The sequence below is a fragment of the Musca vetustissima genome, unplaced genomic scaffold, assembly GCF_032173495.1.
Source record: "Musca vetustissima isolate MV318-11 ecotype Yass unplaced genomic scaffold, APGP_CSIRO_Mvet_v1 utg16377, whole genome shotgun sequence".
Taxonomy (NCBI): domain Eukaryota; kingdom Metazoa; phylum Arthropoda; class Insecta; order Diptera; family Muscidae; genus Musca; species Musca vetustissima.
In genome coordinates this window covers 22,456-83,485 of record NW_026886869.1, presented here as the reverse complement: position 1 = coordinate 83,485, position 61,030 = coordinate 22,456, and the positions used below count along the sequence as shown (strand labels likewise).

The 61,030-nt window shown below is 35.0% G+C and overlaps 1 protein-coding gene across 1 annotated transcript; it reads left to right on the top strand.

The window, feature by feature from the left end:
* The first annotated feature begins 13,039 nt into the window (after nt 1–13,039).
* LOC133334352 (putative uncharacterized protein DDB_G0277255) lies at nt 13,040–44,927 on the top strand. Its single transcript, XM_061542642.1, has 3 exons — nt 13,040–14,143; nt 43,468–44,865; nt 44,907–44,927. The coding sequence occupies exons 1-3, from the start codon at nt 13,040–13,042 to the stop codon at nt 44,925–44,927; spliced, it is 2,523 nt and encodes an 840-aa protein (XP_061398626.1).
* The last annotated feature ends 16,103 nt before the right edge of the window (nt 44,928–61,030 follow it).

Sequence of the window (61,030 nt, the reverse complement as noted above, 5' to 3'; positions counted from 1 at the left end):
ATAATATATTATTTCTTTATAAGCGCCTTACCCATACCACCCCCCATAAACAATAAAAAAGGGTCCAATGCTAAGAAAAAAACAAACTTTTCTTCCAAAAATATCTTTGAATTTGATTGACAGCAGCCGCTGAATATCTAAGGGTTGATTGCAAATTATTACCCAACCGTAGAGTAACAAAAAAACAAAACAAAAAGTTATAAAATATTTTTGCTGTTTTGTACGTTTTCAGTTCGTTTCTTTAATTAAACTCAAATATTTGATTTGAATAATTAAACAGGCTCGAACTTATAATTTGAAGTTCATTAATAAACCATTAAAATTCGAAAAACTCCACGCCGAGGATAACCAAGGCCAATTAACTTCGTTGGCCTGAGGAAAAAAGGGTAAAAGAGTGAGTGGAAATCGGGAACATTTCCATGAACGTGATTGTAATCTGATCTTTCGGCTTACGCTAAGTTCAATAGAAGATTTTTACCAATACAGAATAAAAGATTTTTACCACATTACATTTGTCTGTGACTATTATTTCATGGATTTAAAAGGTTGTTGATTGTGAAATTACCGAAGCTAGGGCTAGAGTAAAACGTCATGAATGCTACTTCCTGGTTACGATGGTTAATACAACGAACTCAGTAAATATCTCTAAATAATTTTTTATATCACAATAAACTCCCAAACCACTTTTAGCTCCGCCAAAAAATTGGGCTGGGTATATTCTACATGTGGGAATTCCCAATTTCCTTTTAAAATTCCATTGAAAAAATGTATTTGATTTACTTATAAACACTGGGAATACTTCACATGACGTTTTAAATTTAATTAGTTGCATAAAATCTGGCATTGAGTTTTCTTCTAAGGAGAAAAATAAATCGACATTATTAAAAAATAAATTGAATCCATGGATAAATACAAACTTCCAAAAATTGATCACATACAAGAATCGGCTCTTGAAACAAAGGAAAATATATCCTAATAATATTGGACTTAAAGAGCGACTGAAAAGAGTTAGTAAAGTTATAAAACGTGCTTATGGAGATTCAAGGAACAATTATTATGCAACAAACCTAGAAATATTAAAAAACGATTCAAAGAAAACATGGAGGTTTCTAAATGATACACTGAGTAGGACATCTTATCATCTACATAACATAAAAGATTCGAATGGTTTTATTATAGAAGACGATGTCAACAAAGTAGAGATTCTAAACAGATTTTTTATAAATTCTGTGCAAAATTTGAAAGACGAAATTGAAATATTACCAAGGGACCATTTTAATTACCTTAAAACTTTAAATTAAGTTAACCACATGTTCCGTTTTAAGTCCATAACAAATGCAGAAATGTGTGATGTATTATCAAAAAATATCACTTGGGAAATCCTGTGGTTATAATAATATATCATCTAAAGTTTTAAAAGAATGTAGAATGGTTCTGATACCACATCTTACTACAATTTTTACAATATTATACTTAGTAATGAGTATCCAAATGCACTAAAGATTCACAAGATCATACCTATACCTAAAATTGGAAATAATAACTCAATTGCGAACTTTCGTCCTATTTCTGTGTTATCAGTGATAAACAATACCTTTGAAAGGATATATAATCAAATAGCCGAATATTTTTATCAGAAAAATTTAATTAATTAAAACCATTATGGATTCCGTAAAGGTAGTGGTACTGACGAGGCCGTAATAAATGTTTTGAATTATGTTTGCAAAACGATTGATGAAGGTTATTGTGTTGCTGGCATTTTTTATGATTTGTCCAGGGCTTTCGTTATGATTGACCATAATATTTTACTGCAGAAGTTGCGATGCTATGGGATTGCTTTTAAAGTCTTATTTAGGAAATAGGAAACAATTTGTGGAGATCAGTCAATGTAGAAGCCAAATGCTGCACGTTCAATATGGTGTACCTCAAGGAAGCATTTTAGGTCCAATATTGTTTATCATATACATCAATGATCTTGTAAATTTACAGTTAAGTGGTCGTTTGTTCATGTATGCTGATGATATTTGTATTTTTTATCCCTATAAATCAGATACGGTCGTTAAATGGTATATGGAAAGAGATGCTGCTCTTATTCTCGAATATATGAGGCTCAATAAATTGTATATAAATGATAGAAAAACAAAGCTAATCTGATTTAGGTCACATGGAAATTTTGAATCAAACTTCAATATTAACATAGGCTGCAAACTTGTACGGGAATTACATGAAATAATGTATCTTGGCCTACTATTACAATCAAATCTTTCTTTGAAAACTAAAATTTCACCGGCACTTGGTCTACTTTATAAATTCAAATACAAACTTAACCAAGAAACTAAATATCTTATTTACCAAACATTAATACAAAGTCATTTAAGTTACATGGCTATAATATATGCTCATAAAAACAATGTTAACCTCATATCCTTGCAACGTTTACAAAATAGAGCTTTAAAACTAGTCGCACATCTGCCAATTTTACACTCAACACTAAGTCTTTTTAAAAATACATTTAAATAGTTATTACCAGTTTATGACTTTTAAAAATATCAAATTATGATTTATGTTTTTAAATGTTTAAATAATATTGGATTCCATACAATTGACTTTATGCAAAATCAAAGCTATTTCAACACTCGTAACAATTCAAATCTACGTTTTGCTCTATGTCGCACCGAAACCACCAAACAGAGAACAGAATATGTGTCTTTGTTTCAATATATACCTACACCTATGTATAATTTGCCAACTAAGCCTCTAAGCCTCTTTTTGCCTGTTACAAACATATGCACAAAGACATAATGCCCTGTGCCACAGTGTGGTGAAGGGTATAAAAACAAGGACCCAAAATGTTGGCTGATTGGCACAAATTTTTGCCAAGCGTAGTGATATTGGTATAGCCAAATGGTTCAGCAAACGCATTCAGGTTCAGATTTTATGTAAATACTCCACCAAAAACCCAAGAAGTTCCTTACTACTTTACTGTTTTTCACAATAACTGAAACACTTTACATGGTTCTTAAAGTAAAGGGACAAAAACGTTATAACTCATTGAATTTTACAACAACAATAATTTCATTGCTAACATTTTTTTCTTATTTCTAAAATAGTATTGGTTTTTTATTAACATCAAAATAAACCTACAAATACACATACATACCTCTCCGTATATCGGATATTTCTCTTAATTAGACACATAGTATAAACAAATCAACTAGACCACAAACAAAACCATAGTTATTTGAATTTCTTGTGGAAATCTTGGAAAAATAGGATCCCCTCCGAAAAAAGTAGTAACACTGCATAATAATAAAGTCTAAGTTTGGAATTTGTTTCATGATTTTGTTTTTATCTTTGGCTAAAAATAGTTTTCAACTGGCACTTCAATAGTTCTTCTTTATGCAAAAAGACTAAAGAATGCCAAACTGAGCACCAACAATAGCAGATAGTAAATTGAAGTAGCCAAAGGATTTGGATTGCTAGCTTTGAGTCTTAAGTTTGGTAAAGAATTTTAGGAGTTTGGCTTTTTTATTTGTTCAGCTTAGTTGGTTCGTGTGGCATAACTTCTAATTTGTGGAGAAATCTAAAGACATAGACGTAGGAATGAAAAGAAGGGGTAAAGATGCATGCCAAGCTTCCTTAAGAGGTATAGAACGGATTACTTGGAAACTTGTGCTTTGTAATTTTATAAACTTGTAAATGCCATGGCTTTTGGGCATTTAGATTGTTGATGTATTTTCAGGAAATATGGCAAGCATTGTTTTGGGGTTATAATTAAGACATTTACATGTCTTGAAACCATTCTTATAAAACTACAAACCATGACTTCTATTGTATTAATAAATGTGAAAAAAAAAAACAATTTCATTATGAATTTGTACGCCAAGACAATGGAGGAGATTCGTTTCCTCTAAAATATGCACTCCATAAAAAATCACCTACTATTCCAGCCTTAACTTATTTTCCTTGCAAACATTTGACTCTGCAGAAATTTACGTACTAACAAAATTTAAATCTTCCATTGAAAATTCTCAAACCATTTGCCTTGTTTACTCCATTGAGTGTAAAAGATTTACTTTACAACAAAATGAATGAACGAACGAACAAAACAAATAACGCACACACCCACACTGAATGCACAAACAAATGCAACGAAATAATAAATTGGTCTCAGAACAGCTACAAAGAGACTGAGTTCAGTACACCAGAATTTATAATATATGCTACGACGATGTTCAGAAGCCAAGCAGAGCAACAACAACAACAAGAAAATCCCGAAACGAAACGAAAAATTTGTTGTTCAACCAAAAGTACTAAGAATTATTTTACTATGAAGTATGGAATGTCAAAACCAGAACCATTCATTCCCGTTGATGAGGAGGCAGAGGGAAGGAGGAAGCGAACAAGAAGCCATGTAACAGCTACACACATAATTTTCTCTAAAGAATTTATATTTTGTTTCATTTCCTTTTCTGCTTTTCAGAGTTTTGTGTGTGTGTGTGTGTGTGTGCGTAAAATTGTTATGATATATGTGACTGTTGCAACAACGAGCCAAGAAGACCCAGGAAACAGAAGCAACTTTATAGCATCTAAAACAGGCAGCTATTACAGTCAACATGTTGTAGGGTTATAAGCAAATGAGCGGAATTTATGTCGATGTGTGTGAGTGTGTGGGTATAAGTTTCCGTGATTATGGATAAATGTGTGTTTGGCTGTGTGTTGATGTGTATGAATATGTTTTTTACTCTGACACATACTTTCATGCTATATTTAAGGATATGATGTTTTTAAACAAATTTCTATAATAATGTTGGTCTGTCAGGGTATCCCGCAATAACAGTTTGCCTCTTCAACTTCTTTAGCTTTTAAGATGACTATTTATTTAGTTTTTACGTTAATAGAAATCTAGAAAATGTTACAGTGGTTGTATGAATATGATCTTAAATTCGGAACAAAACCGCAATCATAAAAATTGTACAGATTTTATTCCCAACCCATACAAAACGGAAAGGACCAAGTCGGACGAAGCCGAATATATGATGCCGCATATTCCCATGGAGGGCGCCATAAGCATATCTAAGTCTAAAACAAAAACTAATTTAGTACACGTCATTTCAGACTCAATACGGAGCGATGTGGGCTATTGCGAAATCGAGCGAAAACATATATGGGGGCTATATCTATTCTATAGGATTCATTGCTGGGCCAACAAATTATCTCCAGTTTCAAAAAGATTGTGACCTGTACTGTTTGTGCCCAAAGTGAAGATGAGGTTAGGTAAGTGGGTTGAAGTGTGTGTGTCATGTAGACCATTACCACATGTCGGGAAGATATTGTCCACCGTGCCATCAATTCGTAACCACTACGAATTTAGACGACCCAGAACTTAATTGTGACAAAACCACTTTGGTCTGTAGCAGTAGCTGCTGCTATCGGTCGCAGGTTTTCGCCGAGGATTGTATTCACCACGAATTCCCGAGTTGCTTGTTCAACCACATAAAGGTGACATGATTCAACATTATATGATCTAGAGGCTTTCTTTTTCACATCTGGACCTTTCTCTCCAATTCATGAAGATTTTTGCTGACAAGCCTAGGTGGTAAATGCCTATCTATAAAGTTGTGGCTGTGATGCCTCCTTTTGTAACACCCATACAGATATCGACAAAATCATGCTGTGTCACCATTCCAAGATGGCAGCCCACACTGGAGCCGCATAGCTTACCATCAAGGTTTTCGATGCCTATCCATAAGGTGGTGGTTGGGATGGCAGATTTTGTAACACAAAAATGCTATTGCATCGACAAACTCTTTGTGACTTGAAAACTTTGTTCCTGCTCTTTACTTTATCGCAAATAGTTGTGCCGTGTGCGGGTGATCTATCGATCGAGGTTATCGATTTTGACCCGTCTAAATTTTGGGCAGTCGGATTGATGGCGCGCTACCTGTACATTCGGAGTTATCTGCATATCCACTGTCCGTTTGCTAAAGAGTCGACATAGCGGTGGATATATTCATATTCCTTGTCTGGAATAAAACTCTGCAACTCGTGAGTTGGTTATTAAATTTATTCAGGTACCATCAATTTTGGCCCATGATTCTACAATCAACATAATTCCCTGTACCTCAGTGAGTAGCCGACGATTTGTCTCCAATTATGACCATCTGAATTTGTTTGGTTGTCCAAATTTTTGATATAGGTCGATGTTGCAATATAGGCCACGTAGGTACTGCAATTTGGCATTCAGGATGTTTTTAATAATTTTTCGATATAGCTCCATGGGTATAAAAAGTACGTCCCTTGTTTATGTTCTATTATATTTATTTATTTTCCTAACTGTATTTTAAGTCGATAAAATTTCACTTTCTTACTAAAACTTGTAAAATATTGGAGCTTTATTATGAAAAGATTAAAAGCCCAATTTTTAATTTCACAAACACTTTGTAAAAATCAATAATTTTAAAATTGTATTTATTCACAGTGCAAACGCCTTTTCCCCGAAGACTCTTTAATTTGTCATACCCTCCACCTCATGCCTTTTTATTTATATCAATACGTTCATTTCTCTTTTGCAACCCAACAGCCCGCCACCACTGATGTTCAGTCATCCATTTAGTTTTTCTTTTTTCTAAAATGTAGAAAACATAAATTTTACAAAAGCCCAAAAAAGCTAAGGAAACTGTTGGCGAGTCCTTCCCACACACTTAGACGCACCCAATATTAACTAGCAGCAGCATCAGCCACTAGTATTAGTAGGGCACGCTGCCATCATAACTACACCAAGACTTGTGTATTTATCCCTTCAGGCAAATTTATGTAACTGTAAAATTTCTCCCTTTCGTCTGGATGCCTTCAGTCTGACTGCTGACTTCAATCCCCCACCCCCCAAAAGGGTAATAGATACATTTATTAGTTTGCGTTGGTACAGCGGGTATCCTGTGTGAGAGTATATCCTGTAGCACAGGATAATGTTACATTTACTTTCATATGTCTTACAAACGAGCATATCTATCAGCAGCATCATCTACGTAGTTGTGTGCAGCTGGAACTGGGTTGTTTGAATTTCGTCCGCTTGTTGTCCGCATCTTTGGATTTTTCAACATCTTGTTGTCAAAAGATGTCAACGTTTCTTTATGATTATTTCTTCGGTATGTTATAAAAAACAGGATTCAATTTTACTTCCTGTTTCCTCGATGTACAGATATGTTGCGCTGCCAGTTGACAGTGTGTGTGTGAGTGTGCATGTCCGCAAATCACATTGCCGTTCCACATTTAGACATTGACACGTTCCAATCCGTTTATGGTCAGTTGAAAAATGTTCATTCCATTTTATGAGATAGTTTTCAATTAGGTAGTGTAGAGCAGGGCGACCACATGTTACATCGTTCATTCCTTCTTGTCCATTTTTTTATTGGCATCATCCATTACACGGAATGGAAGCGAAGGAAAGCTAGTTCAGCTGGAGATGAATATTGTCATCTGAATTGATGGCAAAACGTTTGACATGAAGTGTTGACATGTCAACCAAAATTATGGTTGTGGATTACCAAAAAATAAATTTCTTCATTAAATTTTATTTCGGTAGCAATCGCACAGAGTAATTTATTTGTAAATCAAAATGGGATTTTTTATGACAGAATATTTTATAGTTTATAGACTTGGAATGGGTAGAAAATAATTCCGGAAATTAAAAGAGCACCATATGGCAGTTAGTGTGCCTATAAACCATATGAAATTTTATATATGTGGATGTCCGTTAGGGAAAGGGATGAAAGGACACTTTCTAAAATAGTAATAAACGAATCTAATAGATTAAGAGTACATTTTTTAAATAATAAATTAAAAAGTGTACGTAGCTTTGAAATAGGCCGCAAGTTTTTATTAATAGACACGTAGTCAAAAATTGGAAATAATTAGGCTGTAAACTCCGTTCATGCAACGCAGTCATTATCTTTAAATTGCGTATCGACATGTTCTAACGGAATTGTCTGCAATTCGGTAACTGTGGTTTCTAGTGAAATGTCTTTTGAAAATAGTTCATATATTTGACGTTTTAGTATAGCCCCATATGACACTGCTCTAGCTTTTAGGTATTTCAAGAGCTTAGTCACATGTTCGATTTGAATTGGCAGTAAATTGAAATTCATAGTTCTAAATGGAAAACAACTTGTTTTCTTATTTTAATTTAATATACTAAGGGATTTCTAAATGCAAAGGAGCCGAATTGTTTCTGTCATTTCAAAAATATTTTAAAATATTGTATTATCAAACTAGATCCAAATTTTACTAGAACACTTTAACACAGTACAATTTTTTAGGACAGTCCTACTTGAAATTCTTGACATTCCAACACCTCGAAATATTCACTAAAGACCTAACCTTTCACCATCTAACAATTAATTTCTATACGATCATACCTGCTGTATGGCACCATCCGATCGGAATTTTTCAAGACAAGCGGTAATCGATCTGTCAAAAACATATTTTCTATATTATAGGCTAGACACAAACGCACATATTGGCCAGAACAAATACAAGCATAATTATGAATGGAGAACTAGAAATTGTTGTCGAAATTATTGATTAAGGGAACCCCCCCCCCCCATTCTCGATTGTAATTTTTCAAGATATTAAATGGGCTGGTAAATCAATACTAATGCTTGTGGAGGTTTGTAACTTTGCACATATATAATTGAAGATTTAAAAGAGAAGAAAAATAATTTACAAAAAAATTTTGTTATTGTTTTGTTGTGTTTTTTGTAATTAAAGAAAAGTCCTTATTTTTGATGGCGGGCATGATAACTCCTCACTGGAACATCGGAATCCGAAAATTCCAACGGTGTTAGAAAGAGTACATGTCTGGCTCTCGTATGAACTAGGATTATAGACTTCGCTCTAAAATTAACAAAATGGTGGACCTTTGAAAAAATATTTTTGGAAAATCGCCGATTTTTTACCAAAAACCAAGTTAAAAAATAAGGAAGATCTTCACCGATTGGCTTTATCCTAGTTCATACGAGAGCTATACACTCCCAGAGAAGCCTTGCAAAATTTGGAACCGATTGGATTATTAGTTTTTGAGTTATCGTGCCCGCCATTCGCAAAAAAATGTTTAGAGAAAAACTCGTTTAAAGTTTAAGAAGCCCTTCAGTCGTCACTTGATGTTGACACAATAAATCGGATATATCTTCAAGAGTTCTTGAGATTTTCACTTGAAATTTTGTAGGGACATTGTTTAATTAGTGTAGATTCGAATTATATCAACAACAATTTTGACCCCGAGAATGGGGGGGTCCCCTTAAAGTGTTTCTTTAAATTGTGTATAAAAATCAGTCAGAAAAGATCAAAAGTCGCACGGGCTGACTATATGATACCCTTCAGCACTTTTGGCACATACACATACCAGAGATGCTTATATCCTATAGATAGAACAGATATAATAACTTTGGAGAACCATTGAAGAGGAATCGGGCGAAATCTACATGCAGCACAGCGAGCTCTCTACAATTTTACCGCACTGGAAGAAATCTTTCTTATTTGGTGCACAAATTTCATAAACTCAGGCGATACATAGGGGTTATATCTACATCTGAATATATTTTAAAAAATCCAATATGCTTTAGTTTAGCTCCAATTTGGTACGTTGTGCACACATTCGTCCCAATCGAAAAAAAATGTAGTTATTTGGCACACCATTTACATGAAACCGAATGGGAAAATATACGGATGTGATATTAAAACCTGAACCGATTCCAATTCAATACTCTCTGCAATATTTCATGTAAAGCGAACAAACATAGTCTCCTCTGTGCACCATTAGCATATCTATCCGTGCACCATTTCCAAATATCTAAATTTGAACAAATTTTAACAAAACTTCTAGATCTCTAGTCGTTTTAGACTGGATTCAACGCGCTACTAAATCGACCAATAAAATCGGTATTATTAACAGACGGACTAAGGGACTTGCAAAAATCGACTCAGAAAGTGATTTTATGCATATTCTTAAAAGGAACCATGGGTCTATCTCGATTCCTTTTGCATGTTACAAACATATGCACAAATATATAATACCCTGTACCACAGCGTGGTGAAGGGTATAAATATTTGAAAATATTGACTTATTAAGGTTGATCCAGATATTGTCAGATCTGTATAAAACAGGAAAATTTTTAAGGGCAGCCCTACTTGAAATTCGACCTCGAAATATTTACCAGAGACCTCATAAATTTTGGTTTGTTTTTCTGTCTTTGAAACCTATTATAGGTACCCGAATACACCCGATGCTTTTTATCGGATATTTCGATATCGAATACGCTCGTACCAAATTGAAAGTGCTCGATCGAAATTGAAATCACGAAAGGTCTCGCCATCTTTAAGATAGAGCATCGTTAACATTGGGCGTCAAATCATTCTACCAAACATTTACCATGGCTTAGGCCGCAGCATGTAAAGGTCTACCTCATGACGGAGGGTATAAAAAGTCCAGCTTGTCCGAATTTAAATGACGCTTTTACTTGTTTAGTATAGATTTTTGTGTTGTCATAGTTTTTATATAGCATTTCTATTCAATTTAACGTATTCTGCGGATAGAATGTAAATCTTCCTTATGAAAAATTCTATTGTGGTTCCTTGTTTTGATATATCCCTTTACATAATAGTCCCACACATTTTAAATTTTTTGAGGTACCTAGCAGTTTCCAACCGTACGAACTTCTCAAAGTATTTCTAATTTAACAAAATATAATTTTAGCGGACACAATTCCCTTCAACTGTAATATCCCCCAACTTTTTTATACCAGTATTCATCGGCAATAACATTTCTGTTCGCAGTTTTCGGAAGTAATTTCATCACTTCCAAAACTTTAATCCTTGATGTTTGACGGAAGCTCGACAACAGGCCATAAATATAATATTTAAGAAATATTCTCCAAATACACTTCCATGTATTCCATGTACTGACAACTATCTAATTTGAGCTCTCCCAAACCTAACTAGAGCATTTCGTGGCCCCACTTTCCAAACCAAGTTTTTGTTATTTAGCATTTCGAAGTCTCTAACATATAAAACGGCATATAAATTAGAGCTTTTTACCTGGTTAACCTACTTTATGAGGATTTATTTGACATATAAGCGAGGGAATTGACAATTGAATTGGGTTAACGACTTAAATGTAACCGTACTAGCTAGGTAAATAGTTTTACATAGCCTTCATTACAAAATTAAATATTTTAGAATTTCCATTTATATAAATATCTACATATAAGATACTAAAATCGATTGATAGCGTTCTTTTTGGCGTTTGGCTTGCCTATTTTGCCTACTTTATGAGGATTTATTTGACTATTTTGCAAAATACTTTACCACTTTCAAGTATATATGTATGTTTTTCCAAATATTCATAGTGTTTTCATTTTCAAATACACATTTTATTATTTTTTCACAGAATTTGTAAAAGTTGTCAGAAAAAAAACGAAAATAATGTTCAATTAAATATAATTGTATTAAAAATCAAATATACGATATTCTCAAAAACGTATAATGGCTTATTTTGCATTTCGTCTTCATTGTAACTTCGCCGTTCTCCTATTACCTTAACCTAATCCATTTGCAATAAAAACCTAATATTTGCCTTCTATATTTTTCTTGCAGATGCAGACCCATTCTTATTGTAAAACGTCAACTCAACATCTATGAGAGAGAACTTTGCGATAACAATGACATTGGCCAAGATTATGGTGCAAAGAGTTTTATTAAAAAGTGTAACCTAAGAACTGTTAAAGGCACCAACAGCAACAAAAGAAGTAAAAGACAACTGAAAAAAAATTGCAAAAATTGCAGTTGCATTAACATAAAATTACGCAAACGTTGCAAGCAATCAACAAAAGCTCAACTTCAAGGATAAAGAGAGCGAAAAAAGAAAACGCAACATTCACACAAAGGACGTATAACAAACAGAGGCAATGACAACAAGTGAAATCTAAACTGAAGCTAATCCTTTAAGAGTCACTTGGTGAATGCGAAATAAATGCAGCAAATGAAGGTGCAACTTGAGCGGTAGATACAGCCATAAAGTGCTGCCCCATTCTTCCTTTGGGAATGAAATTGTAGTCATTTGCTATTTATGAGAGCAATGCGATGCCACACAACAAAAGGGGGATAATGCACTAAGACCCCGGCATAAAAAGGCAGCGACATTTACCCAAACGCAAAGAAACACTTGGCGAATGTTGCATTCTGATTCTCGTGATCAAGAAAATTTAAAATTTTAATAGCCCAGCAGCAAGTGGTATTTGTATGAAATATTGAAAGGATTCAACTGTTTTCAAGTTGAATGGGGATGAATTAGCTGTGCATTGAAAATTTTGCGGATTTAAGTGGCAGCCGAACGACGACGACGGCAACATTTGGTATCGTTAAGCGCCACTGAGCCACTCCCACATTTGGCAAGTAAGTTGAAACAATAACCAGCTACCAGCCCAGGAGAACGTCTGGCATCATCATAAGCTATATTATACTGAACGGAAGTTGGGAATATATTTACATGCAATCTACGTTAACTGAATGCAAATGAAGGCATGACCAGAGTTGGCAGGAACCAAACGACGGCCATCAACCTAAACTGAAGAGAAACATACGCCAACGAAACGCTTCTACCACTGCCACACGCACACAGTGATAGTGTACAAACGAGCAACAGACGACAGCTGCCCCATGAATATTTGATAAGGCCAAGACCCAAAAACTGTGGAGGATAAAGGACAAAAGCAAGAAATAACCGCTCATACATACACATCCTTTTTTCTCGAAAAAAAAACCAGGACGAAGAAACATCCCAAGAAATGACAATAAGTTTACATGGCCTCCTACTCCGCAGCACAACATTTGCACAGATTTTAATGTAAAGTGGAGACAGCAAAGCAGGTAATCTATTCCAGAAGGAAGAATACAGATTAACTTTTAATCATCGTATCAAAGAGTGGAGTGGCAACAGTAAGGTGGAAACTCAGCCACCAACACTACCATTCTTAACAATACAATGACCGATTTAAGACGTTCGGTCGATACAACAACACGTTTCCATCATCATCAACAACAACAGCAGCAGCCGCAACAACATTCGACAGTCTCACATGACAGCTATCGTTCCAGTTGTAATTCCTCACCCGAACCCAAATCTTCCCTGGCACTATGCCAAAGCCTTAGTAATGGCAGCTATAGACATCCAGTATTGCAAAACCTTACAGATCATCCTCACATGAATAGCACGAGTGGTGGCAGTTCCTCGACCAGTACCACTGCCACAGCCACCACAATAGGACGCAGTTCCCAGTATATCAGTGAAAACGGCAATCATAATTCTTCCATGGGTGAGATCCAGTTTGATGAGAGGGAAATCTACTATGTGTCACCCTCGAAGCGGAAAAGTTCCCTGAGTGGCAGTCAAACACCGGTGCTGCGCAGTAGCCTGCGAGCCTGTGAACGTCTGCGGTCCTTTAGTCCCACATCGGCGGCCGCCATTGCTCCCTCTTACCCGCCTATTATGCCTTCAGCTGCCTATGGTGCCCGCCTAAGTGGCACGATGGGTCAGGATCTTAGTTTCGATAACTACGAAGCCTCATCCCATTACTCGGACACAGCGATGCAAGTCTTACGATCTGGCAGTTGCTCGGCCATGACCAGTATTTTGAATACCAACAATCTCATCAACCAATCAACGACAGGCGGAGGCGCAACAGCCTCTAGCAGCAATGATAGCTCCAGCAATCAACATTTACAACAGCGTTCCGCTCATCAAAATAATGTCACCTTTTCGAATCACATCAGCGAACAACGTCTTGTTACATCTCAAAATCGTGGTTCATTGCGTCGCAGCAAGGGTCGTAGTAATCAGTCCTTGTGCAGTTGTGATGCTGGTTCAGATGCTGAACTGAATCCGGATCCAACGCGCCCCCTTTATGAATATAGCTTGGAGCGACGCCGCAAGGTACACACATACACTTGTGAACAAAATGCCCAGATATTGTTGCGTTTAGAACGTGAACGTAATCGAAAGTTGTCCTTAAGTGGTGGTGGCGGTGGCGGCGGCAGCGGTAGTGTGAGCGGTGTCCTGGCCATTAGTAGCAGCAAAGATGATTTGGAGGTAAGTAAAATGGAATATTTGTTTTTGAGATTAATTTGAATGATGACGACACGGCTGAGAAAGTCACCCCCTCACATCATATTTTCTACGTTGAGAGTGGCTCATGTTTGGCTCTAATTACAGTTTGTGGTTTAAATATTAAATCGTTTACATAGACAAAATTTTCCAGTTATCATGAGACCCATGAGATTTAGGCAATTAATTTTGTTATTAAACAGAAAAGATGGTCAATTGAGATCTAAACTATTCTGAGTTATCAATAACGAACGATTAATTTTATTTCTTCGCCCATGTGCTGCATTTCGAGTTTGCTCGAATGTGAAACATTTTCCCAAATTTGGTGTGCTCCATTCCGAATTCCCAAAAAAATATTGGGAATATAATTCGAGCACATATAGCCTTGTGGATTGAAAACGAAATGAGATCGAACGTGTTTTTCTGAGCACGTACACGTTGAAGAAGAACGCTGAAGTAATATTTAATGTGTTTTTACAATATTTATTTAAAAAAATACAGTATTCACATTAGTTTTTATAGTAAAATTAAAGAGAATAAAAAAGGGCTCCTTTTATCAAAAACAGCGCGTAACATTTTTGAGATCAATCTGGCAACTCAACCAGAATCTATAAAAAAACTACTTTTAAGATTTCCAATAGTCCTTTTAATAATGTTTCTTTACTATATCGATGTTGACAAGATCCATGCTCCACTTGTTTATGGGCGTCATCAAAAATGTTTCTAAAGCGTAACCACTGTCCCCTAGAAGCCAACTATTTTGCATACCATTTCCTTTTTTGTTAATGCTGCCTAGCTGCACTCATATGCCAAATAAAAGCATCATGGCTGGATCCTGGTCTGCAGCTGTCCACAGCTTGCACACACTTTGTCTTCCAGGACTTTCATTACCCTCCACAATATTTTACACATTGTTGTGCGATCAACAATTATATTTAAATCATTTGCCACTTCCCTCTGCAACCCACCAACAGCCAGAAATCTTAAGGTAGCTGCTAAGCGCAGGCTTTCGGGAATGGTACCCTTGTGTATGAAAGGACCAACTTCTCTCAAAATATCCATAAATGCTTTTTTTAACACGTTCCAGTATCATTAGACTTTTTCTGGTAGAAACCAGGGCTCTCGGAACATGTCACATGGGCGATTATTATTATTTTTTTTTTTTTTTGTTGATTATAACTGGTAATTTTACCGATTTATAATTATACCCTTCAGCGCACTGTGGTAGAGGTTATTATATCATTGTTGCTATATTTATATCATGCAAAACGAAAACGAGATTGACCCATAGTTTCGTTTTGAGAATATGCATATAATCACTTTCTGAGTCGGCTTATGTGTCAATCAGTCCATCCTTCTGTTGATGTTTAATTGTAAAAAAGTACAGGTTGAAATTTGGTACAGCCCATTTATTTGGCCCAAGGACGAATCCTATTGGTGAAAATCGGTTCAGATTTAGATATAGCTCACATATGTATTTTCGACAGATTTTAGGTAAATGGTGCACCAAACTCCCAAGGTTTGTCCAATTCATTGGAAATTTTGAAAATCGAATTGAATTGAGAATGGCATATTTTGTGGAAATCGTTTTAGATTTAGATATAGCTACCATATATATATTTACGTCCGTTATTTATTGGTTTTCGTTGTTGGTATTTATGATTTTTTTTTTGTACAAAACATAATATTGAAGTGGATTTTACATAACTTAAAAAAATAATAATAAATGAAATAAACCTCAATGTCAACCTGATGTTTTATGTAGTCCAGTCATAAAATTTGAACCTAGAAATTATTTGCATAATTTTCTTGAAATCTATGATCCATTGAATGTTTGAATTGTTACATATAAGTGTACAAATAATTATTAATCGACTCAGATTCTATATTGTCACTATGTTTTTAAAACTCAATAAAACACGTCTCTAATAGGTAAATGCCTATTATTTAAATGACAAATACCTATTGCCAAGGATGTGTTTTATTTCTTTCAAAACACGAAACATTTAACAAAACTTGTTCCCTAAAAGTAAACTTCTAGCATGATATGTGAGTGAACGAATGGTAGCTATGAATCTCCCTCTCTATATGTTTACATTATTGTTCCATTCCATCATCATACGTGGTGTTACACGTTTCCTTTTTCCACTTGCCTATTTCTTCTGTGTTTTGTGTGTAATTACAAAAACACTCTCATACAGGATAAAACTTCGTTCACTTACGGCCTGCCACATGTTTCACTCGACGAATATGCCACGTAAATCGCGTGAGACACACATAAAATCCATAAATAGAGCCATTTGTGGCCGTGTTGTTTTCATACCTTTGCCACATCTCAACTAGATGCCGGGGTAACCTCGTAGCCACACTGAAATCCAAGCGTCACAATACAACGGAAAAGGTGTTCACTTTACGAAAAATACATCAGGCATCGGGGTGTAGCACCTATTTCAACTTCTAATTGCGTTTTTGGAATACGCAGCAAAAATGTTATGTGACCTTCTGTTGTACACACGCTCACAAAAACACACTAACTGGCAGATTCCAGAGTGAATCTGCGTAGTTGCTTTTGCTATTTACGATTGCTGTTGCACGTATTGTCGCTGTTGTCGTTCTTGTCGTCCTCTATGTCGTTGTAGAAGTAACAAAGTAAGTGGTAGATAACTTAGAACTGCTGGCTGTAATTACCAAACGAACAAATTGTGTGGGTGGGTGGTTGTGTGTTTTCACTTTGCACGAAAATCCCCAAATGACTGGTGGTGATGTGAAACAGTGGTCGTTTTGGAGTGAGGATGCAAAAATAAAAAGAGAACACCAACAACCCAAAAAAAGTGTTTAATAAACATAAATATGTTGATGCTTATTTAATACGATCTGATTCCATTTTCATATTGTATTCAAGTCATTCGGGAGACATATACATTCGCCAAATTAGCATTACCGTTAATATTTGTTGTTGTTTTTCATTTTTTGCTTCTTGCCACAATATGCTGCCATTTGAACAACAATGTGGCATATTGTTCTAATTGCTAAATATTAATAGACTTGGGTGCCGTGAACGGGATCCAAAAAATTGGAACATGCCACAAAGCGAATATATGTTAAGTGCCTAAGCGTGTAGTTCAATAAAGAAGTAGAGTCTGGAAATTAAACGGAAAATGCATTTAAATTCCAATGATGTGGTAAAAAATCTCAGGTTCATGTACACACAGATGTCCTTTGAATATAATTCGATTTCTGAGAATATATCCAAAATGCTTTGGTGGTGGTTGTGACTTTATAGTTTATATTTACGTGTTTTAAAAGGTTTGCCGTCAAGGGGTTAAATATGATATTTCTGGACTTTATCATTGTAGAGTATGAGGTTTTTTCTCCAAAGATTCAATTATAATAGATTTTTGCGAGTTAGCGGAGGAAGTTTTAGAGTGGTCCTGGGAGCATCATCCTGTTTGTAACAGTCAAAAGGTAACGAGATAGACCCATTCTTACTTTTGAGAATATACATACAATCACTTTTTGCGTATTTATACGTCCGTTTGTTGATGTTAAATTGTAAACAAAGTGCAGTTCGCATTTGTCATCCGAATGAGATCAAATTTGGCACAGCTCATTTATTTAGCCCAAGGACGAACTCTGTTGTAATTGAAAAAAAATCGGTTCAGATTTAGATATAGCTCCCATATATATTTTCGTCCGATTTAATGTCAATTGTGCAGCAAGGTCTCTATACAACATTCGATTTACACGAAATCTGGCATAGCGCACTAAATTAAATATAGAATGATGTGTGTTAAGTTTCGAGAAAAGCGGTTCAGATTTAGATATAGCTCCCATATATATTTTCGTCCGATTTAATGTAAATGATGTACCAAAGTCCCCATATATATTTCGATTTGCACGAAATTTGGCATGGAGTCAGAATTAAGTCTAGAATAAAAGGTATTATGTTTCGAGAAAATCGGTTCAGATTTAGATATAGCCCCCATAAAAGTTAAAAGGTGCACCAAACTCCTAATGTTTTTCCAATTGACATGAAATTTTGCACAACGTATCAAATTGAGACATATCTTCCTTATATATTTCGAACGGGTGTTTGATTGGAGTTAAATTTTTAACAGTGCGGCACGCTGAATAGCGTGTATCAAGTTTGCTATAAATCGATTTCCATATATTTGTCCCGTTGTAAGCAAACGACTCTAAATCTGTCCGAATGAAATATAATTTAGCATACGTTCCAGAAAGGCATGTGTATGTTCCTCCGAAGAAAGATAGACAGTGAAATTGTTGGGATACATATGAACAATATACCCAAAGTCGTGAAGGATATCATATAGTCCGCCAAGTCCGACTTTACTACTCTCCTTACTGGTTTTATGTCCTAGTTGATTTAAAATTTCAGCTGAAGTTAATGATTTTAAGGAAGTCATGAATGTCTTCATAGAGCTTCCACTTTAAAAAACTCAGACATTGAAAAATGCGAATTTTTATGTTCGAGCTGATTTTGTTTATTTTGGTTCTAAAGTTCCGTATGTGGTTGGTGGGTGTGGACACATTGACAAAAATTTCCGTAGCGATTTTCAAAGGATGTATGTGTATATGTAGTATTATGAAACAAGGAATACTCCTTTTCAGCAATTGTAAATTATTTATCTCCAGCATTTGCCAGTGAAATTCTACTTACATGTTTCCATTCATCTCTCTATAAGCAGTTCTTTTTCGAAAGACTCCAATTGATCAACCTTCCATTAATGACAACTTCTACATTCTAACTACGATTCCTACCAATTTCCTTCTAAATCAGTATTCACTAATACACATACCTCTCAAGAAAAAAAGAAAAACTTTGAACACAAAAAAGGAAACAAGAATATTTTGCAGCCATACAAAAGCAGATTGTTTGGCTAGCAGATTTTTTCCCCATTTTCTTTTGTATTGTAATTTAGGATTGTGTACGGCACAACCTTTGTAAAAGTTTTACCGTCCAGTACCTGACATGAATTCTAAAAGCCTCTTACAATCCCTACTAACCAACAAAAAATCCCGTTTTCTTAATGGCTAAAAAGGTTGCCCAACAACAAGAACAACAATAGCCACATCACGCGTTAATCGTCTTTAGGATTTCATTTCAAAAACCATTTGCCACCATCATCAAAAAAAGTGGGATGTTCGTTTCCAAATGAAGGATTATTTGCATTCACAATTGTCATAAATTCACACCACATGGCCTTAATGAAAATGGTCAACAAGGAAAAATATTAAAAATAAAATTGTTGACTTAATTAATATTCAGAAAATTCTTACCCCAGACCTAAATGGTTTAAGTATTTTAAAGATTTTATGGGGAGGATAAAATGAAAATCATGATGATAAATCGATTATGGGATGAGATTTTGTTTGGGTTTTCAGCAAGCAAAACAAATAAAATTGTTAATAATGGATTTAAGGAATTATCATTAAATTGACAATAATGCGAGATACCCTTTATTTTCTAAAGAGAAGACACTTTATCCTTACTAGAAGTGTCGTACTTAAGGATGAGGGATTCCTTTGTATTTTGACTAAAGGTTATAGTAAGTAGTATCATTCCCTGGTTAATTTGAGTATATTTTCCATTATTCAGAAAATTTCTACTATTTTTCTACTATATATAGGTCATACTTAAATAAGTTTTAAGGGCCCCATACACTATAAATCATGCCGTCATGCCGATGAACCCCTTTTTGTATATGTGAAATTGACTAGTGTATGGCAAACTCTTCAATCAATATTCCAAAAAAATCGATTTTTGTCCCAAAAATTGCATTTTGAGTCGTAAATTAAGTTGTTTTTTATTCCGTCACAATTTTATTATTGTTGTACACAAAATTATTTACTGACAACATTCAAAATGAATATTATTCACCAGATTGATAGGGGTTCATTTTCAAAATCAAAACTATTTTGATTTTCTTCATGCATTGTGTGTGTCACACATACATAAATAAACTTTCAAAAAATAACATATACTATGATAAATGCTGTAAGGCATGATGTATAGTGTATGGGGCCCTTTATATCCGAATATTGTTCATCATGCGAATCATATAAACGCAAATATTCGTTTATGTTTCAATTAATTATATGACGGTACTTATAAAGACGAAAGCAATTTAACCAACATAAAATGTTTGCATTGTTATATTCGACGTGATATTGTTATAAAATATGTCCTGCATGCCTGCATGTGTGTGTGTGTTTGTACATAAATCATGCATACGTACATACACACACACACACTCGCCCTGCGTATATTAAAATTCAAACAAAAAGTGGATGTACACGAGGTAATTTTGTGTTACTGTTTTTGCTGTGCGAACATCCCAAAGAACTTGGATGACATTGTTGAGAATGTTTACACAATAAAGTGACACTGCCAATGAAATTACAGCCAGAATGCAAAACTGAGTGATATTAATTGAGATAAATTGAGGTTAATTGGTACAGATTATACAATGTCGGGTAAATCTACATAAACAATAACTATGGAGCAGTGTAATAAGTTTGGCAAAGACATGGGTCTTGAAAAATATTACTGAGTAATTGAAGCCTAGAAACCTAGAATGTTTACCGGGGAACGCAAATTAGAAATACTTTTTCTTAGTAGAACAAATTTCAATACAAAATACCGATAGGTAAAATATCCGAAATAAGGTATTGACGAAATAGTATCTACTAAAAATCTTCGAAATTATTTTCTTGAAAGATTCGCTCCCCCTAACATAACTGAACCAATAAATGCACACACGCAAAACTCTCAAATCCACTTAATTTAAGATACTGCTTTTACTGTTGGCAAAACTTTATTATGAGGCTTGTCAGGCAGTGGAAAAATCTCGTCTCGTCGTTATCTTTATTGCGACCAATGTGTCAGAGTGCCACCACGTTTATCTCACAACAACCTAACTTTTGTATGCACTCAAATAGTTGGCAATGTTTGCATGGATAAATTATTGTTTTGTGGGTGAGTTGGTCGGTCGCTCCTTCGTTCGTTTAATGCGTAGTGAATAAACGCGAAAAGAATAACACACGAAACACCAAGGATGAGAAGGTGAAATCATGCCAAACGATGAATGACACAATAAACAAAAACAGTGCCATAATAAATTCTCTTGAATGGCTCAACATTCCAGCCATGAAATATGATGATCGAGAGCATGAGCTCAAATATTTACAAATACCATGACAGAAACATAGGAAGACAGACAGTCAAGTAGAAAAACAAAAACTATGGAGATTAATTGACAGATATGTCATGTGACACTAAGACTTACGAATTGTGACAAAATAGCTTAGTCCTACACATACATACATCCATCCATCTACACTTGCCAATAATGATTTGCTAGTGACTAGGTTGTTGTTGCTGCTGCTGTTATTTTTGTTTTAAGGATATTAGATAGAGCAACACTGCCGTCATTATAATGACCATATATATGTAGGTTTGCCTGAATAACAAAGTTCAACAGGATATATTTATTTCCTAAGATAGGTTTAGCCCAAGGTGTCCTTCAAATGGTAAAAACAACGAAAACAAAAATTTGTATAGAAATTGGAGCATCCATAGCAGTTCCAAATTTTGGAAGTTCGATTAGTTGCTTGCCTATAAAAGAAGTAGAAGTTTTCAATAAAATTTGAATGAAGGTTTGCTATATACAAATCAACGAGACGAATGATAACATTGTTAAAGTAAGCCGGGCCAAACTACTTATATTGGGTATTCAAAATACCTAAAATCGGTCTGGATCTTATATTGAGCCTATGCCAATACATAAATCATGATTTATTGTCATCATCTTTGAAAAATATATCAAAGAACAGACCCTTTGTTAAATTATACCCACATCTTTTGGTAAGCCTAGAACCATCAAAATAACTATGATAGGTAGGTTACGTTATGTTGAAAGAAGTGCGGCTACCATCCTGTGGTTCATTGTGATCGATATTAAGTTCGGCTCGGCTGAACTTTTTATACCCCCTAAAAAGAGGATAACATTCAAAATATGTAAAATTAATGGGGGATCCTAGGAGAAAATTTAAGTTCTGATAGAACCTGAATATACCGAAAAAAGGTGAGAAAAAGATGATTTACCGTTAGTTGCGTCTATAATAAAACAGGGATCGATATGAGAACCCAATAAGAAATTATGGCAAATTCGGTTGAAAAACTTGTCTTGTCCAAAACACCCAAAATGACGAATCTTGGGGGGTACCGTTATATAAGGGCTATTATTCTAATTAATATTAGTCATGTTTAGTAGGGAAATGTGCTATGCAATGAGAACCTAAAATACCAAATTACAGCCAATTCGTATATCGTCTATTCTATCTAAAGGATATTGAACATATGAGCATCTCTTGTATGTACCCAAGGTGGTGAAGGGTATCATATAGTCTCGTCCCGTCCGACTTTTGAACTTTCCTTACTGGTTTTATTCTAAGGTTTTGATTAAAAAAATAAATTCTCTCTGATCGCATTATACAAAAATAAGTTATTTATTTTATCAATGCAAACACCATATCCTCAACCTTTTACATATTTCCACCAAGACAATTTTTGAATCCGCTACTTTGCTTAAGTAAACAAAAAACACATGAGTATACTCTATTTCTTCTTTGGCGTTTTTGATCTCTTAAATGTGACCCTTTTTAGCAGTATTACACATACGGGCGAACAAAAATCCTATCGCATATCTTTAAAGGAGCTGTATGCATACACGAGCACTGCTATGTGTGCTTGTCCTCCACACTACCATTAGACAGACCAAAATACCCGTCACGACGCATCAATGACAAAAGAAAGACATTTGACATTGGATTGGATGTTGATGGACAGAAGTAAAAAATCGTTCATACATACATTTATGTATGTATGATGTTTTGTGTGTGTGTGTGTGGAATGTTTGTTCTTTAGCAAGTTAAGCAATAAATCATGTTAGCCACATTTGTCCATTGTTTGTCAGTAGAAACGACAGCTATGCAGAAAGTGAAAAGGAAAAACCGCAAACACTTGTCTTGCTTCAGCAATGCAGAGAAGCTAAGTCAGTAAATGTGTTTTTACAGAAATTATGATTTAAGAATTTTTAGCATTTGTATACTATTGGCTAAGGAGCTAAGGGAAAAATATTTTACTAAGAATATTAAAGGATAATAATTTTCACACAGTCTCCATTCAGGGTTTCGCTTGAATAAACCTATAATTATCTACCAATGGAATATTTGTTTATTATATGTACCTAATCACTCAATACTTCGAATATCAAATAGGTTAACTCTTCAATCGAATCATGCAGAATGGGATATAACACTAGAAATTTTTATGGCAATTATTTCCTCATAACCTGAAATTTATTCCAAAATTATATGTATGTATAGATATACGATTTTCTGAAAAATGATCGAGTAGAAGTGATAAATAACTTAGTCCAAAAACGTATAACCGAAAATTTTGTTGACATCAAAAAATTTAAGCATCTGTTAGAATAACTATGAACACATGGTACCGTGGACCAATTACTTTTTCGTAGATCGGCCATAAAAACGTCGTTATTCAATCCCCTGAAATGCAACCTTAACTCATTAACCATATGTAAAATTCGTATTTGTGCGCCAATGATAAACCTAAAAACTCATTAATAATTGCGCTATGTTATTGTTGTAATTAACAAGATATGTGAACAAAAAATCAGCGTAAAATTCTATGACGATCTAAGCACGTTCGTCTGTCTGTTGTAATCACTCTAGCCTCTAAACAAATTGAAATAGATAGCAAAACGTTTGCATTGAGTTGTCTTTTGTCATCAGGCTGGTCAAGTCCGAAGATGGGCTATATCGGTTTACGTTTACACATATAAGGATACCACTCCCCCTCCCACAATTTTCGCTGAAATTTTGTACATTGGGTTCATAGGTATCAAATTTCTCCACTAAAAATTTCAAATATAGGTTCATTTTTTCTAGTACCCCCGATTTCCAGTATTTTTGTGGTTTTGGGCGTATTTTTCGATCGAATTCGCTGTAATTTAGTACATTGAGGTTTTATTGAGTAGTAAATCTCTCCACTTAATATTATAAATATTCCGAACTTTGGGGTTCTTGAGCGCATTTTCAACCGAAATTGCTGTTATTTGGAATTTCCCTCCCAAAAAATTGTCGATTTACCCATCTGTTTTAATCATTCTCTCTTAGGAGGATGTCGATATAAAAAAACTAGAACGTTAGGTTCGGGAATGAACTATATCGACCCTCATTTAGGTATGTGGGCTATACCTACCGACTTTCGTTATTTTTAATAATTACAGTGAAGGAAGGTACTGTGATGCAAAAATTGTAGGTTCGAAATTCAGCTATATCGGTCCTCAATTAGGCATATCATCTCTCATAATAATAACTGTAAATGTTCGGTAATCCCTACGCGATGCAAGCAATGACGTAAGCAATTTTTTTCAGCATTGACAATTTTCATACTGAACGAGCAGATTCGTAATTCCTACATGTTGTGATCTATATTGGTATAGCCTCTTATAGCTTTCCCGGTAAATTGAGGATTTTATAAACATGATCCACAATGCGTTATCAATATCGGTCCACGTTTTGGGGTTTTTAGATTTCAGAAAAACTCCCCATTAAAAATTGCTAAAATTTGTAGTTGTCGGTAGAGGTCCAAATGTTGGTATGTTCCCTGTATTTTTATTTCATATAACTATCTGTATACCCAGAGTGGAGGATAGCCGAACACTTTCACTTTTCTGAGTTGAGTTCAGATGATTTTGATGGAATTCCGGATCATTTTCGTATGTTGCTGCAGCACTATTCTTTGCGTTGATGCAGCAATATTCTTACTTGTTCGTGAGCGAAGTACTCTTGTTTTATTCTTCACCTAACGAATTTGTCCTAACTGTTTGATTTTTTTAACCAATCTCTTTAGTGTAACCATTCTTTTTAGTGAATGTTGACACATTCGGGTCCATAGTTTCTATTGAAAACATGCATATAAACACTTTCTGAATCGGATTCTGAATCTCCGTCATTTATTATTGTAAACAACACAGAGATCATATTTATGATCCGAACGAGATAATATTTTGCACATAACATTAATTTGAGCCCACTTTGAAACTGGTGTACATCGGTTCAGATTTACAATAGTACCCGAAGGTGTCAATGTTTGGCCGGTTAATACGAAGCCACATATCACAGCCAATAACTTATATTCAATTTTCTAAATCCTCCCCAACATAATATCAAACTTCGAGTGTTATAAGATTTAAAAATTAAATTTTCTCAAAGAATACAATAAAAATTTGCTTCGCTTTTGCTCCGAAAGATTTTTCTTATCGCGCATTTTTATTTGGAAATTTTCCATTAGTTATTACGAAATTGCTTTAAAACGATATCTCTCAAATTCAACCCTCAAAAATGTACACTAAAATATCGAATGGTAACGAAACAAAAAAAGAAATATTGTCAATGTCCCCTTGGTGTCGCCAAACTTTGTTATAACTTTATTTGTTTTGTAGCCACAGGGAATGTTGACCACACATGGCGGTCTGTCTGGGTCAGTGTACCAATCAAATTCGAACTTTGCCACATTGAAAACTCAAGGTGAATTTCTGTGTAGGATTGTTTATTGAAAAAAAGCTTTTTATTAAGTTCTTAGGAAATTGTTTTACTTTACTTTCAACTGTGACAGATATTTGAGAATGTCATATTGATCTAATAAAATAAATAAAAAAGAGAAATTAACATTTTGTAAAATGTTTCAAAACATCAAATATATTTATTTGAAGAATTTTAAATAAACATATTAAAGTAAATTTAATGGTTCATAATATGACTCTGTTTTCCTCCTCACCTTGGATATTTTATTGTATAAAACCATACAAGTTACCCCTAATATGGGAAGGGGTTTGACCTCCTTGAACAGGCAATGAATTTATTGTTTTTGATTCCCCTTTTAATATTTATAAAACTCTTATGATAATACCCTCACTTTTCTTTAATTTATCCAAAAAAATTCTCACAAGAGGCTCATGTTTAAATTAATTGTACAATAATGGCAGTTTATTCGCTCTCTTATATGATTTTCAATGGTAATCTTTAATACAAATTAACCTTGTCCCTATTAAAGCAAGAAGAAGCAGAAGAGAGCGAGAGAGAGAGAGAGAGAAAATAAAATCATGAATAACCTTGACACCAAAATAAAAGACACAATAGGCTTTTTATTAAACAAACCCTCCCCTCGGAACATTTGAAGACTTTGCTGTGAATTGATTTTAACAACCGGTACTCTAAGTAGCTTTCTCTCACTCGCTGTGAAGTATCTGCAACTGTGTTTGTTGTCGGTGTCGTCCTCGACGTTGTTGTTGTTGTTATTTACATTACAATTGCATTGTATTTGGACACAATATCCTTGTGTTAGGCCTCCATTCACTGGTAACACCGTAAGTTAGGGGAACACAGAATGATGTCAGCTTAGCGCACAAAAGAAAATGAGCAATAAAAACGAGATAGTCAAATCAAGAAGGGCAGATGTACAAACACCACGTATGCTAGGGAGTGAGTCTTTGTCACCTTTAAAAAGATCATTTTAGTTGCAAAATTGTAATTTAATTTTATTTCTACTCTTTTTTGAAAAGACTAGCCCCTCGTCTAGGCAGAGAACCGGGGATTGGCTTGAGCAGGGCGAATACTTATCGCGTTGCAAACGTAACAGCAAAGAAACACTTCTACATGAACTCGAATGCACATTTTAAGGACACTTGTGTGCCAACAAGATTCTGAAATCGCAGCCACAACAGCAATTGCAACAACCGCAACAAGGAAAAATAAATGTTTCAAGTGTGTGTACTTGTGTTAGACCTCGTTTTCATCAACAATTAAAGACATTTTCTGTTGTTGTTATTACTGTTATTCTGTCGTTTACCTCCATTCAGCAAAAATTTCCAGACTTGACGGGATATTAGGTGGGTGTGGAAATGTATAATTTTTAGTGTAATGTGGATCCTTTGTTTGTTCGAAAGCTATAAATTATGGGGGAATATCGCTAAAGCAGTAAAGAAACTGATGATTATCAGTGGCGAGATTCGAAACTATTGTCTTTCCTGTCTTAATTGTGAACTTGAGGTTCACTCTATTATTACTTTTTTGGTAGTGAACCCTATTGAAATTAGAGAAAATTGATTCAGATTTAGATATAGCTTAGATATATCGTCATAATATATGCAAACGGACGTAACTACAGAAAAATTCAAAATTGACTTTTTGTTTGATTATTCTAATCAAATGTCTAATCAAACTACATGTTCACACAAAATTTTAGACATCTAACGCCAATAAACAGCGATCTAATTAATGAAGTTCAAACGGTCGTAACTACAATAGTATGTTTTTATACCCTTCACCACACAGTGGTACAGGGTATTATGTCTTTTTGCATATGTTTGTAACAGGCAGAAGGAAACGAGATAGACACATGGTTCCTTTTGAGAATATGCATAGAATCAGTTTTTAAGACGATCTATACATGTCCGTCCGTCTGTCTGTCCATGTTAAATTGTGAAAAAGTACAGGGCGCATTTATGATCCAAATTGGATGAAATTTGGCACAGCTCATTTGTTTGGCCCAAGGACGAACCCTATTGAAATTGGGAAAATTCGGTTCAGATTTAGATATAGCTTCCATATATATTTTCTTCCGATTTAATGTATATGGTGTACCAAAGTCCCTATATATCTTTAGATTTGCACGAAATTTGTCACAGCGTACTGAATTAGGTCTAGAATGATGTATGTTATGTTTCATGAAAATCGGTCCAGATTTATATATAGCTCCCATATATATTTTCGTCCGATTTTAGGTAAATGGTACACCGAAGTCCCTTTATATCTTTCGATTTGCACGAAATTTGGCACAGCGTACTGAATTAGGTCTAGAATGATGTATGTTAAGTTTCATGAAAATCGGTCCAGATTTATATATAGCTCCCATATATATTTTCGTCCGATTTTAGGTAAATGGTGTACCAAAGTCCCGAAAAACTTTCGATTTGCACGAAATATGGCACAGCGTACCAAATTATGTCTAGAATGATGTGTGTTAAGTTTCGTGAAAATCGGTCCAAATTTAGATATAGCTCCCACAAACTTAGCACAAATCACTCTAGACTCAATTCAGTACTCTATGCAAAATTTCGTGCAAATCGAAAGAAATTAATGCACCATTTACACAAAATCGGACGAAAATATATGCGGAAGCTATGTCTAAATCTGAACCGATTTTCACGAAACTTAACACAAATCACTCTACGCTATGCAAAATTTATTGCAAATTGAAAAAAAGAGTCTTTAATGCAACATTTACACAATATCAGACGAAAATATGTGTGGGAGCTATGTCTAAATCTGAACCGATTTCAACAAAACTTAACACACGTCACTCCGGACTCAATTTGGTACGCTGTACAAATTTTAGTCCCAATCGGATAATTATTAGTCACTTTGTTGTACTACAATTGTGTTGAAGTTGCGTCCTATTGTTTCTGAATATATAATGTCAAAAGGACGTAACTGACATAAAACATTTTAAAAAAATATAATTTTTTCCAAAAAATAAATACGGCTCTATAGTGCGGTTAAAGTTTGAAAAAACTTCCAGCTGTTATCCATTTTTATAGACTTTATAACGTTTTTTGCTTCTCCTGCAAAATTAGAAAAAGTGTTGTTACATCCGTTTGCATTTATGATGACGATATATTCGTCCGATTTTATCAATATGGTGCAACAAACTCCAGTATTTGTCCGATTGAGACAACATTTTGCACAGGGTACTGAATTAGGCCCACTTTGATGTCAATGAAGTTTTGTTGAAATTGGTATATATTTTGATGTAGCTTACATATATAGTTTCGTCCGATTTTAAGTAAATGGTGCACTAAACCCCCATGTTTTGTCTGATTAAGGCAAGTCTTTCCACATCGTACTAAATTAAGTACAGTTTGATGTTTGCGGAATTTGGTTGAAATCGGTTTAAATTTAGATATTGATACCATATATAGTTTCCAATGCACATCTATGAAAAAAACGTGCTAAAATCTCTAAAATGCCAAAAAGTCCATTTATATGAGGCCTAACCCGAAATTAAAGTCAATATTAATAGTTTTTGGTACGAACATTTCACACACAATTTGGTTGAAAAACGCGAACAAAACCCCGAAAATATCGTAATTTAGGGAGTACCGTTGTGTGAGGGCTACCCTCAACAGTGCACCCAAATTGGTCATTTTTTGTAGGAAAATTTGCTATACAATAATAACCTAAAATACCAAATGGAATCCAATTTGCGGTCGCGTCCCCAGGTGGGGGACAACCAGTGTTTGCTATAGGTAATGGTATAGTTTGATCATCCACCTTCAGGGCTTCTGTCCCCGCGGACCAAAAATAACTATCGGGGTGTTCCTCTAAAACAAAACAAGTGAAAAGGCGTTAAGATATATAGGGGCGTTGGTGTACCATTTACATAAAATCGAACGAAACTGTATATGAGAGCTATATCTAAATCTGAACCGATTTTCACTAAACTTGGCAGACATCATTTTAGGCTTAATTCAGTATGTTATGCCAAATTTCGTGGAAATCGAAAGATATACAGGGGCGTTGGTGCATCATTTACATAAAATCGGACGAACATATATATGGGAGCTATATCCAAATCTGAACCGATTTTCAGGAAACTACACACATCATTCTAGACTCAATTAATTATATATATAGAGACTTTGGTTCACCATTTACCTTAAATCGGACGAAAATATATATGGGAGCTATATCCAAATCTGAACCGATTTTCAGGAAACTTTGCACACATCATTCTAGACCCAATTAATTACGCTATACCAAATTTCGTGCAAATCGAAAGATATATAGGCACCGTTTATATTAAATCGGACGAAAATATAGGGTTCGTCCTTGGGCCAAATAAGTGACCTATGCCAAATTTTATCCAATTCGGATAATAAATGCGATCTGTACTTTTTTACAATTTAACATCGACAGACAGACGGACGGACGGACATGCATAAATCGACTGAAAAAGTGATTTTATGCATATTCTCAAAAGGAACCATGTGTCTATCTCGTTTCCGTTTGCCTGTTACAAACATATGAACAAAGACATAATACCATGTAGCACTGTGTGGTGAAGGGTATGGAAAGGGGGTTATATGGGGACTACCCCAAAAAGGGGGCGAATATTAAAATTTTTTGGTATGGAATCCTATCCGAAAAAATGGACCTATATTTATAATTTTTTGTGGAGGTATTTGCTACGCAATAAGAACTCAAAGAACCAAATTTCAGCGAATTCGGTTGAAAACTCGTTCAAGAACCCTAAAATAGCGAAAATTGGGGCTACCCTTCTATGGGGGCTACCCGAAAAAATGGACCTATATTTATATTTTTTTGTGGAGAGATTTGATACCCAATAAGAACTCAAAGTACTAAATTGCAGCCAACTCAGTGAAAAAATGCGGTCAAAACCCCCCAAAACTGAAAATTGGGAGGTACCTTATATGGGGGCTACCAGAAAAAGTGGACCTAAAGTTATAATTTTTAGTTGAGAAATTTGGTATCCAAAAAGAGCCCATTTTACCAAATTTCAGCGAATTTGGTTGAAAAACACGCTCAAGAGCCCCAAAATCTTCGAACTTGACCTGCCTGCAGACAAAAGACGACTCTATGCAAAATTTTGGCGTACTATCTCAATTCGTTTAGACGCTAGAGTGATTACAACAGACAGAGGGACAGATAGACATGCTTAGATCGTCATAGAATTTAACGCTGATCAAGAATATATATACTTTATAGGGTCGGAAATGATTATTTCCATGCGTTACAAACGGAAAAACAAAACTAATATACGCTCCATACTATGGTGGAGGGTATAAAACAAGAATGGATAAAGTAGAAAATTATAATAAAGTTACGGTGCAGAGCCTAAATAACTTAGTACCGGCAGGTGTCGTTGAAATGCCCACGAGTCACGCCCCGTCTTCATCTCGCGATCGTGGGTGCCTTGGCATCTGTAGTCGAAGGTACAGCTACAAGCACGCAGCCATCGAGCAACACTGATTCGGAATTGAGGAACCGCAGGGGAAGAGCAATCTCGACCCAGCTTTAACCGTCTTGGAAAGTCGGAAGAGAGAAGAGGTTGACTAGGTGATAGAGCAGGTGAGTAAGGATATCGCCTAACTCACAACCAGAAAGAAGCTATTGTCTGGGGCACAAAGGCGAAAGTTGGCCAGAATGAACCGGATGAACAACAAGTGTGAGATGCAGTCAGAGGCTCAAAGCCTGATCTTTCATCAACTTCTGCGGAAGCGGCGAAGAGTCTTCGGCAGACAACCTACGTACCCACCATTATGCGACGGGTTTCGCCGTTGGTTAAGCGGTTCATCAGGCATATTGGGCTATGTGGCTTTACAAAGGTCGTATGTTGATAACTTGTATTTACTCCGCCCTTGCATATGAGTATAATGAACTCACCTATTACTGTAAGAGTATAAAGAACTGAGTATAAAGAACTCACCTAAAATTGTAAAAAACAAACTATCCATGAATTTTTCGGAATTTTTTAATAAATTTATATCCACCCTAATATGTTTTATATGAATAGACAAATCGTATACCGAGCATATTACGTAGAGTAATTGATATGACGAAGGCAACTTAATATTCAGTACAAAACAAAAATCTTCATAATATTTTTTTATATTTCATTGACAACTTGCTCTAATGAAAACTTCAATAAATTGAGTACAGCCTTATTATCACAATTCAGACATAACATAACTATACTCAATAAAACAAGACCTCTTACAGTCGAAACAAATGCATTGCGTCTTCATTTGTAATCAGTAATTCAATAACTTTAACATAGGAAACATAAAATCCACCCAAATATCGTTCAGACAAAATTTCATGATTTGTAACGCCACTGTTCTAACGACATATGTACATAACCGACCGACTTAACAGTACAACGACCGCATTTCGGAATTGGTGTATCGCCCCCCTTCGTTAATTAAATTGTAAAATAAAACAAAGTGCTTGGTTCCTCCTACAATTCGTGGTTGTTGTTGCTTTTTTGGCACCAACAGTAGCAACAACAAAGCAATAATTAAAAGTTCTTGACTGTTGATGTTTGTTTGCTGGCTGCCTGGCTGAAAATGTCTGGTATATATGAATGACTGGGCGTGTTAAATGAAAATAATGGATGGAACAAAACTAAATAAGCAGCAAAGTGAATGAACCATGCAAATTGAGGGAATTGCAAATATTAAGACAAAAGGGAAATATAGTTTATATATGTATGGTATAAAATGAGTTCAAAGGAGTCAAATTAGAAGTCAAAAGGAACATTTATATTTCTAGGGGAAATATCTATGTCCCTGCGAATTATTGTCAGAAATAATTATGGAACCCTTGAAACAATTTTTCTATAAATTATATATCCTAATTGGGTATCTCTATATCTTCCTTTGCACGTGCTTATGTCTGCAAAAAAGAAATACACAGCCTGTCGAAAAACTTAAGACATTATTTCTGTCACTAATTCAAAGTCTTCATAATTTTAGTTTTTCTCTCTTTATCTTCTTGTTCATATTTCCTTTTCCATTTTCCATCTTTTTTATTTATTTATTCGTTTTTTTTATTTTTGTTATTTTACAAGTGTGTTTATAAATTATTATATAAGTAAATTTATAGCCTAAAAAACTTTTTCTTTTGTTTTCTAAATGCCGGAAAACCAAAAACGAAAACGTTGCCGCCGTATACGTGTATGGAAATAATTTGGTTGTAGTATACTCGGCGGAATATATTTAAAGTCTAGATACACAGCCAAGAAATTTCAAAGTTTTATTTTAAGACATGCATAAGAGAAATATTTCATGAACATTAATCTTACTTTATAATTTTCTAATTATCTATTCTATTGGGAATATAAATGTGATGTTAAAAAGCTTGTCTAAAATTTTGAATTAAAACAAGTTGAAACCATGTTAAGTTCAACCCGGCCGAACTTTTTATACCATCCACATGTCATGAGGATGACATTCAAAATATATACAATTAATGGGGCTCCTAGGAAAAAACTCATGTAGGAAAAAAATATGTAACACATTCGTTACCGTTTTCTGTGCGTGAATATACAAAAGAAGATTGAGTGTAAAGTCCGAGCTGTATGGCGGAGGACATCGCAATCGACCTAACACGTTTCACCCAAGTCACTTTACAACATTAATTGTTCATTGGTAATTATACGCTTCACCACACTGTGGTACAGGGTATTATGTCTATGTGCATATGTTTGTAACAGGCAAAAGGAAACGAGATAGACACATGGTTCCTTTTGAGAATATGCATAGAAACACTTTCTGAGTCGATTTATGCATGTCCGTCAGTCCGTCTGCAGATGTTAAATTGTAAACAAAGTACTGGTCGTATTTACGATCCGATTTGGATGAAATTTGGCAAAAGTCACTTATTTGGCCCAAGGACGAACCCTATTGAAATTGGTGAAAATCGGTTCAAATTTAGATATAGCTTCCATATATATTTTCGTCCGATATACGGCACCAAAGTCCCTATATATCTCTCGATTTTCACGAAATTTGGCACAACATAATGAATTAGGTCCAGAATGATGTGTGCTAAGTTTCGTGAAAATCGGTTCAGATTTAGGTATAGCTCCCATATAAAGTTTTGTCCGATTTTATGTAAATAGTGCACCAAAGTCCCTATATATCTTTCGATTTGCCCGAAATTTGACATAGGGTGGTGAATTAACCCTACAAAGATGTGTGTTAAGTTTCGAGAAAACCGGGTCAGATTTACTTATAGCTCACATATATATATTCGTCCGACTAAAAGTATTTAAAATAGTGCACCAAAGTCCCTATATATTCTTCGATTTTCACGAAATTGAATTAGGTCTAAATCGATGTTTGTTCAGTTCAGATTTATATATGACTCCCACATATATTTTCGTCCGATTTTATGTAAATAGTGCACCAAAGTCCCTATATTTTCTTCGATTTTCACGAAATTTGGCATGGCGTACTAAATTAAATCTAGAATGTGTGTGCGTGTAACAAGTTTGCTATAAATCGAATTCCATAAATTTGATTGAAATTTAGCATAGGTTGATATGACATGAAATTGTTAGAATACCTATGTACAATATACATATAGTGGTGAAGGGTATTATATAGTCGGCCCAGTCCGACTTTACTACTTTCCTTGCTGGTTTTTTTCTAAGTTTTAATTTAAATCGTTTCGAATTTGTTTTTCGCATTTATTAGAAAAAAGTGAACAAAATTTTTTGTTTGACATTGTATCAGCGATAAGAGCTGCTACAAATATGGTTTCTTTTATGGTATTTTGAAAAGTACAAGAATCTATCTATGAAATATGAATTTATTTCAATTTCATTTCCACTTTACGCAGCCTTCAATGTTATCACAAGCATATATATCCGTTTTGAGGCAAACCCCCAATACCAATTTCCCTTTTACCAAAGAGATTTTTTCTTGCTACAGGCACATCATTCATTCTCTTTCCTCTTCCCCGCCTCCCCATCAATACTTGCTAATATCATAAAAGCTTTCAATTTGCAGATATTTTTATTTCTGTTTTTTTTTTTTCTTTCTTTGCTCCAATTTAAGTAAACTGTTAAAAATTCCAAATACAATATGAAATGAAAGAATAAAGAAGAAGAGGACACGCAGAACAAAATAGAATATTATTTTTTGTTTGCCATTGATTTGATTGACTTATCGCAGAGAAATGTTTTAAGCATCACTTGATAACAATTGTTGGGAAAAATTTTCACAAAGCAATCGTCGATAGATATTGTTTGCCTCTTTCTCGCTTGGCTGAGGCGGAGGCTGCCATCACCCACCATTGTTTGATGGCACACCGTTGTCACTGGTGAAGGGGAAGAACAAAGACGACGACGACAACGGTAACGGAAACACACATTTCTGATTAATACTTTTACAAAAAAAAAAAAATAAAAGAAAAAAATGATTGATAGCGAGGAATTTTTCCAAGCTATTATTCATTGATTTTTAGTTTCTGTCAGTCTTTATTTCATAGAAATTAAAAAAATATATATATTTTTATCGGCACAAATATCATTGCCATTAAATGTGAAAGAAATCCATTAACAAATGACTACACTAGTCTACAATCAAAGAACTATTGAAATATACCTGAGGAATATAAGCCGGCAAAATATTGTTTAATACATTAGTAATAGAATAAGATACCCGCCACTACTTTGGGTATATACATGAAATGTTCTTAAACCTGAACCCATTTACCCAATACTTGAGATACGCCATTGTATACTCGAAGTTACGAGAAATATCGGACGAAATATATATGCGAAATATATAAATGCGACCTGTACATTAGTGAAGGGTACCCAAAGGACGGAACAGTTTGAGAAATATTAAAAACATGTTAATGAAAATGTAAAGGAATCGCAAAAGGTGGTAGTGGCCCATATGCGCATGGATGTCTGACTGGTTCGCAAATGTCGGAACGCTCCTTCTGGTACTACCCATTTTGGTGTCTCAAATTTGAACCAAACTATGAATAACCTTATATCTTCAGTAAACCTGTATTATGTGCTTAATATTTCTCTCCGACTTAAATTAATTTCAAAGATTGGCGAATATCAGATGACTGCTTCAAGTACTTCCTACACAAAGGGTCAACATTTTGCAAACAATTTCAATCATATATTGATCGTATGGAATATCCAATATAATTAATCGTACGGAATGACCATTTTCAAATCGTAATATCTTTACCAATCCTATATCAATTCCGAATATGGGGTCCATCGGCTGTAATTTAGCATTTTAAGTTCTCATTGGGTGTGAAATTATTATTGGGGGTTATCATTATTCACTTATGATTCGAAGTAAAATTCGAAGAAAATTAGGAGGTACCGTTATATGGGGGCTACCAGAAAAAGTGGACCTATATTTATAATTTTTTGTGGATACATTTAGTACCCAATAAGAACCCGATGTACCAAATTTCAGCGTATTCGGATGAAAAACGCGCCCAAGAACCCCAAAATACCGAAAATTTTGGGGTACTGTTATATGGGACCTATGCCTAAACGTTGACCGATATATCCCATCTTCGAACTTGACCTGCCTGCAGACAAAAGACAACCCTATGCAAAATTTCAGCACCCTATCTCAATTCCCTCAGAAGATAGCGTGATTACAACAGACGGATGGAAAAGGCTAGATCGTCTCAGAATTTTACCCTGATCAAGAATATATATACTTTATAGGGTCGGAAATTAATATTTCGATGAGTTACAAACGGAATGACAAAATTAATATACCCTCCAAATTTTGCAATACATGAAATATTTTTTGTCTTAAGTTTGATCGCGATTTTTGATTAATTTTATTTGATGATCAAAATGTGCTATCACATTTGCAACTAGTGACCATAGCTCTAAAATACGTGTTCAAAAATAATTTGATTAAATCAACTTTTAGAAAATTTGGCCGCAATTTTCGGTCCACCCTATTGAATTTTTACCCTTTTTCTTGTAGAATCGTAATCAAAGTCCTCAAAACCTTATATATGTGACATTTGTTTATTTCCTAAACCCACTGCTAAAATGACTGATGTCTGACCCATAGTGTTGCGGAGTGAAAATGTATACCGTAAGATGGAAATTGTATGGCTTTACACACAAAAATTGTAATTGAGTTGATCATCATCATTCCTCGTTTACATTTTTAAATTTAAATTTCCGGTGTTCGGATATAATGTGAATTTATATAGTCGACGTCCTTCTGAATTAAATATATGCGGCATTGAATGGAAATGTTGTAATTTTTCATACAAAAGTCTTGGTGCATTTGACCTTCTAGATTAAATATAGATAAAATTTTAACCGACTTACCAAATACAATATGTGTCGTCTTTGGACAAACCGAATCTACATACAAATATTACAAGACCATTTAAATATATAGGAAATTTATTTGGGGATGATAAATTATTTTCGGGATTTGGGATTTTATTTTGGGATTTCTATCAGAAAAAACTGACAACGCTGGCCTTCATTCAGAGCTCAAACGAGGCTGAGTAGTTCTGCGTTCTCTCTGAGTATACATGTGCACTTCTTACAACATATAACTTGGTTTATAATTCAGTTTCTCCCAGTACCTTCATACATATCTTCTGTTTGGCAGACAATAATGTTTATAATAGCCATCTATTTTGTACAATTATTTGTTATATCTCTAGTGCCTTTCTCACAAACTTCGCAGTTTTTGACAAATTAAAACTTTAATAAAATATAATAAAATAACTTCTTCATCTCGACACAAAATAGCATAGATATGTCTTAGGCTGAGGATTTATGTCAACGGCAACACCTACCGACACTTTTCAACTTTATAATCAATTATTGTCTATTTGGCACGCTCAATTTCTCGAAAATGGTTCGCGAACCTTTTATCCTACATATGGTTTTGTTCTAATTGGTAGGTAACCTACGCTTTCCTGAATATTCAACCCGACAAATATCCCTAATCCAATCCTCTAAATCATTTCCGAACTCATACATATTTCGTATTTTTAAATATTCTCTCTCGATTTAATTCTCTCCATGGCAAACATATCTTAAATCCAAGATTTAAAATAATGTTTTTTTTCATCAAAAATCTTCAACTGCAAAGTGTATAAAACCATTCTGTTATAGCATTCGCACGAAAGAACAAATTAAATCGAATTAAGCAACCAGCGATGCGTTCAAGTACAATTTCGAGTTGAACATTTCAAGAAGAAGAAATTTGTCACATTAACATTAAATCTCATGAGGTATGAAGGACATAAAATTTTCGTTTCTTTAAATGTTTGCTTGCAAAAATCTTGTTCCACATACTTATGTACATACATACATATGGGCATGTATAGGACACACATTGAGTATGTACTTGTTTACCTTAAACGAATAGAGAGAAAGAAAAAATGTACTACAAAAATAATAAGTACAAAAAAATATATACATATGTGCAAATTTTTATATTTTCACATACATATGTATGCACACACACATATGTGTACAGAAAAAAAAACAACGAACACACATAACGCTTTTATGTGCCATGATAGCAATTACAGTAATGACACTGTCGTTGTCGGTGCTGATTATGATGACGGTGATGATGCTGGTAATAGCTGTTGCCTGATTTCCCGATGTCATAGCATTGATGTCACAGAACCTAAAGCAAACAGTATGAAATGAAAATAAAAAAAACAAAACGCAAAACAAAATATGTTATTGCTTTCAGCTATCCAGGTATTACTCGAGAATTGTTGTAAAATATGTATGTTACACGTTATTACTACATGTCTTTGGGGTATTTGTTTTTTTACCAGATTTTTGTTTGCAAATCCCTTCAAAGGACTTGCCAGTACATATGTGGGATTTTTACTATTAATAAATAATGATTATAATAATTGTGAATATAAATATTCAGAAAAACGAATCCAATATTGCCTCCAGTAAGGATATTCTTTTACAACAGGAATATTGTTTCAAGGCGCCCTTGGGAAACACACAATATCTGTGAAATAGCTCTTTGTCTCTGCTTATTTAGTGGGTCACTTATGTGTAGAGAAACTCCTTAAATTTTGTAGAAAAGTTGCATGAATTAAATTATACTTATCGGAAGGTTGTACAACATCTTTTATAACCGAAGCACCTACAGAAGATATGTGAAGGTTTATTCCATATGACTGAGGGTATATTAATTTTGTCATTCCGATTTTTTCTTAGCGACCCCATAATATATATATAGTATTAAATCGGAATAAAATTCGATATCGCTTTGATTATATTCACCTTCAAGTTTCAGGATATCACAATATAGCATCTTAAAGGAAATTAATATATTTCATACTTATACATAGCCGACATAGAAATATGTTGATCCATCTTAGAAGATCCCATCCGTATTCTGCAACCGTAGCGGTGTAATTTGACATACACAGTGGTGGTCACCTAATAATCATACACTTAAAGGGAAAATTGTTTTGATTTACCCTCGATTCGTTTGGAATATTTGTAAATATATTTCTATTCAAAACGCCTATGTGCATTGTACTTATTTCTTAGTGTGAAAATAGAAAATAGTCATGGGAAATTTGTGACGATATATATATATATATATATGGTATTTAGGAAACAAGTCAACTTTTGAATGGGACACCTAATTACCACACCTTGGTACCACCGTTGGTAAAATATATAACGAACAGCTTCGGACGGACAAATTGACAGACATGCATAAAGCGACTTAGAATGTGAGTCAATGCTTATTATTATATTAACTATGGGTCTATCGATCGATTCCGTTTTACACTCCGATTTTTATACCCTTCACCACACTGTGGTACAGGGTATTATGTCTTTGTGCATATGTTTGTAACAGGCAAAAGGAAACGAGATACATATGGTTCTTTTTGAGAATATGCATAGAATCACATTCTGAGTCGATTTATGCATGTCCGTCCGTCCGTCTGTCTGTCTGTCCATGTTAAAGTGTAAACAATGTACAGGTCGCATTTATGATCCGAATTGGATGAAATTTGGCACAGGTCACTTATTTGGCCCAAGGACGAACCCTATTGAAATTGGGAAAAATCGGTCCAGATTTAGATATAGCTCCCATATATATCTTCGTCCGATTTAATGTAAATGGTGTACCAAAGTCCCTATATACCTTTCGATTTACACGAAATTTGGCACAGCGTAATGAATTAGGTCTAGAATGATGTGTACTGAGTTTCCTGAAAATCGGTTCAGATTTACATATAGCTCCCATATATATTTTCGTCCAATTTTATGTAAATGGTGCACCAAAGTCCCTATATATCCTCCGCTTACCACGTAATTTCGCATGGTGTACTGAATTGGGTCTAGAATGATGTGTATTAAGTTTCCTGAAAATGGGTCCAGATTTAGATATAGCTCCCGTATATATTTTCGTCCGATTTAATATAAATGGTGTACCAAAGTCTCTATATATCTTTCGATTTGCTCGAAATTTGGCACAGCCTAATGAATTAGGTCTACAATGGTGTATGGTAAGTTTCCGGAAAATCGGTTCAGATTTAGATATAGCTCCCATATATGTTTTCTTCCGATTTAAGGTAAATGGGGACCAAAGTCCCTATATAACTTTCGCTTTGCTCGAAATTTGGCATAGCGTACTAAATAAAGTCTAGAATGATGTCTGCATATATATATATATATATATATATTCTTTCTTCCGATTTTATGTAAATTGTGCACTAAATACCCAAGGTTTGTACGATTGCCACACAATTCTGTACAATGAGCTGCAGTTAATATAAATTAATCTCGGGCAAGTCTCGTTGAAATCGGTTCAGTTTTAGATATAGTTGCACCAAACTCCTCATTTTTATCGGATATTTATCCAAATAATCAACGGGTGTCTGGTTTTGCTTTAAATTAATTTACAAAATTTTGTCCCATTGTAAAGAGCCACTCTATATCTGACCAAAATTTAGTGTAGGTTGCGGAATGACATGTTTATGGATCCAACTTTATTTTACTGGTCCTTCAATAATGCGACGTCCGCTAGGATTCATCTGTTGAATATACCCAAAGTGGTGAAGGGTATCATATAGTCGGCCCCGTCCGACTTTACTACTTTCCTTACTGGTTTCTAAGAAATTTGTCCTAATCCCGTTTATAAGTCGCACGATGGGCAAACTTACAAAATATATGAAAAGAAGTCGTGAAGGACACTATCAGTTTTGTATAACAGCTTTCTTTCGAATTTTTCTGTTCTGTTCTCGTGTATGACTGGTGTGTGACATACAGGAATGGCAGAACTATCAAAGAAGTCAAATTTGAAAAGAACTGTCACTCAAAACTGACAGTGCGTACTTGTATTTATTGTTTATGGACATCCATAAGGTTGTCTTTATCGACTTTTTAAACATCTATTATGTTCTCTCATTTTCCGGTTTGGCTAAATGGCTTCGTTTTCTGGAACTTCCGAATAATTTTATTTCACCCTTCCCATCCATTTCGTACGTTTACAGTATTTCATACAATATTAAAGACCACTATTAACTGGGTTTATCTTGAATGATTGTCATACTTGTTAGCCCACTTTAGGGACTTTTTGTTGCCTTAAAATGTTCGGCAAAGCTGACGAACTTTTTTAATATTTAATGTTTCATGCACATATAAAGTGTGTATGACCCAGAATTTGCACTTTCTAAACAATCCAAGCCAAAATTCTTATAATTAATTCGGCTGGAAAAGAAACAATCGGTCTGGGCCGATTATATAATACCCTTCACCACTTTGGGTATATTCACATAACAGACGTCGCCTTAATGAAGGAACATTGACATGAAATTGAATGAACTCAAATATGTAATCTTTATATTTATCTAAATCGACTGACATAAATCCCTACACATGTCAATCTGCAACATATGCTAAATTTTGTAAGTCGATTTAAAGCAAACTTGAAACACGCTATTTGGTATGTTGCACGGTTTAAAATTAAATCTCAATCAGACATCCATTGAATACTTAGTGTACAATTAACATGAATTGATCGAAATTATATACGGAAGCTATGCTATGTCTATATCTGAACCGATTTCAAGAAAACTTGCCAGAGATCAATTTATTTTAATATCTGAACGTTGTGTCAATCTGTCTAGCTATGGATCTTTAGTGCACAAATCACATAATATCGGACTAAAATATATATAGGAGGTGTATGTAAATCTGAACTGATTTTAACGAAACTCAGCACACTTCTAGACTTAATTCAGTACTCTATACCAAAATTCGTGCAAATCAAAAATAGGGACTTTGGTGAACCAATTACCTTAAATCGGACGAAAATATATAGGGGAGCTATATCTGAACCGATTTTCACGAAACTTAGCACACACCATTCTAGTCTTCATTCAGAACGCTATGCCAAATTTCGTGCACCAATATATATTAAATCGAAAATATATATTGGAGCTATATCTAAATCTAAACCGATTTTCATGAAACTTAGCGCACGTTATTTTAGACTTAATTCAGTACGCTATGCCATATTTCGTGCAAATTTTGCAAAATTCGTGCAAATCGAAAGATATGAAGGGGCTTTGGTGCACCAGTTACCTTAAATCGGACGAAAATCTATGGGGGCTGTATCTAAATCTGAACCGATTTTTACGAAACCTAGCACACATTATTTAAGACGCAATTCAGTACGCTATGCCAAATTTCGTGCAAATCGAAAGATATGTAGGGACTTTAGCTATAACCAAATCTGAATAGATTTTCACGAAACTTTGCACACATCATTCTAGACTTAATTTAGTACGCTACGCCAAAATTCGTGCAAATCTAAAGATTTGCAGGGTCTTTAGTGCAACATTTAACTAAAATCGAGCGAAACTATATCTAAATCTGAACTTAGCACTAATCATTCTAGACTTAATTCAGTACGCTATTCCAAAATTGGTGCAAATCGAATGATTTTCAGGAACACCATTAATTAAAATCGGACAAAACGATATATGGGAGCTATATCTTAATCTGAATCGCTTTTCACGAAATTTAGCACAAGTTATTTAAAACCCAATTCAGTACGCTATAACGAAATTCGTTCAAATCGAATAATTTTCAGGGACTTTGGTGCACCAATTGCCTTAAATCGGACGAAAATATATATGGGAGCTATATCTAAATCTAAACCGATTTTCACGAAATTTAGCGCATGTCATTTTAGACTTAATTTTGTACGCTGTGCCAAATTTCGTGCAAATAAAAGGATTTATAGGGACTTTGGTGCACCATTTCCATAAAATCGGACGAAAATATATATGGGAGCTATATCTAAATCTGAATCGATTTTCACGAAATTTAACACACATCGTTCTAGACTTATCGTTTGTTTATCCAGTTCTTTGGATACATATAAATGTATGTTGAACAAATTATTGGACCGAATTTGTCAATTATATTATGTTTTACGATAACACAATTTTTGTTGATTTAATATGTGTAATAAAAAAAATCATTGCAAAAGAAAACATTTATTTAAATTATTGTAACAAAAGTGAAACATCATTTATTAACGCCTACTTTTTTCTCTCTCGCGCGTCTTTCATTACAGAGTGATGCATTAAGTTCATCAGATGCTGAAACAATACCGCCAGTACCTCCACCACCATCAATGAAACGTAATGGTAGCATACGTAGTCTACGCTTGTTGCAACATCTGCAACAACAGCAGCAACAACAACATCAACAACAAATAAATCCAAGATCATCCTCCATTCATTGTAATGGCAAGCAAACAACGGCCCAGGACAAAAACACCCATCAACAACACAGCAACAATAACAACACCCACAATAATAGTAGTAGCAGCGGCACCACGAACAACAACAACCATAGCAGTGGGTCTATTGCCACCCTATGTAGCGGTGATTTACTGAACGACTGTACCAAAAGTGTTCACGATGTAAGGGCTGTGATTGACGACTGTACCACTTCCATATTGAAATGTGCCAATGCTGTGAGTTCGGACATTATGTCGACGACCAGTACAACGACAAATGGCAGCTATAAGCCTCAACATGCAGCCGCACTGGCCACTGTCGCGCAGCACAGTAAACCCGATGTTTGCCATGTAACAAAAAGTTCGGCAACGGCCGCTCCATTTGGTCACTATCCCCCGCCCTATCCAATACACGATGACATTACTGTACCCCGTAGCCAAAAGTCAGATCCCTCGCTGTGTTTCCTTCACAAGAGTTCGTCGGGAGCCATAAATGTGGGACCACCGCCATTGATGGGTGCTTACCATACCACAGATTTCCATCTTTCGCAGCGAGATTTGCAGCAAAAGCTGCAACAGTACAAGAACAGCAGCCGGCTAAGCCTTAGTAAATATAACACCATTGGACCGAGCAGTGACTATGCCCGCCAGCTGGCATTGTATTCCTCACAGCAACAACAATCCCTCTCCCAGTATCCTTTACAGCAACAACCACAAACTCCGTATGCCACAATGCGCCCTTTGGGTGCCGGCGAACGTTGTCGTTGCTTCTCCAAATCATGGTCGAATTTCTCGCGTGATTTCATGCAGGCATCACTGTGTGCCAACCACGACAATCACATCATGCCGCAGCAACAGCGGCAACAGCAGATCTTCCACACCAGCTCAACCGCTGCCACGGGCAAAGGTAGGCCTGAACCATCCACTCTATTGAGGTCATCGTCCGCCTATAATAGTCGTAGTTTCAATAATCTTGTCGACATTATGGACAATTACAATTATGACACCACGATGACATCTTCATCACTGCATCATCACCATAAAATGCATGCCGGCAACTCGCAGTTGTGCAACGGCTCCACCAACACCGCCACCCTCATATCGAACAACAACAAGAGCAGCAGTAGTAGTGGCCTTAAAGATAACAAACTATTACACGGTCATCATCAGCATCTTCATCAGCACTATCCCCCCACCCAGCACAAAGATTTCCATTGCAATGATCATTTGGTGGTCGATGGGCATCATCATCATGCCTCGTTGGTGGGCAGCGGCAGTGGGCATCTGCTTAAATCGGCCTCATCAGTATCATCGGAGAAGTTTCATCAAAGCAATGGCAGCAGTAATCATCATCATCCGGCACATCATTCAAGTTTGACTAGTATTATGCCTTGGAAGCATCGACAGAGTCCTAGTCGTGGTTCTTCCAGTTCGGGTACTAATTCATTTCGTAAGTAACAATTGCTAATAACGTAAAGCTAGAGGGCGGTAGGTATTATTCAATTGTGGAAGGACAATTAATGATTGAAAGATGAATTGAAGAGTTTAACATGATTAAACAAGACACAACGGAAGAAGATCAATCTTTTACACAAACATGCTTGGAAATGAATTAGGTATAATATACTCACATACGCTTCGTTTGAATTCATGGCGTTTATATCGGAGACGACCGTCAGAAATAGTAATATAAATTAGAATATTTTCCGATGTATAGTTAGTTCATAGGTCAGAAACTTCTATTACTATATAATTGGCCGGCCTACTTTGCTCAAGCGCAAATTGAACAGTTTAGCGAAAGGAACAGGCTACCATTTACTAAGTTTTTCCACGAATAACTTTCGTTATATTTAACTGGACAACATTTGCTGTGTTATATCAGCTGGACAACATTTGCTGTGTTATATCAGCTCTTACGCATTGGTCTCTGATTCGTCAAAATAACACATTTTTCAAAGTAAAAATCATGAACTAATTGGGACCCCCCAAAATCGTAAAGCTTGTGGTAGAAGAAAAAACCTAGCTGTCATCAGAGGTTTGCATATTAGTGCAGCATTGTGTTTTATAAACGCCTTGGCTCCCATTGAGAATTCCTAAGGATGCCCGTTTCTGAAGGTACAACTCACATGAGTTAAAATCGATAGGCATATTAATATGGCGTCAATGGCATTGAAAGTTGTTGCTAGAAAGGTTCTGTGTGAAGGTTCTGTAGAAACATGGACATGGTCTGTGAAGAAGTGGTTTACTAACCAAGCCCCAGGTCTGCCAAAATACAAGTACTTTGTATTGAAAAATGTCCCAACAAACATCAAAATATATATAAATATACTGCAGCTTTATGGGGTAATTTAATCTATAGATCCACCTAAAGTTATAATATTTTGTAGAAAAATTTGCCAACCAATGAGTACTCGAAATATGAAATTAAAACCAACACGAAAAAAATGACATCAGAATTTCTCAAAATATCCAACATAAGCATTTTCATTATATCTTTATTTTGTCCCTATTGAATTTGGTGAAAATCAGATAAGACTTAGAAATAGCTCTATGTCCTATTTTATAATAGCGCACCCAAGTTTGTCGAAGTCCCAAGTCACCATATACGTGTATAAATCTTTATAGAAATCAGTTCAGATTTAGATATAGCTCCCATTTTCGTCCAATTTGATCTAAATTGTCCGATAGCGTACCGTATTGAGTATAAAATGACTTAAGTTTAGTTAAAATCGGTTCAGATTCAGATGTATCTGCCATATATATTATTGTCTGATTTTATGTAAACGGTGCATTAAACACCCTTTATTTTCCTATTTTTACAAAATGTTGCCCATCATAGAGATTTTAGTCTAGAACTATGAGAATTAGGTTTCGCTGCAAGAGGTTTAGATTTAGAGCTCACATATATATACAGTGGCTCCATCGCATAATCGGACAAAAAGAGTATTTACTAAAACCAGAATATTTTTGGAAGCAGTTAATTTGATGATAGATCATCTTAAAATACATTTCTTTTGATAGTTTTCATTATATTAAGGTTCTGTTTACTGACGAAAACAAATTTAATTTGCACGGATCAGGTGGAAAGATGTAGGTGTGGCGTAAGCCAAATGCTGAATTTAATCATTAGAATACAAAAGCCACTGTTAAGCACGGAGGAGGTTCTGTTATGGTTTGGGGCTGCATGTCGAGTGCGGGTGTAGGCAATTTGCATTTTATTGATGGTAAAATGGACAAATTTGTCTACCTCAACATTTTAAAACAAAATGTAAAGAAAAGTGCAGACAAATTGGGTATCGCGAACAACTTTGCCTTTTATCAAGACAACGATCCCAAGCACACATCAGGTGTTGCAAAGCTTTTGTGGATCCATAACTTCCCAAAACTTATACAAACACCTGCACAGAGCCCAGACCGTAACGTAATTGAGCATCTTTGCTAAGAATTAGCTAGGAGAGTGTATGAAATAAAATTTAACTCCTTAGTACAGCTTAAGGAGGCTTTACTGGAATCGTGGAACTCCATAGAGCAGGAGTTATGCCAGAATTTGGTCAAATCAATACCGAAGCGTTTACAGGCCGTTCTGGACAACAAAGGATATGCAACTAAATATTAATTTCTCAATTTTCTCATTATTTAACATTCATACTTTGCTTTGTCCGATTTTGCGTTGAACACAATAAATTGAGTTAATTTTGTTTTTCTGACGAAATTTACTATTATCACTAGAAAAGTTGTTGTTTTTTGTATTGTTCAGAAATATAAATAAGTATTGTGTAAATAAAAGCAAAAAAACTACACATGTAGACAATTTTTTTGAAATATATAGCATTATTATATCTGACAACCACTTGTCCGATTATTCGATGGAGCCACTGTATATATATTCGTCCGGTTTTATCTTAATGGTGCACCAAACTCCTATGGTTTGTCAGGTTGTGACGAAATTTTGCACAGCGTACCGAATTGACTGGTATATTTTCTTCGAAAACGGATCAGTTTGAGATATAACTCCACATATCAAGTGATTTTTTTTCTATTTCGAGTCGAGCATAAGATCGAAGTTTCGCACTGAAACGACTATGATGTAGAATGGCACAGATATGAATGAATTTAAGCCGGTTTATAATCACATATTTAGGTTCTTCCAATTTCATTTCAATGGTCCTTCAAAACTGCGATGACTATTAGGATGCCTACCAAAACATTACTGTTTTTTTATGGACATTTTCATCCCAATAATAATCAAAAATCCCACATTACTGGAAATTTTGCGGTTAAAATCCCGAAACATTTTCAATACAAAACATCTTAGACTTACCAGCAATGTAGGTGTAAAATTGTAAGCTGTATTTTGAATATTGCGAGCTCTATTGGGATTTTGACTGAATATAGTCTGTAATGCACTTACATAGACAATTGTTTTTTGCAAATGCATTTTTCAACATTGATGAACCGCAAAAAAACGAAAATTGGTATCAAGATAATATAAATTTATTCCTAATATCCTAAAGCATTCAATTCTTTATATTAAACTTGTGATATCGTGATTGTTGAATCTACATTACGGTATCCGGAGAGAATACCTATATGGTGGGTGTTTGAATTCGATATTTTTAAAATTAATCTTTGTTGTGTTGTAACATTACTTGTGTAAAAAAACAGTAAGGAAAGTAGTAAAGTAGTAAAATCGGACGAAACTATATGGGATTAAATCTAAATTTGGACGGATTTCAACAAAACTTGACACACGCTTGGCTAAACTATTTTAAGTACGTTGTGCAAAATTTTGTGTTAATCGGCCCAACTTTGAGGCTTTCGTGCTCCATTTTTTTAATATCGGAAGAAAATATATATGGGAGCAATATCTAAATCCGAACTGGTGGTCGATTCACTATCAAATTTAAATAATTCTCAAATCGATTAAATATTATAACGACAAAATAAACAATATTTCAATTCTATAACAGTGATTAACAACAATTGTTGAAAATGTTGTTAATAAACAATACCAAAATAATCGAAGTTAACTTATCGACAAATATCTTTTAATATTGAACATGCCTTATGCCATGTTCTGACGGGCATCCGAACAACGTAGTTCGCTCTCAGAATTACGTACATGAATTAACCCGTTCATACAACACTATTCATAATTCATATCATCAGAGTTTTTTATTTCAAACTTTTTGTTTCTTGTTTTACACCAAAAATGTAACATATTTTAGTGAATTACATAGGGATCTAAATAGAAAAAATAATTCTCTTTCTCCTGACTATAGTATGAACCCATATCTATTTACTTTTCATTCATGTTTTCCATTTTTTCTGAAAATGTTGCTGTTTTTAATACATTTTTATATTTCCTCAATTCAAATGTCACATACTGTCACAAATAAAAATTTGGAGAATTTTTTGTTTGAGTTGCCCCACATTTGTTTCTTGTTTTGTACGCTAATTAGAACCAAGGGAAAAGAAATGCATATTGCATTATGTAGAAAACAAAATTTCAATTTTTTCAATTTTACTGAAAAAGTTTGAAAATTTCATAAATATTTTCAAACTGTCAAAATTAATTTATTTTCGATAAATACTCTCAATTGTTAGGGATGGGACAAATTTATTGGTTATTCAGAGAGTGATTCGAATTGAACAACGTACAAAAGTCGGTGTTCGCTCAGACAATTTTGTATGGGGAACTAAGTAATTCCTTCATAATTAAGGGTCGAACAACGAATGAGAAAGCGAACAACGCTCGTCTGTACATGGCATTAATTTGTATGTATTTTGTTTTCAAAATGTTTAAAAATAAAAGTTTTTTGAATGTTTATCGACAATTTGTCTACATTTTTACAGAATAACATTTTCGTTACTGCAAACGATTTTATGTATATACAACATTTTCAATTGTCGGATCGTTATAAGTTACTGAATCGACCTACTGGTTTCAGCAACACTTGACACATGTTATGTTACACAAACTTTAGTACGTTGTGCAAAATTGTGTGGTAATCTGCCTAACTTTGGGTCTAAAAATACGAAAATTTTCAGCAAACTTTACACACATCAATTCAGTACGCTATGTCAAATTTCGTGCAAAATTAAATTTACATCGGGCAAAAATATATGGGAACTATAAGTAAATCTGAACCGATTTTCAGGAAACATAACACACATCATTCTAGACCTAATTCATTACGCTGTGCCAAATTTCGAGCAAATCGAAAGACATATAAGGACTTTGGTTCACCATTTACATTAAATCGGACCAAAACATATATGGGAGCTATATATAAATCTTAACCGATTTTCAAGAAACTTAACACACATCATTATAGACCTAATTCATTACGCTGTGCCAAATTTCGTGCAAATCGAAAGATATATAGGGACTTTGGTGCACCAAATACATTAAATCGGACGAAATTATATATGGGAGCTATATATAAATCTGTACTGATTTTCAGCAAACATAACACACATCATTCTAGACCTAATTCATTACGCTGTGCCAAATTTCGTGCAAATCGAAAGATATATAAGGACTTTGGTGCACCATTTACATTAAATCGGACGAAAATATATATGGGAGCTATATCTAAATCTGAACCGATTTTCAGGAAACTTAACACATCATTCTAGACCTAATTCATTACGCTGTGCCAAATTTCGTGCAAATCGAAAGGTATTTAGGGACTTTGGTGCACCATTTACATTAAATCGGACGAAAATATATATGGAAGCTATATCTAAATCTGAACCGATTTTCAGGAAAATTAACACATCATTCTTGACCTAATTCATTACGCTGTGCCAAATTTCGTGCAAATCGAAAGATATTTAGGGACTTTGGTGCACCATTTACATTAAATCGGACGAAAATATATATGGGAGCTATATCTAAATCTGAACCGATTTTCAGGAAACTTAACACATCATTCTAGACCTAATTCATTACGCTGTGCAAAATTTCGTGCAAATCGAAAGATATATAAGGACTTTGGTGCACCATTTACATAAAATCGGACGAAAATATATGTGGAAGCTATATCTAAATCTGAACCGATTTTTACTACACATAGCACACATCATTCTAGGCCTAATTCATTACGATATGCCAAATTTCGTGCAAATCGTAAGATATATAGGCTTTAGTGCACCATTTACATAAAATCGGACGAAAATATATATGGGAGCTATATCTAAATCTGAACCGATTTTTCCCAGGGTCAATAGGGTTCGTCCTTGGGCCAAACATATGAGCTGTGCTCAATTTCATTCAATTCGGATCATAAATGCGACCTGTACTTTGTTTACAATTTAACATTGACAGACGGACGGACGGAAGGAACCATTGGTCTATCTTGATTATTTTTGCCTGTTACAAATATATGCACAAAAGCATAATACCCTGTACCGCAGTGTGGTGAAGGGTATATATATATTGCTTACTTGTTGTGTTTTGAAGCTGCCCATTGGTTTTCACTCACACAACTAAAATTCATATTGCAACATTGATAGTGTAGCTCTACCAATCGTCAAAGGAAATTTCAGACTTCCGTTTTATTATTTGAATATTTTATTAAAAAAAAACCCCAAAATTCCACTAGATTTGTATATCCATTATTAAATTTATTTTTTTGCAGCGACATGACTATAACTTAAATTAAAATAGCTGTAATTCCGCTGATACTTACCAGCGTTGCAGTACGGAAACACAGAACGTTTTCTATGTTCTTTATTTTTCGGAGGTTTAATAAAGTTGAATATCCTTGTAGCTTTGAACGACAAACATGTTATAACTTCATACGAGACCACGATGGCGATGAGGGTGATGACGACGATATTCGCCAAATACAAACGAAAAACAAAAATTAAAACGAAAACTTGGCACACAACTCATTTAAAAGTAATGAGTAGAGATGATGGTTTCTGTGGTCGTCTTTTATTTGGTAACTCATTTTAAGCTTCCCGTTCCCCTATGGGATAGTTATTATGACTTCTTGTGAGGACATGGCATCGGCCAGCAAACAAACAAATAATTGTACGAATTATAATTACACTGTTCAAAATTGGGAAGTTAAAGCTTCTGTAATATTGAACGGGTTGGTTTACATCGATGTTTCTAATATCCATAAATTTTAAAAATGTCCATTGTGAAATCGATTTAGTTTTATCTACAAAATTTCCGAAAAACAAAGCAATTTATTTTAGTCCAATATCTGATAATCTCCTTTTTAAAATATTTTTTCTCAGTGCACTGCCGAATCATATGAATGGTCTTTATTATGATTTCCCCCATAGCTGCAATTTAGTTTTGACAATGGTATGGATACATTAAATATATGTATGTATGTATGTTTGTTTGTTACCACTCTCCACTACTACGATGAATCTTTGGCGGCATGCATATGAAATCCGTACGACTGTGTCTGCGCGTGTGTGTGTGTGTCTGTCAGTAAAATTGTGCATCTTCGTGTAAATGAGTTTGTATTTTGGAGTTGGCAAATGTTTGTTGGTGGTTTTGCTTTGGCTTAAAATCTCATTAATGGCCTTAGTTGAAGTCACAGAGTAGTGTCAGCCAAAAACTAGCCCGAGCAGAGCCGAAAACCAAAGGACCAACATCATCATCCAGATCTACACAAAAATAATAACTAGGGAGTCAGTAAAGCATTGTCGCATGGTGTTGGTGGTCGCCGTCTTCGCCATTAGGGCAACAATGACAACAGAAAATAATATCATCAAATTAAACTATGCTCAAACAGTCGCGCACGAAGTTTTGTACATTGAGCACTATAACAATTAGTTTTTGAAACTTGGCTTCGTTTAATTGTCGTTCTTTTTTTCGTCTCTCTCTAATTTAAATAGCCTGAGGGAGGTTAGTTGGAGTTTATCTTTGGCAACATAAATTTGATTTGTCCAAATCCAAATAGTGGCATTGCCAATTTAAATTGGATATTATATTCTCAGATTTTTTTATTGAATTGTATAGGCTACCACTACAGAAAGCGAGATGAAAAAGTGTCTGCTCCAAGTAAAATCATTTAATAAATTAACATAAATTAAAATACATTAATAGAATACGCTTCACATAGAATGGGTGAAGACGACTGAGTCAGATTCGCCCCCATCAACGATTTTCAAGTGAAATTAAAATATTTCTGTGTAGCCCAGTTGTTTCCACTTCCTTTGAAATTTCCTATATTCAATTCTATACAAATAATTTCGCCATTGAACTCAAATGATTTCTATGATTTACTTGCATGTGGCTTTGTCATCAGACGTTCGGTAAATACGAGTCGAAAGGAAGCGAATTTACTCCAACCCACAATGTATACAAATGCAATTGTCATTTGGGTAAATAAAAGCAAAGTTCAATTATTTCCAATAACGTCAATGGATATTGTTGTTCCTATTGTTGTTGTTGCTGTTGTTGAAACTAAACCAAATTTACAGTTACTGTTATTTAACTTTTGTCAAAGTGGTTACAATGAGAATTACAAATAGACTTACGATAATGCAAATTGTGGATGGCTTTGTGTGTGTGTGTATGTATGGGAAAATGAGGATGTGTGTTTGTGTGTACTACTCTCTGGTTGTATGTATGTACAGGAAAGGGAAATAAACTTAAATTAGGTTAAGTAGTGGGATGAAGATAATAGGGGGTTTACAAAAGTACTACAAGAGTATTTACATATAACTGACTGGGACCGGTTTGAAGTTGAAACGATTAATAAAGAGAAGAGATTCACAAGGGCATGGAGAGTAAAAGTGTACGCTTATTATATTAGAAATAACAAGTGATAAGCTAGAATAATTCCAGTAGGCAAATTAATTGTAACAGGCAAAAGGAAACGAGATAGACCCATGGTTCCGTTTGAGAATATACATAGATTCACTTTCTCAGTCGATTTGTGCATGTTCGTCCGTCCGCTTGTCAGTATGTTGATGTTAAATTGTAAACAAAGTACCGGTCGCTTTATGATCCGATTTGGATGAAGCTTGGCACAGCTCATTTGTTTTGAAATTGGGAAAAATCGGTTCAGGTTAAGATACAACTTCCATATATATTTCCGTTCGATTTTATGTAAATGGTGCACCAAACTCCCTATATATCTTTTGATTTGCACAGAATTTAGCACAGCGTACCGAACTGGGTCTAAAATTATGTGTGCTAAGTTTCGGTTCAGAGTTAGATATAGCTCCCAAATATATTTTCGTCCGATTTAATAAAAATTGTGCACCAAAGACCCTATAAATCTTTCGATTTTCACGAAATTTGGCATAGCGTACCGAACTGGGTCTAAAATGTTATTTGCTAAGTTTCGTGGAAATCGGATCAGATTTGCATATAGTTAATATAAATTAATATCCGGCAAGTTTCGCTGAAATCGGTTCAAATTTAGATATAGCTCCCATATATATTCGTTGTATGTTAGCTAAATGGTGCACAGAGTGACACGAAATTTCGTTTGAATAATATGAATAATACACCAAGAAACGACAAAATGACTGGACCAAATTACAGGCATTAAAATTTGGTTATTAAGAACCCAGAACTCCAAGTTACAGACGCTTAATTTCAAAATGTGCCGAGGGCCGTCAAAACGTCTAAAATGTGGCTATAGGAGGTATGTCAAAATATGGACAAATATTGAAAATTTATTGTGAAAAAGTCTTTTCCCACCAATCACTTCGATTGGAAAACTCGCCTAAACCATGAAAATTTCTAAAATGGTGTTATGTTCAAATTGGGACCTAAATTGAATTTCTTTAACCCCCTTAGAAGTAAAATGCGTCAAGGACCGTTAACGTACCTATATTGATACGGCACGGTTTTATGGGAGCTATACTAAAACGTTGACCTATATTTAAAATTTCCTGCAAAGATTTTTTCACCTCCCCCAAGAACCATCAATCGGCGGTAATATTTAACCTAATTTCTTAACCCTATATAACCTCAATTTCGTTGGCAACATTTACATTTCCGCAGACATCTTTATACATAGATACCTACATACATCTGTGGCAGACAAAGTCGCCTTAAGCTTATCCATTCAAATAATTGTATTTTATTTTGTAATATACTTTTCTGTCGAAGTTGTTCCCAACATTTATTTCCGTATTTTATTTTCTCCTCCCGCCAGCCTGCCTGGCTGCCTGCCACCCTATACCATCATTACCATTGTCTCTCTGTCTCTTCATGGTGTTTGGCCATGTCTGGCAAAATGTTTTTAATTAGCATTTTGTGGTACTGTTCCATTTTATTGACATTCTGCTCCTGTGGTATTGCTACTACTACTGATGCTACTACATCTTCGTCTCAATGGATATCTCGTAATATAGTCGATTTAGTTTTGTTTGAGTGTATGGAATTTCGATTTTTTGCAGAAACTTCCATTACGACGAACATATCTCTTTCGCATTGTAGATTAGTAAAATCAATGGCTGACTAAGTAGAAAGAACATTAATGAAATTGCGTTATTGAGCAGTAAGGAAAAAAGAGATAACAAGGAATTTATTATGAGGACATAACATAAATTTTATCTCACCCGCATTTATGTTAGATGTTAAGGAGAAGGAGGAAAAGCTCTAACAAAATCACTTTATTTAGTAACAAACGCAATGTTAAAAGATTTTTAAAGAAATTTTAAAATTCTGGGAAATAGAATAAAGGGATATATGATCGGATTTTTGAAATACCTAGATGATTGGCAACTCAATTTAAACGGTCTGGACCCTTATATGAGGGCTATTTCAAAACAATAATCTACAACGCACAATTTTTACCACGAGCTTTTTATCCTCTGAGAATACGAAATAACAAAATTCTGTTAAGACCTTAACATACAAAAAACCAGTAAAGAAAGTAGTAAAGTAGGACGGGCCGACTATATGATACCCTTAACCACTCTTGGTGTATTCAGGAAGTCTGTTAGGAAAATGTGAAATCTTTCAGGATTCATCTGTTAGTATATTCAACAGATAAATTCTAACAGACTTCATATTTTTTAAATTTCACGTCAATCTGATAAACATGTGGAGTTTGGTGCACCATTTACTTATAATCGAACGAAAATATATATAAAAGCTATATCGAAATCTCAACTGATTTCATCGGAACTTGTCACAGGTTAGGTTATACTAATTTTAGTACGTTTTATGCATAGGAGCCACAATTTGAGTTCTTGATGCCTCATTTACTTAAAATCGGTATCGGTAAATTATATATGGGAGCTCTATCAAAATCTGAACCGATTGTGCAAAATTTGGTGTCAATCGGCCTTACTTTGTATCTTTGCTGCTTTACATAAAATCGGACTAAACTATATATGGGAGCTATATGAAAATCTGAACCGGTTCTTAAAAAACTTGCCACACGTTATGTTGTAGTATCTTCAGTACGTTGTGGAAAATTTTGTCATAATCTCGCTAGCTTTGGGAGTTTGGTGTTCTATTTACCTAAAATCGAACGAAAATAGTTTCTATATAGCTTCTACATATCTCTATCTAAATCTGAAGCCATATCTGAATGGGGGCTATATCTAAAACTGAACCGAGTTTCACTAAACATAGCATACATCATTCTAGACGTCATTCATTACGCTATGCCAAATTTCGTGCAAATCAATAGATTTATAGGGACTTTAGTACACCATTTACATTAAATCGGATGAAAATATATTTGGGAGCTATATCTAAATTTGAACCGATTTCAATATGGTTCTTCCTTGGTCCTAATAAGTGACCTATGACAAATTTCATCAAATTCGGATCATAAATACGACCTGTACTTTGTTTAGAACGGACATGCATAAATCGATTTAGAATGTGATTCTATGCATATTCTGAAATGTAACCATGTGTCTATCTCGTTTCCTTTTGCCTAATACAAACATATATCCTATACCACAGTGTGGTAAGAGGTATAATCAGAAAAATCAAAATGGAATGTACAGTGTTCGTAGATTCAGATTTAGGTACAGTTCCCATATATATTTTTGGCCGATGTTATGTAAATGGCGCAACAAGTCCCTATACTTCATTCGATTTACAATGATGTGTGCTTAGTTTCGTTAAAATCGGTTCGAATTAAGATGCAGCTCTCTTAATAACCGTTTGAGAACATTAACTAGATCTAAGTAAATATTAACCAAAACACACGCATACCGAAGCACTATACACACACTTAAGAACGCCAAATACACCCCCATCACCAACATCATCATCAATTGTCCATAAACTTTGTTTACCACCAGTGTGACTCTACTGATTACACATTACAGTGCCAAGTAAAGTGTTTAATTATTGTTTCTCTTTCTCGGTGACTTCTTTTCTATCTTCTTCTTCCTGATGCCGATGCTGATCCTTACAATTCGGGCTGCTTGACTGGATACTAAACAACACAATCTCCAATGACATTATCTGCAACGGCAACATCAAATTGAACAATTGCAAAAAAAAACAACAACGCCATCAACTTTATCTCTCCGACACTGGACTATCCCCACTATACCACAATCCGACGACATTAACTGATGCCTTCATTAAACTGCTACTGCTCCCTTTGCTGCCGTTTCTGATGCTGCTGCTGCATCTGTTGTTGATGTTGATGACTGCTACATAAACTGCTGTTGTCTTGATGTCAATGAAAATTTCCCTTTAACCTGAACATCATCAACAACTGCCACTTCTTCAATTTTTTTGTTTGTGTCTCTGTTCGGTTGTTGTTGTTTGTTTTTGTTGCTGCTATTTTTTGCGAACATTAAGGATTCGATGCTGCAAAACATTGGCTGGCTGTTAGTTCGATACTTTTAATAATCGGTGCTGCAAGCGTTGCAGTGCCGTTGGCTTTAAGAGTGGCTGCAAGTAAGTAAATCAATTATGTTTTTATTAAAAAAAAAGTTTTTTCTTCTTTTTTTGGAAAAAAAAAATTTTTTAAGTGCATTTCAATAAATTATTTTTTATGGATGTCATTTGCTGAACCGAAATTAACACAGTGCATAGAAAAGTTACTATTTTTTATATGAATAAAAATAATATGTTATATTTATATGCCGTTGGAAGACATGAGGACAGCATTCTCACATGCCCAATTTTGTTTGCGATTATTTACGGTCGCCAGTCGTCTAATTAGGCCAACGACAATCTTCATCTGCTTCCAAATACTATTTTAATTTTTAATTTTCCTCTGCTACTTACTTACTTAGGTGGCTTGTTACAGAACGGTTGTTCCATAAGCCGAGCTTAAAACCAGTAAGGAAAGTAGTAAAGTCAGGCGAGACCGACCATATGATACCCTTCACCACTATGAGTATATTAAAAAGGACTATTAACACGACTTCAAACAATTATCAAGAGGACATCCGTTGGGCTATGTCTGTACTTCTGGAAAACGCAACTACGTTATTCTATGCTCAATTTTGTACGTTGTTTGTCAATCTGACAAACATGTGGAGTTTGATGCACCAATTACTTAAAATCGGACGAAAATATATATAGGAAGCTATATGCAAATATGAACCGATTTCAACGAAACTTGTCACTGGTTAAGTTATACTAATTTTAGTACGTTTTGTTACCATCAGCCATATATTGGTTCCTTGGTGCGTCAATTACTTAAAATCAATCGACTAAATTCAGTGCGCTATGCAATATAAGAGCTTTGGTACATTATTTACATTAAATCTATACATTAAATATATATATATATATATATCAGAACCGATTTTCACGAAACTCAGCACACATCATTCCAGACTCAATTCAGTACGCTATGGTAAATTTCGTGCAAATCGAAAGGTATATAGGGACTTTGGTGCACCTTTTACATTAACTCGGACGAAACTAAATATAAGAGCTATATCTACATCTGAAACGATTTTCACGAAACTTGGCAGACATCATTCTAGGCTCAATTCAATACGGCATGTCAAATTTCGTGCAAATCAAATGATATATAGGGACTTTGGTGCACCATTTACATAAAATCGGACGAAACTATATATGGGAGCTATATCTAAATATTAACCGATTTTCACAAAACTTCGCGCCAATCGAAACATATATAGGGACTTTGGGGCACCATTTACTTTAAATCGAACGAAACTATATATGGGAGCTATATCTAAATCTGGACCGATTTTCATGAAACTTGCCAGACATCACTCTAGGCCTATTTCGTGCAAATCGAAAGATATATAGGGACTTTGGTGCACCAGTCGGACAAAAATATATATGCGAGCTGTATCTAAATCTGAACCGATTTTTGCCAATTTCAATAGGGTTCGTCCTTGGGCAAAATGAGCTGTGCCAAATTGCATCAATTTGGATTATAAATCCGACCTGTGCTTTGTTTACAATTTAACACCAACAGACGGACGGACGGACATGCCTTAATCGACTCATAAAGTGATTCTATGCATATTTTCAAAAGGAACTATGGGCCTATCTCGTTTCCTTTTGTCTGTTACAAACATATGAAGGGTATAAAAAGATTTCCAAGCGCGTCGGTCTTGTGCACATCTCCTACAATTGAAAGACCATGCTCCGAGATGTTGTCTTCTAATCTAATTCGTGATCTTCCCCTTCTGGGTGAACCATCAGTAGGCTCGCTTTTATATGCTTTTTGAGCTGGGGAATTCTCATTTATTCGAACAACATGGCCGAGCCGCCGTAGTCGCTACAGCTCGATACGACTGACTATGTCAATGTCCGCGTAAAGATTGTGGTTCATTCGATCTTTTAGAGAACATTTCTCTCATCTGCTTGCGAAAGAACCAATGCTTCAGATCCATATAACAGCACGGGTAGTATCAGCGTCTTGTAAAGTGTGAGTTTGTCTCGCGGGAGATGGTCGTGTTTCTAAACTGCTTACTTATACCATAGTAGCATCTGTTGGCCAACACTATTCTCCTCGGGATTTCAAATTTTTCTCTCATCTGCTTCCACAAGTACCCATGCTTCAGATCCATATAACAGCACGGGTAGTATCAGCGTCATGTAAATTGTGAGTTTGGTTTGGCGGGAGGTGGTCTTGTTTTTAAATTGCTTACTCAGATCATAGTAGCATATGTTGGCCAACACTATTCTCCTTGGGATTTCAAAGCTGATGTGATTAGTTTTATTTATGGATCGAAGCTGTAGTTCTCAAGTTTCACATCAGCAGCATTACGACACTGCTGATCGTACCAAGGACTTCTTGATGGTGATTTTTGGTACCCAAGTGATGATTTTGCTGCAGTTTGTATGGAGTAGCCAATTCTTTGCCATTGTGCTTCTATACTGTTATCGGTACAAGAAATGCTTTCGTTAAGCAGGTGGGTCAGATGAGCGGAGTAGGCATCTGTTATCTTTTGAGTTTGCAGCTTTCCGTGTTGTATTAGATCGCACCTTTGCTGCTACATTAAGAAGAGTGCGAACCTCGACTGATATAAGGTAGTGGTCCGAATCGATATTTGCACCTCGTATCGATCAAACGTCTAATACACTGGGTGAATACCTTCCGTCTATCACAATATCATCAATTTGATTTCTTGTTGTTTGATCAGGAGAAATCCGGGTGGCCTTGTATATATCAAGATGCTTGAATCTGGTGCTGCGCTGCTTTATGGAGGCTGAATTTTCCGACAGTGGGGCCAAAAATATTTTCAACTTCCGATTTTGCAGAATTTTAATGTCATGGCCAGGGCAGCGGTCATATGCTGTTACTAGGCGCTAGTAAAATATGTATTTGGTCTGCTCATCTTTGTCTTCCGTCGGAGCATGGGCGCAAATAAGACTGATGTAGGAGAACTTCGCTTTTATACGGATTATAGCAATTCCATATACCCAATAGGTAATAGACTCGTCAGTGGTAAATTATGCGTCGCCATTGTGGTTTGCAAATGTAAGTGTATTCAGACACGTCGGAATGGCGCCCTAAAATAGAAGTTGGTGTAGTTTTTGGTGGAACCCGATGTAGGTGTTAATTTCGCGTTCTAAGTAGAAGAAAACCTACTTACAACCGATGGAAGAGGAAACAAATGTAAAAACTTTGTTAAGTTCGGCCGAAACTAAATCGTTGTACTTCAAAAAATGAGCTGAAATTCAGAATACCTAAAATACTAAATTTTTGGTAGTAATATTTGCACCCAATGAAAACCTAACATTTCAAACTATATATTAAAAAAACGTGACCCAAATCGTCAAATACAGAATGTGTTTGTGGTTTAATTTGACCTACCACAAATTTGCCTCTATGATGCTCAAATAAATATAGTTTTTGGTAGGTGCCGATATATGGGACTATAACAAAATACTACGTACCGATCTATCCCACTTTCTGCTACTCCTCGGTACAGACAGATATACCTATGGTAATAGTAATACTCGTGCTTTAAAAAAATAGTTAAT

Excerpts from the sequence above, each read along its gene's own strand:
- LOC133334352 (XM_061542642.1), top strand. The coding sequence starts at position 13,040 with ATGACCGATTTAAGACGTTCGGTCGATACAACAACACGTTTCCATCAT. Across the intron at positions 14,144-43,467 it reads GCAGCAAAGATGATTTGGAG|AGTGATGCATTAAGTTCATC; the intron begins GTAAGTAAAATG and ends CTTTCATTACAG. Across the intron at positions 44,866-44,906 it reads TCCATTGCAATGATCATTTG|CGGCAGTGGGCATCTGCTTA; the intron begins GTGGTCGATGGG and ends GTTGGTGGGCAG.